The 72089-nt window shown below is 39.1% G+C and overlaps 1 protein-coding gene across 1 annotated transcript; it reads left to right on the plus strand.

The window, feature by feature from the left end:
• Positions 1-19210: 19210 nt before the first annotated feature.
• Positions 19211-53846, plus strand: CPA6 (carboxypeptidase A6). The gene is made up of 10 exons (XM_018074849.2): positions 19211-19254; positions 22884-23027; positions 26494-26608; positions 27542-27643; positions 28484-28588; positions 42043-42153; positions 42403-42493; positions 47028-47230; positions 52301-52385; positions 53643-53846. Exons 1-10 carry the CDS (start codon positions 19211-19213, stop codon positions 53828-53830), a joined length of 1188 nt encoding a protein of 395 aa, XP_017930338.1. The 3' UTR covers positions 53831-53846.
• Positions 53847-72089: the final 18243 nt, after the last annotated feature.

Below are 72089 nucleotides of genomic sequence, written 5' to 3' on the forward strand. Positions count from 1 at the left end.
AAGGTGTACTTTCTGTGAATTTAAATATAAAATCACTGTGTGGAAGCAAACTAGGTAATAAGTCATGATGGAATAGTTTGGGGAAGCTTAACATGCTACAGACATCTTCTGGCAGCAGTATTTCACACCATAACATTTTTTTACTCCATAAATATTTTCATCTTTCTTGCTGTAACTTGCATAAATGAATAAATGCATGGAAAACACTAATGATAAGTCCTAAATTAAATACAAGCTCATCATCTTGACATTTACTACTTAAAATATGTATGAGACAATTCCTCTGATCTCTTTTTTTATACACTTACAGATGCGTGCTTACAAGTTAACTTGTGTTTCAGGGCTAAGTACAATAATGAATACAGGCTTCCTCCTCCTCCTAATGCTTAAAGCCTTTGTACCTTCATGGAGCTTGAGGATCAGGGCCTTAAGTTGAGCTAAAGAGATCACCTGCCAGGAATAACCTAATACTTCCAGACTTGGTCCCATTCAGCAACAGGAATTGCTCCACGCTTTCAACCCTCATTCTCTGTCTTGAATTATCATTACCTAAAAAAAAAAAAAAAAGAGTTTTTATTTCCAGTTATTTTCTGAAGTTATTTATTCAAGAAGGGTTCTAGAAATGTGTTAGAAAAACTTGATGGACTTAATGACTGAATTAAAAGAACCGGGGTGAAATGCAGTTCAAATTTGAGATCATACATTTGAGATCATTCATTCAATATTTTCTCCCTATTACTGCAAATCCTTGGGTTGGATCAAGGAGGAAAAAAAATAGCAATGTACTATTCAGCCACAGGATGACTGTGAGCTCCAATGTGTTAGGACCATAATATTGAGTTTATAGGAGACTTTTCAAATGAGTAACAAAGTTTACATAGTGCTTTTGGTCCATATTTAAAAGTAAAAAAACATGAACAGATGAAGAGAAGAGCTACAAAGACATCTGATGAAGTCATCTCCAGATATCCCATCAAACAAAATTATTCTCTTATTCTATGAAATTATTTCTACAAAGATGGAAATAATTTTGGATTGAATGCATTGCATACAAAGAGAGGAACAGAGTACTATTAGAAAAGACCTGCTGATAATAAGATCTTCCTCTTTGCTGTTAAAGGAAACTATATAATAAATTAGGCAAGTTTTTTTCTGGGCTGCCTATAGAGATTCTCTTTAAATTTTGGGGGTGGGGGGGAGAAAAGAAAAATAAATACAAATTTGAGTGAAGAGCATGTCTTAAGAAAATGAAAGTTAAAATTTCTTCTTTTCTGTTTTTTAAAGATTGAAGGATTTTCTGGTCCTTGAGAAGAAGTCATTAAGGCAGATAAATTGCATATCCTATTCAGTGGTTGTCACAGAGTTGAAAATGTGCAGGTATTTGCCTGCTGTGGCAAGTACAGATTAAGTAAAGGTCATGGTCAAGTAAAACTGTAGCTCATAAAAAGTGAAGTCCACATAGTTTGTGTGTTCTATAATTAAAAGGTTTTCTACAAACTTCAAATATTCTAAAGGAAGGTTTTAGATCTTACACTAGTGTGTGGTAAGCTCTTTATTAGTATCAGAAAATAGTTATTTTATTTACTTCTGGGTTATATGGTAAATCAATTTTAAATATTAAGGTTTAGTATTCAGTGGTGATAATTTAGGCAATTTTATCAGTTTAAAATTGTCATTAAAGATTGTAGAAGGCTACTTTCATTGAAAATATAGTACTTCATATTTCCAGGTTTGTAGCTTGACTGAACAACAGCAAGATGAGGTTTAGTTCCAACCTTTGAGCATATTTTACAATTTCATAGCTGTCTCCAAAGCAAGAGAGCATGGACATCTCTTGTTTGGACTCTTTGCTGTTCATTATTTTACAAATGTGAATTCATTGTGTGTGGAAAAGCATGAAAGGAAAGAAGTACTATACCTACTAATTTTTCAGTGAACCTTGAAAAATAAGGGTTCTCTGCACACCGTCTTTGCATACAGACAAGACTTTGCCAAATTATCCATGTTATCGTGTATAGAAAAATTTGAAGATGTGGAAAATACTAACTTTTTGGGGAAAAAAGCTTTTTTCTTTCAACACTGCTGAAGTCTATGGAGTAAATGCACAATGCTTCAAGACTTTTAAGAGTTGCAGAATTTTGTTCTTCTGTGAAAGCTGTATTTAGTGCTTTTCATCTATGGTCCCTGCCTTGCTCCCATTACCAAAGACATCAGCAAGCTTAAAAGTCATGAGTTTATTTATTCTCTCAATATCCCCACAAGTTTAAAGGATGATGTCATCCCTGGTTATAGGGGCACGGAGCTGAACCATGTGTACACCGTCAGCTAAACATAGCTCTAAGGCCCAGCTGGTCCATCATGCTTTACAGGCAGATGTGCACGCAGTTTCAGAGTCAGGCTGAATGCCAGGCTTTGGCAACTACCCGTGCTTTGAGCACACCTACCAGGACAGAGCCCAGACTCTTTCTCAGGCCATTGAAACAGATGGGGGAAGAGAGGGACCAGACAAACCAATCCACCAGCAAATATCTCTAACCAAATACACAGTGTGTGGTTTTCACACATCAGTGGCAGCCAACAATGTGGATATAAAGCATACGGAGCTCAGTATAGGAAACCTTCTGCCAAGCCTGCTCTTAATCTCATTGGTAGATGGTCTGTGATAGTTTGTTCATGGTCTTAAAGGAAGCTGGAGTACAAGAAGTCTAACGTAGGCCTCTAACACTGAACCATTCCCCCCCTCAGCTTTCTGCTCTTGATATCTAAATTCTGTAACAAACTTCTTTCAAACATTGGATCCCTTTGTTGATTTCACTGAGGTCGAGAACAGATCTGCTGCATGGAGTCCTGAGATACTTAATTTAGAAACAGTTGCTGCAGTTGTCTGAAAACATACATGCAGCTTAGAATGAACTGAAGTAGCTTTGAAGTTCAGAAAGGCGTATGAGATTCTGTATGGACTTTCAGCATGATGGGAGCTGTAAGCACATGCAGCTCGTGGCCTAGACTAGACATGGCCTAGCAGGCATGTAGACTAGACTCTGGCCTGAGGTTAAGATAAGTGATTTGGGCGTGGATAAACTATGGGATATGACATGAGAAATTACTGGATATGACAATGTGAGAAGCTGAAAAAAATTAAGAGAGCACTGTGAAGGACAACTGGGTCTTGCAGGAGGTAAAGGAGAGGGTATTTGAGAAATGGTTGAATTCCACAGGCAGTTGAAAAGGGAATACTGGGGGCATTTTGTGGGCAACAATATCTAGGCAATCCTGTCAGTAATACCATATGAACCTGAGATTACCTAGAAATACCCATTTTGGGTACGGATGTAATAAAGTTGGGACCAACTGATGAAAAGTAATTAAGGCTGAGTTGTTTATTTGAGAGATGGGGAGAGAAAGCAAGGTACAAGTGTGGGGAACAAGAAAAGGAGTGAAATATTTGGAGCAGATGTAATCAGGTCTGTTCAGAGGCACTGGCTGAGAAGTAATTATTTGCTACTGCCTAATCAGGACATTAAACCAAGCTTGTCTGGCCACACCACACAAGTTCAACATGCCTCTGCAGTCGAGATGAAGAGGGAGGATGGAGGGAAGCTTTATTGTTTGGGTGGAGGAGCACCCAGACAGACAGATGAGCATCCTGGTACTGTCAGGCCCATTCCAGGCCTAACAGCATCACTGTCTACTCATTTCTTCCCTACAAAGCACAGACCAACTCACTGGAGAAATATGTGAGCCATGGGAATAAAGAAGTAGATGGGGCTTATGGCAGAAGCTCGTTTAAATAATTTGTTAGCAGAATGATGATGATCCTTTCTGTAAAAGTGGCAGTGCTTCATATAGTATGCCACTGGAAGGATTACGTCCAAGCTAAATGATCATCAGCTGCTTCATGCAAACATGTAATTACAATACATTTCTTAGGAAGGGAATTTGCACAAGTATACATGATGTTTCATTTAGCAGATTACTGCAGCCTCCCCCGGATATTGAGTTACCTCAATATCTCCTTGTTATCCACTTTCTTAATTTGGTCTGTTTGTGTGTCTTAGGTGTGTATTGGTCTTGCTATTTCTTTTCTTTTTTTGCCCTGAATCACTGCCTCCTTACTCTCTTTTATTTGCACACAACTGGATGACACTTGGTGAAGCCATGACAGTATTCATTACTATACGCAGTCGGGATTTTTTTTCTGAGAGAGAGGCATGCACTGAAGCAACTTATTCCCACTTGCAGTGTTTAAGCTAGGTGGCCCTGTATCCAGTGCTTCTGAGACACTGGAGGCCAACTTTGCTTGGAAAAGCATCGTTCCTTAGTTGGAATGAAAACTGGAATATTTGCAGACATTCACCTTTCCATACCATCTGTTTCCGGGATGAAGCTGTTTAAAGGAAGAGTGCTAGTAATACAGCATTGCTTTAGTCCATAAGGTTTCCTGCTTGGGTAAAGAACTCTTTTTGCACCTGAAAAAAATCCATGAAAATCAGATATCCCATGCCTGGGAATTAGCAGGCAACTTGCATAAACGTTCAGATTTCCAAGAAGTCATCTGTGCTATACTGATAAATATAATGCAATAACATATTTTGCCTCCTCAGCGTTTCTGCCTGCAATACCCAAGCATGTCTTTTTCATTAAAAATTATAGATTATCTAGCTCTTCCTTATACTAGGAATGGCATCAGTTTTCCAGCCTTAATAACTAAAAGGCAGAAAATATAAGCATTGCTATCTAGACAATACAAATGGTGTTCTCTTCTGTTTGGATCAGCATCTGCTGTAATACAGAAAACCATAACGAAGGGCTCAGGAAGTTTTGTAAAATTCTCTTTCCAGATGTCCCCATCAGGTCTTGGGAAGAAGCCCAGCCATATTTAAGTAACTTGATTTTGTAACAGGACTGAGTCCCTGCTAAAACTCTTCATCCCAGTAATGAAGAGAGGAAAAAACATTAATATTTTAATATTTTTTAACCTTTTGACTTTCAGAATTTAGTGGAGAAAAAGTAACGAAGCTATTGATCTTTCATCGCGAGTGATATCTTACAGCATATTGGGAGTTGACAAGAGGCTCTCATGTTGTAGCTCTTTTCAGATGTGTTGTTCAGCCTTACTGAACCACTTAAGTGCAACAACTAAGGCATCTTGTTCTCAAGAACTATAGTCCCTCCTCTACCATTAGGAATGAATGCCTATAAGTGGGGATTTATTTTCTTTGCTATTTTTTCTATAGGTATTTGATTTATAGCATATCATTCCTTAAACTGTGTTTAAAATACTTGTAAAGCCTTTGTAAACATACTTTTATTGAATTCCATGGGAGAGCAGAGATCTGATTAAGGTTCACATTAGTCAGGAAAATAAAACAATAAGAAGGATTTTCCTGGAGGAAATGAGGAATTTACATAAATGCAGTTAATGCCATGTGACTTAGCAGGGAAGTTTCATGACAGAGAGCTACTAATTCCATCAGTAAAGAAGTTATAGATGTGCTGCAGAATGATTTCATTGAATCCATCTGGTCTGTTCATAGATGAGTAAAACTATGAAGTAAATGGAAAAGAAGTAAATGAAAAAGCCAAAGATATAAACCAATAGGTTTTAGTCCCCATTGGCGTCAGGGAGTACCACCCTTCCTAAAGCCATGTAGTATATTCTGTGTTTCAAAAGCAGCTGTGTAATTTTTCATGCTGTTCCTGAAAATATAAGAGGGTAATGAAGGAAAAAAAAAAAAAGACATTGCATGTCAGTGCTGGTCAACAGCTGGTCACCCATTTTGCTCAGACATAAGGCTGTCCCCGGGGACATCAGCCGTCTGGCTTCTACTCTTTGCTCACTACTCTCATTCAGTCAGTCCATTTACTAAAGCCTGTGTTTTGCTCTTGGCAAAGGCTTTCAACTGTGTTTACACAAAATTCTAAAGATCTCATTTAATCCTAGATTTAAATTCTATTAGCCTACTTGCTAGGGATAAATTGAAAGTTTGTCATGGTGGACGTAAATTTCTATATTAATTTCTACAAAATATATCCCATCCTGCTGTTTGTTTAGAAATTTTAAAAAATAGCCTTCAAAAAAGAGATTTAGAGACATTATGGTTAGAAAAATAACCTCAGCTGCATAAATCAGCAGATTGCTGACATATGTCTGCAGGCAACACAACTTTCCCTAGATGTATATATGCTCACTTGCTTCTTTTTCTTCAACATCTCAACATGAAGGATGGCAGGGGACCTCACCAAGGGGTAGTCCTTAGTGTTTGGGGTACAGCTGCCATATATCAACCACATTAGTCCATGATCTGGTAGATTTTGTTGTTGGCTTTTAAATAGTGGGTAGGTTCTTGCATTTCTACCCTGAGTTCAATGGGTATTGCACAGAGTTTAAGGTAATCATTTGATTTCTTTAATGTAAAATGTAACTAGGAAAGCTGTAAAACTAAAAAATTAACTTAGGACTGTTCTTTGATTGGTAGATATCAGCAGTAAAGTCAGATTTGGTATCCGCTTTTTTGAAGAATGTATAATGCTTATCCACTGGCTAGCCAGGTTACAGAAGTGGGTGTTAGCAGAGAGTTCTCAGGAATTCAGTTTATTCCTGCAACTTGCATGCACAAAAATTGGAAGTGCCTTGTAATGGCTTAACCATCTTTTAATAAAATACTAACATTAGCAGGTATGCTAAACTGCTTGTTGAGCTCTCTAGCAGCAGACCCAGACACATCTTGAGGCATTTCCCAACAATGTGTCAAGTGATCGGTGTGTCAGAGCACCAGTATTTTCCTCTTTTTTCAGGCAGGTTTTTCATCACATTGGAAATGATAGAGTTACTGAGCTAATGCAAGACAGTTTAGAGTGATGTGTATTAATTCGAGACCATACCTAAGTGACATCCATTCCTTTGAAATTCCATTACAGCTGCGTAACACATGCTTAGCTACTTATTTCATTAAAATCTGGTTTTTATATGTTGATTGTACCAATCCTTCCATAAATGTCCAATGAATCTTTATTAGTTACTTTGACTTCACGTGTCCTGGGCAATCTTTACTTCTTTTTATTCATTTTGTTCTTAACAGCAATTTAATACTCTGAAAGAAGTGAGTAATGGGAAAGAATATTACTATTGTATGTATGATAAATTAAAAGCATCTATTTTCCTTGAAAAGATGTAGCAGTTGTAGTGCTCTAAGAGGCTTATTCCTTTCTGTGTAAGTTCCTATACAGGAGGTTAAACTTGTCTTGGAAGCATAGTAATTTCCCCTAAATTTTTATAGCTGCCAAATTACAACAAGAGTGCTTTCAGAAATCTTAGGCATAAACCATTTGTCAAGTAAGGTCAACAGCAGCCAAGAGGGAGGTCCACATCCCTGGCTACATCCGTGTTGTTGCAACAATAACCTGGAGTCTAACTGGACCAAAAACTTTAGGGCATGAAGGAGTTGGGAGGCTTGGGACCTGACTGCAGGGAAAACTCAGCAGGGGTGAGAACCAAAACTGGAGAGCTGAGACAGAAAGAAGGATCAGAGGCCAACAAAGGGGAGCAGATGCTGACTGTAGAGAAAAGACTAAAGAATAATGGGGGTAAGGGGAAATGATTCCCAGATAGTGCAGAAACTGCAGTACACCAAAGGCAAGACCTGGCACCTGCTTGCTGAGAACAGAAGTAGCTTGGGACCCTCCCTAAAACAGTGAGGCCAGCAGCAGAACACTCACCAGTGGTCTTTCTAGTTAGCCAAATATCTTCTCATCAGACTCAGAAGCTTCAGTGAAATAGGAGAGCTCACAGTATATTTATGGGACCAACATCTCGATGTCAAGGGAAACTCTACAGTGTAAAATTCCCAGATAATGCAGAAACTGTACATAATTTATTTAAAAGGTATTCTGGCTAGTGGATAGAACTGTAGAAATAAAGATATGCATGACCTCCAAGGTCTCTTGAAAGAGGATTATCAAAAGTACAAATTAAAAATCTCAAAATGTAGGAAAGTTCCAGAATCAACGTTGGCCATGTCAGCCTTCTTGTGTATGGCTGACATCTTAGTTACAGGATCAGCTGCTATATTTTCTGTGGTCTCCAGCCTCCCATAGTTCATTACATAGATGGTAGTCATTGAATGGTCATTCAGTTTCCTGTTTCCTCTTTGCCAAAGGTCATAGAATCACAGGATAGTTTGGATGGGAAGGGACCTTAAAGGTCATGTATTTCCAGCCCCCCTGCCATGGGCAGGAACACCTTCCACTCAAACAGGTTGCTCAGAACCTCATCCAACCTGGCCTCAAACACTTCCAGGGTTGGGGCAGCCACAACTTCTTTGGGCAACCAGTTCTAGTGCTCCTCACAGTAAAGAATTTCTTCCTAATATCTTATCTAAAGCTACCTTATTTCAGTTTCTGCTAAAGAAAGTGAACAAAACCAGCTGCTATTACCTAGAATCTTCTGAGCATGTATGAGCAGCTATTTACTTCACGAAATTTGTGCAAGCTTTAATGGATAAACCAAAAGGCATGCCCCAATATGAAGATGACCTCTTTTCTAAAATTGTCCCCTATTTAATGCATGAGAATACTGGACTTTTCGAAGCCCATTAAAGATTTAAACAAGAAAAAGCAATGTATCTTACCTAATCTCTTCCTCAGAAACAGATTAATTGCTTTGAAAAAAAAACAGTAGTTTTGATCTGAGGCAGATACTCAGTATGGAAGATGTCAGCTTGAATGGTTTAACCTAGAAGGAATGAACAAAGCATTTACATGGAAATGGAGGGTCAAGATGACACTGATCTATAAAGAACAAACAATTTCTATGGAAGTGCATAATCCAAGGTGCCAAGTTTAGAAGCAGAGTTCCAGTTCACCTGACATTTTGCAGATGCTGAAAAAGAGCACAATTATTGTAGCTGTCTGAACCTATTTACCGTCACATTGTGCTGCTGCAAAGAGCCTTAAAGTATCAATTTAATGTTCTGTTATTGGCAGTGATAAAGTCATACGAGTTGTTCCTGAGAGCGAGAGGGAAACACAGATCCTGAGGGCTGCATTCAACAGACTTGAGGTGAGTTTGATTATTTTTATCTTCTTTTTCTGATCTTCTTGAAGACTGTAGTCTTCAACTGACTTGCCTTTCACTTGGCACTTCAAGTTATTTTATAATCTCAAAGCAGCCTTTGCCCATTAAATTCCTAATTTCCCAGTAAAATAGCATAAGAATCAGATTCATCATGCCTGACAATTTTAACAAGAAAGACTTATTGGCTTAAAGTAATATAGGAACCACACTCAGAAATTTGCTTTCTTCTCTCTTCCATTTCTTTCTAGCATACATAGTTGCGTGCTTCCTTATCTGACTGATGGTGTTATTTAAAACACTGAGTTAATTCAAGTTGTGAATACACACACAGGAATATGGAAGAGGAAGTGGCTTTAGTTTGGGAATCTCTCTGGCAGAGTAATTTTCTAGAGGCAGTTGAGAGAGTGTCAGCAAACCAAAATCTTTCTTCCCTGGCCTTTTCCTGCAGATATAAATGTAAAGCGATGGTCCCACTGTAGCAGTGCAGCATAGGAGCACTCTGCAGCGTGCTGTTTGCTGGCACAGCTAGCGAAGGCAGAGGCAGTCCACAGCAGCATGGCCCACTGTCTTAGAGAATGGGGGAGTACCTGTAAACCAGGTCTGTGGCCCCTACGGCAATGTGGAAAGGACTGTGCCACGCACATGCGCTCCCCCCAGGCACTGGGGAAAAGGGATGAGCCTTGTTAAGAGTTGCTAAAACACAGCCTAACCAGAGCAGAACAAGGGAAGTAACAACTGGATCACTATGTTGTTTGTTTTGGGATTTGAATGTGTGTCCCAGGCTCTGTCTCTTCCCCTGTGTTAGCTCGTGTTTGCTTGACCCCAGCAGGCAACAGTTGGCTTCTCCTTGTACCTGTGAAGGTAAAGGAGTTTGAAGGGCAACCTTATAGGCACCACAGGCACAAGCTAAAGTCATTTGGCACAGAAACTCAAGCCTTCCTTGTGTCTGGCTGGCATAGACAAAGGAACTTGTTGGTAACTTTATCATTCCTATGACATACAGTTTTGGGTCACAGCAGAACACCAACTGTACCAAAGTGTTTGGAGCACGTATAAAACCTTTGGGCTGCTCACTGCCTTTAATTCACCAAACTGTTAGGCAGTCTGTGGTGTATCTCTGTCTCTGTTGCTGAAATGTCACATAAATGATTGTGTTCTCAATGAGGAAAAAAAGAAGGTGCATATAATTTCCTAGTCCAGTAGTTAACATCTGGGATACACATACATCAAATCTCTGTCCACACACCAAATAAACCAAAATGAAGATGTTATAATAGCTCTTACACCCTTCTGAAAAACATTCCACCTTTCAGTTATGACAAAGCTTTCTTCCTACCATTTTTTTAAGAAAGAGGATAGAGCTACCTTAGGTATCTCAGCTCAGGAGAAAGCTTGCTGCTGTGATTACAGCTGTGTGACTGCAGTCAAGACATTGACACCTTACTAGTTTTAAGTAGAAAAACTGAGGCCGTCTCCCTCACATCTGCATTTCTTAACACTGTGTTCAGTTCGTTCCCCACTCAAGATGCTGTCTTTTGTAAATCCCATTCTCAAGGCCCCCAAACTGTGCACATGTTGCATGAAAACTTTCAATGTTCAGCAGAGGTGGTGTCATGATACCTTGCATTACTGCACTTGGCACTGTAATGTCCAACTCTTCTAAAGAATATTGTCTTATATTTGCTTCTACACTGCTTATTAAGGGCCTGACCCTCACCTGTGAATATTACTGTAACACCCTAAAAAGGATAATTTTTTTACTCCCAATTAGGAAAAAAAATCTAACCATAAACACCAGAAATACATGTGGAAGCTGGATTTTGCTTTAATTTCTTCCCCCTGGATGCTGGAACATAAAGAGGGAGTACATGTGTTTGTTCCTTTCTCCTCATGTTGCAAACCCCGCAAAGCAAAAGGGTTACTCACCTTCCTGCAACTGTTTCTCATTACAGAGCTCCCTTAGGCTCCCAGAAAGAGATTCCTTCACCCAATTCCATCAAAGTGGGAGCAGTAGAAACTTGAATAAATAATTGTATGCTATAACTCTTGGAGCAGGATAATAAAATTTTGGCAAACTGCGTTGGAATCTGACTAGTTAATTAGAAAGTGATTGATTCTGTTGAGGCACTAAGATGAGGAGGTTGAAGGGAAGACTCAATAAAAGAGAGAACACAGTGACACCTGGTTTCATGAACATAGGCTGGGTTTGGCTGCATGTCAGGTCTTAGGGCTCTTCCGTCTGCAGCTGCTTCACTGCCCATCTGCATGCAGTCACACAGAAAGAGACACCTGAGTGGCTAACAAGTAATGGATATGTTTAATATTACTTATCATCTTCTCCCCCTCACAAAATCTCAGGTTATTCCCTCATGAAGAAGTGGATAAACAATGACAATCCTCAGAGGTGCCAAGTCCCTACAATACTGGCAAACGTCAGTAGTGGCTGCAAATCATCAGCTCCTCAGAAGAACCATGTATTTAGAGTTTTGCAATTTTTAAGTCTCCATGTCAAGTCTCCTCTGTCCTTCTCCTGCCCCTAGACTTCCAGAGTTGAAAATTCAAAAGTTGAAAATTCAAAATTCAAAAGACTATGAGTCTTTAAGCACCATGCTGAATATGTGCTCAGGAGAAAATAGAAGACAGTGCACTGCACCAAAAAAAACCCCAATAGTGCAAAATAAGCTACAAACAAAACTCTACAGATAGAGTGCTGATGCTATCTTAGCACTGTATGCCTGACAGACAGTAGAGATATGAACAGAAATGTCAGCAGAGATATACAAATTGGTATAATTACAAGGACTGCACATTGGATTTTTTCATTTTTGAGTCAGAAAATCAGAATTGGTTTAAGGCACATCTCCTCTGAATCTATTCTGGTTTGAGAAGTAAATTAATATCAAACTGTTATATTACTCACATGTTCTGCTCCTCAAGGGAAAAATAAAGATGGAACCAGGATCCTTTCAAGACATGGGATCCTTCTGTTGTGTTACTCAGTGTTGAGCAAAATTCAGTTTTCAACCTGAGTTGTGATATGGCCTGATAGTATTCTCCATTGTCAGTATTATAAGAACAAGAAAAGTCAGTGAAAATAAAAGTTACATCACTTTTGTTCATGAAATGAGAAGGATACCTGCACTTGGGTTTCAATTCAGGCCTGTTTCTCTACTCAGGCAAGTTTATCTATTAGAGATGAGGTGTATTTCAAAGGTACCAAAAGTTACACTCTCTAGTGAAGTCAGGATTAGTCCTCATTAGCCAACTCAAAAACACATAGGAATTACTGTGCAAAATTGGGGAACCCAGTTTACCCCCAGAGTGATCCATGCACAACGTAAATATTTTGAATAAATTCCCAGGATGGTGCAAAAACTGAGTAGATTCTGCACAAATGGATTGTATTCTTGTTGCAGGATTTCCTTGCATACAACAGACCATCTGTTCTGATAAGGGAAAGGGCTTCCCAGGTTTCCTCCTCACTGTGTCTGATGGAGGGAACTTTCCTATAGATTCATGGTGTTCTGTGTTCATTTCAGTCGTTTCCTTCTGCCTTTAAATTTACACTGCAGAGTGACTTAGCCTTTCCCTCTGGCCTACCTTTCATATTTCAAAAAATTAAAAGGAAACCTCCTCTCCCCTCAGTTCAAGTGAGCATATCCTTCTGAAGGGCTTTATCACAAAGAAGTTTGAGAAAATCATCCTGATGATGCTATTACAAAGCAATGAATTCTGATGTCAGGCAGAAAGTAAAGCAAATGCAAAGATACCCTTTCTTATTGCCCACTGATTTGGACAAAGGGAAAACAATCATGAAGACAATAAGCGGGCACTGGGAAGAACAGCATTGTATCTTTTCACTCATTTTATCTGCCGGTTTCTTAATGACTGCTCTTACTGATTTTTCCTGAGTAGATTTTGTCATTTACAGTCTGCTCTAGCTGTTGTCTTTCCGAAAGAAACACCAGGGCAGTGGGGAAAGAAGTGGTGAGAGTTCTGCCTTTTACTATGCTAAAGCCAGTGCTGTAGAGGTCAGCAAGCTGCAAGGTCTGTCCCTTTTGGGAAGAGTATCCCACACAAAGGGAATGCTTTCCTGAATGTGCATTTGCAGAAACCTGCACTGAGACATCCTGAAAGATCACCTTGGCTGTATGTCTTGATGTATTAGAAGTATCTTAGAATATGCCCACAGTGATTAACTTCAGCAGTACTGGCAGTCTAAATACAGCATAAGCAAGAAAATTCATCTAAGAGGTTGAATGGCTACTCAGTGGTTTTATTCCTGAGGAAACCTCTTGATCTCAAACAGGACTGCTCTTCTACCAATATTTAAGCTGCAGAGTTAACTCACACACTTTTACATGAGGCGTAGTCCCTCAGGACTTTTTTAATTTAGCATCTGGAACTCCTTAGGATATTTGCCCCCTTTTTTTTTTAAGAAAAAAAAAGAGTCCATATAATTCCTAGTGTAGTAAACCCCTGAAATCTGCCTGAAGTGTATAGGCTCTGCTACAATATGAATGCCATTGCCTATACTGAGGGAATAATGGATAATGAATGTTTCATTCCACACATTTAACTTTTTTTCATGAATTGCCGAAAGGCAAATCACATTAGTCATAATCACTTGCTGAGTAATTTCCACAAATTAGTTTTAGTCTGTAGCTCCATTGCCCACAGTGCTTTGTTATTAATCATTATTATAAATTGATTCCTTCATTGGCTGGTTCTGTTAACTTTTAGGTGACAGAATATTGCTTTTTTTCCCTGATGGGGTAAACATAGCATGTAGACCTGCACTGCTAGTAAAAATAGCCAGCTCTACAGACTAAAATTTGTCTGCTGTTAGTTCTGTAAAATTGCTTGAACTTGCATGTGTTCAACCAATAAACTCACCCACAGTAAAGAAGCAATAAAGAAGCCTAAATACACGAAGTCCAATCAGCTGTATCCCAGCCTCAAAGCAGCAGGAGGTGCTCTGGCCCTGATTCCTCATGACTCAGCCAGGCAGAGCAGGGTCCCCTGCGCCCCCACCACCGCCCTGCCACTCTAGGGCCACAGTGCCACCATCTCTCCAGAGCAAGTTCTCGGAAAACTCTTGTGCATCATGCACTGCTTGTATGCAACCATTTTTTAGGGCAACATGTCTCTGAGGTTGTAAAAAATGGGGCAAGTGGGGAACTGAGAGTGATGCTCTTTCGAGGCAGGAGATGGCAGTTTCTGGTTTTCACTGACAGAGGTAGTAGCAGCTGGGAGATGCCATCAGTATGTATACATGCATACGTACTCTTGTCTCCAGTGTGTTCCTACATCACTTCTTTCTCTTTCTCTGCGGAAGAAAATAAGACCCTGGTAACTCTGCTTCCCACCAGCAGCACCACCCCACACCCTTGAACACCTTTAGTACAGTCCCTGTGCCAAAGACCACTGAGGTAAACATGATGGTGAGTATGACAGGGATAAATGACTGTGGAGCTCCACTGACATTTATGTAAGAGGACGAGTATATTGCATAGCAGTCTTGAGGAACATTTTCATATGGTTGTGATGAATTAAATGCAGCAAATTCTTTGGCAATTCAAGTGCAAACTCATGGATTTATTTATTTATTTTTCTAGCTGTAGAGCACTGTCCCAATTTTTGGATTGGCTGCTACTGTAATGCCATCACGGGCATCAATCTTAAATTTTAGATTTTCTCTTGCAGTCCTTTGCTCTTATAAATACTTTATTTTTTATAAAGATATGCCACAAATCTTTGATCCCAACTCAGTGTCTAAGACCAGAAATATCTTTTTGCAGGTTCACAGTTCCACACTAGTCATTTGCAAATTATTATAGTAATCAACAAATAAAAGAGGAATATTTGGGATGGTAGTACTACAGTGACCTGAGTATTACTACCTGCTCTCTGTCTCCCAGGACTCCTTTTGTCCATCTGCTGTCATCCTGCCTTGTACACCTGTCCAATGACTGGCTATTTTCCCCTGCTCTTTCTTGTTTAGAAGACAATTTGAGGAGCCTGTTGCTGATTTATGAGCCCTTTCATGGTTTTAATTCTGTTGAACCTGACTGACAGAAACAAATGTCACATTCCCAAGTGCTTTGCAAGAAACTGGAATTTAATTGGGTCCTCAGATCCAACAGATTCTGATTATCTGCTCTGGAATTTTCCTTTGTAAGCATTATTTTTGAAGCAGCACTTCATTTGAGCCTTGACTAATAACTTCTACTCTGCCAGTGATCTACAAACACTTTTTATCACATAACGCCTGACTGGGATCCAGATTGTTTGTATAGGTAGTAAAGAACCTACAGCTCTGTGAACATTCCTGGCATAATAGTGTTAGACCACTCATTCTTCAGTGGTTTTAACAAAAGAAATTCCTGGGCACAGCCAGGCACTTCTCAGCTCTGGGAGCAGCCAGCCTAGCAGGCCTTGAAGCCTTGTTTGTTTTCTAGTCCTTACAGCAGCTACTTATCCATTGTAATCCCTGAATTGATCCTGTCATTGCAGTTCAGGGAATCAGAAAAAATGTCTCATAGGGGAAAAGGATCACTTGGCTATAAATCTGATAGGTTACGCCTCCATAGGAAAATGCTTAAAAAGGCTTCAGAGGACAAAAACCCATCTGAAAATGCAGTAAGAAAGCCTGTCTGCCCAAGTGGAGCTAATCTTACTTTGCAGAAGGAAAAAACTAGCTCAGTGGCCAGGGCTGTGCATTTTATTTTGCACATATACCAAATATATCTATATAGCAAGGTGCTTTAGTTTTCAGTCCAGATTTTACCCTAATTCATAGTTAGGCTTCCAGTCAGATATGGATAGACTATTTCAGATACACAAAGAACATCAGGTGATAACAGAGGCTATTCATCAATATATCAGAATATATGTTTGGAAACCACTTGCGAGGCTCCAAAGAAAAATGTTGTTCCAGAAAAACTTCAGTAGGAATGTGCAAGATAGAACAGGAGAGCCCAGGTTCTGAGTGTATTGTTTTCACAAGCTATAGAAAACATGGACTTTCTGAGATGGGAGGAACCTGCTTCCTCTGAGGAAGCCTGAGCCCAAGCTCAGCAAAGTCATCAGCATAGCCCCGGTGGGAGCAGGATCAAATCCAGGGCTTACTGTTCCACATACTTCTTGAGCTCTGTCAGGCTTGGTGCTGTGACCACTTCTCTGGGGAGCCTGTTCCAGTGCTCAACTACCCTCTGGGTGAGGAAACCTTTTCTAATACCCAACCTAAACCTCCCCTGACACATCTTCAGGGCATTCCCTTGGGTTCTGTCGCTGGTCACCACAGAGAAGAGATCAGTGTCTGCCCCTCTCCTTCCCCTCATGAGAAAGTTGTAGACTGCGATGAGGTCTCCCCTCAGTCTCCTCTTCTTCTCCAGGCTGAACAGCCCAAATGACCTCAACCCCTCCTCATATGGCTTCCCCTGAGAGTCCTTCACCATCTTCATTGCCCTCCTTTGGACGTTCCCTAATAGTTTAATATCTTTCTTATATTGCAGCACCCAAAACTGCACACAATATTCAAGATGAGGCCTCAGCAGTGCAGAGCAGAGCAGGACAATCCCCTCCCTTGACCGGCTGGCGATGCTTTGCCTGATGCCCCCTAGGACTTGGTTGGCCCTCCTGCCAACCAGCTGCCCCCAGTTGCCAGGGCACTGCTGACTCACATTCGACTTGCCCTTGACCAGGACCCCCAGATCCCTTTCCGTGGCACTGCTTTCCAGCATGTATGCTCCCCAGTCTGTATGAGCATCCAGGGTTGCCCCATCCCAGCTGTAGAATCTGGCACTTCCCCTTGTTAAACTTCATATGGTTGGTGATTTCCCAGTCCTCTAATCTGTTGAGGTCTCTCTCCAGGGCCTCCCTGCCTTCAAGGGAGTCAACAGCTCCTCCCAGTTCTGCGTGATCTGCAAACTTGCTGAATATCCCCTCCAGTCCAAGTCATTTATGAAGATGTTGAAGAGCACAGGGCCTAAGATAGAGCCCTGTGGAACCCCACTAGTGACAGGTCACCAGTCTAATGTTACCCCATTCACTATTACCCTTCTGTTTCTCATGCAGTGCAGAAACAACTGCAAAATGAACCAAGCCATAAATAGTTTAATAAGAAACAAGATAGGTGTTTGGCTGTCTGTTTTTTAATAAGTCTGTTAAATACTCTTTTCCATCTTTCAGATATACTTAACCCAGCAGCATCTGTACTTGTAAGAAGGGACATTCAGTTACCTTATAACTGAATATGATTTTTATCTCAGTGACTCTCTTGAAGAATAGTCTACAGGTTCTTTTCAGTGTACAGCCTTGTGTAAAATTATACCAGTGTAAGTAGAGGGCAAGACCATTATTTTGTTATAGTTCCACAAAGATCTCCAAAACTCAAAACTTCAAGCTGTGCATTGTTTGCATTCTGCCAGCGTTATGTTTGCTGCAATCCCACAAATCAATCCTGATTTATTAGCACAATTACTCTTACCAGCCTCACTGAAGAGCAAATAAATACAGAAAAGTTAGAGCCAGTTAAATGTCTACTGTGCTCAGTCAGAAACCTAAATTACTTTGTACTGGGACTACCTTTTAAGTCCTTTTCGAAAGCACAGGGAATCCCATGCTGAATTGCCTCTGGACCACTTTGCATCACATAAAGAGCAGCTGAAGGAGATTTGTGATCAGGACTATCAATTAAGTTCCTTAATTGGCAGGAGCAAGTGAGGATGAAATCAATCCCAATCCTGAAAATATTTGTAAGGGTGAAGGCATTAGAGAGGAGCAGTTCTGCTCTTTCCATGTGGACTACAGCACAGCTGTAATTATCCACCAGTGTCAAAGTGAACAGGAGTCATTCTTCCTTGCTTCTTTCTTTCCAAATGTACCAACAGAAGCCTAAAATTCTGTTGCATACTATGCATGTGCATGTGAGAGGTGTTTATGTACATACACGCATGTGACTGTGCTTCTTGTGTGTTATGTGATGAATACTCAGACAGTCAGACCTCTGATGACATCAGTAAAACCAGAGCAGTTTCTACTTCTTCTACTCTCTACCTTCTACTACGGATTTATAACTGAAAACATATCTAATGAATTTTAGGACTGCTTAGGGTGTTCATGTGTCTATACATGAGCATATGGATGTAAATGGGAAACCCACACTTCCAGAGAGAGTCCATGAGCAAAGACTGTCACTGCTTGCATTACTGACTGCACATTCCCTTTTACAAGAGGCTCAGAAATGCCAAGCCATTTCAGCTGATGGCATCATAACAATAATTATATTCTGAACTTTACAGCTGACAGCATTTCTCAAAGAAATTCATTCATAGTGATGTTAAGGACAAGGCCAGCTTTGGTACATGTATTGCTGTATACAACTCAGTAAAAATAAAAACTGGAATTTCTAGGTAATAAAGCATAACAAAATTACTGTTTTCATGGGGTATAACACAGATAAATCATACAAACAATTTTCTCTAGATACTAAATATAAGTTATGGCAAAGTTATTCTAGTTATTTTCATGACAAGCATCAATCATCTCTTTTGATTGATACACAATTGCAGACCTGATGAGAGCACTAAGCATCTTCCTTTCAGGATAAATGGATGAAGAAATTAAACATCTGCTTTTGAAAGGGTAGTGAGAGACAACTGGAGGCTATTGCCCAAGAAAATGCCTTTAATTACAAAGGCTGGACTAGGCCTGATGGTCTAAAGAAGCTGGGGATTTATTTCAGTGATTTGAGTGAAAAAAAAAGAAAACAAAACTGTGGAATTTATGCAGCCATGAGAGGGTTTATGGGGAAAAGTAGGGAGACTCTTTTCTTCTCAGGCTCTCTTTCCACAGGCATGGAATAAGCAGGAGGAAAACCTGAACTAGTGAAGAAAAAAACTCCCTGTTCTGGTTTCTGTCTTGGCAGGACAACAGCGTTTTCTATACGCCATTTGTAACATGTAGCATTATACCAACGAAGTGCTTGTATTGTTGGAAAATTATTTGTATAATTTTAACCTTTGGAATAAATTCTGAATTCTATTAGTTCAGCACCCAAATCTGTTTAAAATATTTGTCCCTTTGCCTTGTGCTCTCTTTTCGATGCTGTACTGGCCAAAACTTAGAGACATGACTAATGAGTTCAAGGTTGCTGTACCTGGAAAGATGTCCAGGTAAAATGTGATGCATTTATGTTCATGAGCTGTCTTTAACACCTCGGTTTAAAGAGAAACTGCCTAAAGAAACTTGGCTTTCCTAAGCACAAGTTGAACCACAGGCTCTTTTATGGGACGAGTGAGGTTGGAAAAAAGAATGAGAAGATAAACAGCAACACTTACTTATGCAGTCACAATTAATAATCTCTTATACCTTCTTGGTTTAATAAAGCAATAATGTGCTTAAATCCCTTGAGAAAAGAGAGCGAACTGTATGCTTTTACATACCATTTTTTCTCGTGGAAAGCTACTCAGGATGCTCGTGCCTCCAGTGAGATTCCGGGAAAGAGCATTCACCGGGCATCTGTGCACTGCTATTCCTGACAACAGGTACCCATAGTCACACTTGCACTTGTGTGCAGTGGCGGTGCTGAGTAATTGGTCTCCTAGTCCCAACTCTGAACATGCTGAAAAATCTTGAATGTGCTCTGCTTATTATTTAAGGCATAAAAAATCCCAAGACCTTTTAAAGGCAACCTGCTGCCTGAAAGACAGGATAAGATGTGTAAAGGAGATGAGAGTATTTAGGTTTGCAGACATGCTCTTGAGCATATAGCTTTTCCTCTAGCCTCAAGATACTAGATGAATTTTGAGGTTCAGATTTTTGGCTGTATGTTCAGAGAGTTTTGTAGGATTTCTGCATCTCTTTGTTTTGTAGCTGGAGAATCTTCCTCCTACCCAGCAAATCCTACCACCCACACAGCTAATAGATATCTTTTGGCGCTGACTGGTACACCATTCATAATACTGTATAACAACTAATGTATAGTGTGTGGGGATAACAACACCATATCACAGATAGTAAAGAGGATAGGATAGGAATTAGTATCACTGCCACTCACTAACCAGCAGAGCCCAGAGTGGAAATCCAAGGCATACTTGTGAGTAGAATGATGCTGAAAGAAGAGGGATGACTCCGATGAGACCCTCGGTATCCATGGGAGATGCAATGATGAAGTCTCCTGAAGATGACAGTGAATAAAGGATAGAACATGCCTGCTCTGAAATCCATCTTCTGTTTGTTAGTTTTCATGCATTGTCTCTATGTCACACCAAGGACAAGCTGAAGGCTGCAATATAAATAAGATGTCTGTTGGAGAAATATGTTTCTTGTTATATGCTTTATAAGGTAAAATCAAGTTAGCAATTGAAGTACTCTGGACAGGACAGGTAACATCTCCCAGAGGAGCACTGAATGCTTCATTTACATTGCAAAGGGTGAAGAGTGAGAGTCAAATGAAGCCAAATAGGGAACTGAGTTGGAGTGGAATGATTTGTCTTCTAAATATGGGATTTTTTGTCTCACTTCCAGGACAATGCCAGGAGTGAAATACCGGATTTTCACTAAAAGAGAATATTGATGTGCAATATGCCATTGATTTCATGAAGATTACTTCTGCTTCTGATATTCACTTGTAGACAGTAATGTGAGGAACAATTAGAATGCCTCAGAAATTAAAAAGCTTGATGATGTTATAACTAATAGTGTGAATATTGGTTGTTTTATCCCCTCCGTGATGATTGACAATTTCACCAAAATAAATCCTGAGTAACTGTCAAGAACAAAGACAATTTTCAGGTGTATCTCAAGTGTGAATTTTTTTTCATTTTTCTATTCCAATTTTGTGTGCTTGGAAACTCCGTTTTGGTTGCTGTTAGCTTTTGTGTAACACTTTGTTGTTATTTTTATAAACCTGGCTCAAGCTGATTGATACACTGTTGCTCCAAGAGAAACAAATTTACCCTTTCTGATGTGTATTTTTAGGGATAAATCTTAAAAGTCTAATACACATTTCTAATTATTGTGTGGGAAATTAACCATGTTGAATTTCAGTGAGTGTCTCTAATGTATCAAAATATGAAAGACAGATAAACTAACAAACATAAGGTGTTAGCACAGTGAGAAGATATTTATTTATAAGCAGCATTTAACACCATTTAATTCATGATTTTGCTTTCTACTGACCATCTGTCATAGCTGCTCTCAGCCTCACAAACCCCGTGAACTTTGCCAGTGCTGGTGTTAGACTTGAAAAGATGCTGCACCCACCCACCGCTATCACTCAGACCCATAGACCATATTGTGGCAGCATGAAACAAAGAGTGGTTTTGGCAGGAACTAGAAGAGGCTGCTCCTCTCTGGCTGCTTCCAAAGTAGCAGGCATTTAATTGGATTAACTGGACTGAGGTCACTATTGCTGTAAGAGGTAGCATCAGGTTCAGTGTCAGATGACCTCTTGGTAATCAGAATATTCTTAATCAGGGTCATTTGAGAAATGGTGAGAATTAAACCCATGTTTCAAGATTGTACTCCCCTCACAAATGAGGTTATAGCAAGACCAGGTGAAATGCATTTGTTATTTCAAAAATAGCTTGTATGGCATAGAAGTAGTCAGGAGCTTTTAAAATGCAGATTATAAAAACCTTCTTAGAAACCTGAAAAGCAGTGGACACTCACAAGCTGTATTAATGACTTCCATCAGTGCAGCCTGGCACAGCTGATTGCAATAAACTTCAAAAGACTTTTATCAAATATTAATTATTTTTAAATTCTCTTTAAGACATGTGTGGACGTGGTAGTCCATTCCTTGTATTCAGCTCACAAATATATGTTTTTAAAGCCTGTGGATCCTGACATGCATATTTGTCACATTGATACAGAGACAGTTGCTGAAACTCCCATTTATAGTCTCCTTGGACTATCCAACAGCTCTGGGAGGAGTTTGTTAACTTGTGTTCTTGCCACTGTCCTCACACTGGCTGAGGAGGAACTGTTCTCACCTCTGTTGTAGAGTATGTGCATCTACACTATTTTACTACTATTTTACAGAGTGTAGAACACTGATTTTCAAACCCCTGTTTGCAAACTTTCTTGCTTTTTTGAAAATTTGTGCCAGCCTTAGGCTAGAATTTCCAAAAGTATTTCAGATTTGGCAACTAAAGGAAGTAAAAATGGACAAGAACCGTCCCTCAGATATGTGCAGATAGAGGTAGTACAATAATAATAGTGGTATCATTGAGCAGCTATCATTTTTTACAAGATTGTAATGATTTGATTATCTTAATCCTGTTATTTTGACATTTCATATAAAATTTTGGGTATTCATGTTATTGGCACCCTGTTACTGACCTCTGATCTGCTTATTATCAAGAATAAAGCTTGGGTACACTTTGTAAACAACAGTGGTATCTGCTATACCCTCTGTATCTCTTTAGCATTCTTTTATTGCCCTAGTGAACATAGAAAATGCCTTGTGAAATAAAAGAGACTCATGGACTCCATAGGACACAGGGAATGTATAGTAGTCTGAGGAAGTGCATGAAGCTGGAAGTGCCTTTTATTTCAAACTATTTGAGGACGCACATTCTGGAAACTGTTCTCTCTTCCCATTGGCAAATCTCTCATGAGAGTTGTGGTAAATTGGACGCAATCATTCCTCAAAATCTGCTCCATTAGCATAGATGTCAAGCTGGACCAGCCAGTGCAGGTCTATTGTCTGTATCATGCCTAAAATGTTTGCCTGCATACCTTCAAGCGTGCCATCTCCTGGATTTCCCCACCTACACTGAATGCATATGAATTACAGGTTGGTTCCTGCACTACAGGTGGACTTGTGGCAGCCCAGCAGCCCCTTCCACATCGTCGAAGGCACAGTCACTGACGTGCGAGTACCAGAGAACACGACCCGAAGCCTGCTGCCCTACCTCCAGCAAGCAAACATCCAGTACACGTAAGTCCATGCTTCACTTTCCTTGCCTTGCTCCAGAGATCTGGCCTTCCGGGCAGGTCTGCCTCTACCATGCCAAGTGTGCTTGGGAATACGTTCCACATCACAGCAATTAGACTGGCAGACAAATAGGCACTGCCAAGAAAACAACCGTTTTAATGGGAGAACAGAAAATCTCCCACAGGCAGGCAGTTTTAATTAAATGTCCTCCTTTGGAGTCAAGCTGAAGTGTTTTCAATGCATGCAAAATCACATCTATTAAGAGAAAGATGGTAATTACTAATTCTACAGCCTGCTTTGCCTCTCTGTATTTAGCAGGAGCAAGGTTTATTTAAAAGTGTGCTGCAAATGCAGAGGAAAGCCTTCTTCATCAACTATACAGAAACATATTAGTTCTATTATTCTCCAATCCTAGTGATCCAACACAAGTCATACAACATAAATACACACACGCTAAGGATCACGTATCATTTATAGTGTTCCTTAAAAAAATTCAAGACAATTTGAAGTATACTTATCCTTTCGTATTTAGCAGTATGATATACTGGACAAGAGTAATGATCTTGTCATTTAAGCCTTTTCAGTGAGATGCCTAAGCATCTGAATAATCAAGTGATGAGTTATTTGAATTCTCAAATATTTGCTAAGTAAAGACCTACATGAGGGTATTTATGTTTATTTTTCAGTGAGAAAAGGATGGTGCAAATCATACTGTATATGTATGTATGTATGTAGTACTGATCAGAATTCCATTTTTATTATAACAATTGTCTCTTATAAATTTGTTGTTCTAAAAATACAGAAACAAATATAAGGAGATTAATTACACAAGCTCAATGGCTGAAGTTCAGAGTGACTTTCATGTGTCTTCAACACCGCTTCAGTTTTGTTTATGTTTAAAACTGAGATGGGGATTTCTGTAATTGTTTTCCTGTGCTTATAAAAAAAAGTCCCCTAATTACTGTGCCCTAGCAGTTGTATTCACGTCTGTTGCTGTTCCTGCTCACAGTAATCACCTTTAATGAAATGACAGAAGGCTGTTTTATATGTGTTATAAACACTCACTGTACTTGAAGGCCTCTGCTTGGGTTGCAGAGCAGAGTGTGCAAGGGCAAGAACTGAAAGGGCAAAGGGTCTTTGCAGGTTACCTGAAACAACATGGTACAAATACTATGACAACATTGCATTAATCTTCCACAGGGAAAAATCCCCTCTCTGACTTTTGGCACACAAGCTGTGTGCACTTAGAAGGAAGCTGGGCAGCATTTTGTCAGGTCCAGACTTTTCCTTTGCTCTCCCTCTTCCTCCCCCTGCTGCCCATCTCAGATGGTCCAAGCCATCAGAAGCAAAACTCTTCAAAGCCTCTACAAGCAAGCCTCTACATTCCTGACAAGCCTCCTGAGATCTGTAACTCCACAAGAGCCAGGAGGATTTGCCGTGAAAGGAACAGCCACAGTCAGGGAGAGCAGGGTAACCAGGCACAACCACTGAGCTGAAGTGCATCTCCACAAGCAAGATTTTGTACAGCTCCTTTTCACATGGCTGGTTTTCACAATGTTTTTTTTTTTATTATTTAGTTTTTGCACACTCTGCAAAGCAGTTAAAATTGCTACATCCCTTTTGGAACTGGAAAATCTGAGGCAAACGCCAGCTAAAATTTCAGCCTGATGATTCCTTAAATTATGAAAAATTTCTAAACTTAGGAAGCATTAAGCTTAAATAGCTTAAATTATGACAAATTTCTAAAGTTAGGAAGCATTCCTAATAATGAACCATGTGACCAGTACTTGTCTGTAAAACAGGCTTATCTGTCTTTGGGCTTGACTTCATGACAAAATGGTCATGAAGACAAGCCAGGCATCAGATAAACTCTTTCTGCACCAAGTTGCTTCAGTTGTAAGTTTTCTGGTAAAGAAGCCACTTAGGTTGCATTAAAACCTGAGAGACTTAAGAGCCTTTCTGTTATAAACACACAAAGTACACAGTCACTTAAGAGTAAAGAATGATTATCAAATCTCATGCAGAATACAGATGCATAAACAATCAGGAGTTATGAAATGTGTTATTTTAAAAGTGAACAAACAGCGCTTGATTCTGGTAGGTGCTTACACTAATCAGAATTCTGCAAAGAAGTCAAGTATTTTTTTTAAATATTAAATGTCTTAATAACTTGAATAAAACCACTCCTTTAATCTAATTACAGGCATTACAGTACTGGTCTTACAGTATATATAGTACTTTGAAAGTCAAGACTATAATTCTTTAGTTTACTTAATGAATGTTGCTGATGTAGAACAATATAATTCCTAATTATACAACTACTTCACTAATGCATTTGAAGATGGGAATAACCTTTACTTTGATATTACATGTAGGTGGACCTATTACGTTTGAGGTACCTGCTGCACACCTGAGTTAGGAGCACAGTAAATGCCATTTCTTTCTGTCTTTTTCCTGTCACTGCAGCTGATGCCTATGAAAATTTAAAAGGTTGAATGTGACTATCATTTTACAGGAATGATGAATTAGTGGTGTGGTGATTACACATTCCCATGCTTTAGGAGAAGCTGGCATACAAGTATTGACTCAGTTCTACAGTCATGCTGTTACTGATGTCAGTGACAATATTCCCAGATCCTGCTACTACCTTGTGGAATGGATAGATGCTCCAGTTTCTTCTTTATAATTATTTTTAGATGTTTACTATATTATATTTGTATTTGTATCATTATTTATTTTTGCCATAAACCAGGAAAGATTTCCACTTACACAACTCTTTCTGAATTTTACTCATAATACAAGGAACCTTCTGCTTTTTATGCAAGTATATTTCATTTCCATTTGGTATTGTTTCATGGTTTTCCTGAGTTATTTTAATACAACTAGCAAACAACTATTACAGCATAGATAATGTGAACAACAAAGCACACTTGAGATTTTTTCTTTGTTTGCTGTTTAGGTAGAATGACAATGCTGCCAAGTTCTTCTTTTTTTGTTTTGCCTCTACAACCTGTAACTATATGTAATGTTCCGTGCCACAAAAAAAATAGTATGTGCATGTTTCTCTAAGCCTAAAAAGATTTTTAAATGGATTGAAATCGGTTTCTGAAGATCCATGATCACATAATATAACTGGATTACAAAAGAAGACAGCAAATGCTGCTCCATAAACAAATGAAAGTGGTTGCTTCTTCACATTGGCTAGATTATTTACATCAACCTGGTTTAGTCATTTAACAAGCTCATTGTGTTTTTGAAGGCAATGTTACATTTCAGAGCAGCTGGACTATTTATTTGGCAGTTTATATTCAAATGAGCCTGAAGCACTCTTTTGTCAAAATATAACAGATGAAGTAAAGTCAGGATGGTTTAACTCCTGCTATATTTCTTCTAAGTGTGATTGTTGTTCTGACTTAGCTTGTGTGTTCTAGTACATTTTCAGTAATACTGCTATCTTTTTTTTACTTAGGATTCTTATATCAGACCTACAGAAAGCAGTAGAAAACCAAACTGGACTGAGGTCGTATAGGAATCGAAGGTCCCTCTCTGGGTATAACTACGAAGTGTATCACTCCCTAGAAGAAGTACGTGAAAATTCATATTGTTCCTCTTATCTACTACATTCTCTCTACAAGTTCTGGTTACCTGTTCATCTTCAGAAGTGTTCTAAGCATTTCTTCTTCGAAAATAGACACCTTCTTGAAAAATATATGGTTTTTTAGTATTTGTATTCAAGACCTATCTTTATACATCACTATCTTTGACAGCTTAGGACTTTTTCTTTTTTTAAATAGGTCTTTTACTCCAGTGGAATAAGAGATTTCAGTGAGTGATTAGTCACACTGAGTCTTTTAAGCGATGTGACCAAATGCTTAAGTATTTACACAAGAGGCACAAATACTTAAAAATACATAGATGAAAATTCATGTTTAACTATCCCAGATGATGGCTGGGTAAATAATTTCTGTTGATTTCTGTCTGCTCACATACACAGTTTCAGTCTGCACCAAAGCAAAGTCACTAGACCGGGCATGGAGAGTGCTGCATGTCGAGAAGGTCTGGTGCCTGTGAAACAAATATTGCAGGTACCATTGAATCCTGCAAGTCAATCTGTTTGTCATTCTGTGTTCTGGCAGGCAGAATCAGAGACCTTCTTTCTTTGTTCCATTAGTATTTAGTGAGAATGGTGGAATAGCCCCATCCCCAGATTTTCGATGGACAGCTAATGCATTCCAGTAATATCCAACAATGAAATGGGAAAAACATACTATGTAATTGAAGGCAGCATCCAGACTCTGGCAATAGAGCTATGAGAGCCAAATAATAGTTAAAATGTCAAAACAAAAACAAACAAGCAAGGAAGCAAGCAAAGCCAACAAACAAAAAAGACAAAAATAAAAACGATAGGAAAATCCCAAAACATACAGAGGACTGAGAGCTGAGATTAAGAAATGTATTACATTAGCTTCCCATGAAATGCAAAGATTGAAGCAATGATTTAATTTCTGTATTTGCAGATACAGGACTGGATGCATCATCTGAATAGAACTTATTCAGATCTTGTTCACATGTTCTCTGTTGGAAAATCCTATGAAGGGAGACCACTGTATGTACTCAAGGTAAAGATTAAATTGTCATTAATCAGACTAAAGTCTGGAATCAGAGACAGACACTTTGTTACTTATGTTATAGCATGTACACCAGAGATGCAGCTTAACAGCATTTCCCAGGGATAAGTTGCTAAGATCTAAGTATCTCTCTGAATGTCATCTTCAATGAAGAAAGAAAAAAAAAGGTGGAAAACTAAAAGGCAAATCCTATTTACTTCGATTGGATATACATGAAGATAGATTACAGGACAAGTTCAATTAGCAGGGTTTGGATTTAAGGGGATTGGAAAGCTTTGTGTTTATAGACAACTAGGAGAGCAGTTATGCTGGAGAGGGACCCCAGGGGACTCTGGAGCCCTTCTCAGCCTGTGCCACATACACTTCCTTTTTAGCTGCTGACAAAATTCAAGGGCTGTGTGCTTCCAATTCACATGATTAGGACCACAAATTAGAGTGTGTCAGCAAGACACAAAAAAATTTTAGTTTCAATGTATTTTCATCTCCTGTTGAAGAGTTCTGAAAATTTGATTCTTCATCAGGCTATTCCTGTAGTGTCATTCTTCCTCACCCTACTCCATGTGATATTTAAGGATATCATTCCTCATAAAAGAGGAATTGAGAGATCTCAATTCTCCTTTCGGTTTTTTTTTTCCATAGATCAGCCTCATTGTCTTGGCATACCTGCCAAACCTTATCTTGGCCGTACCTTTGAAAAGAATAAATTTATGTTCCTTTATATGAGTAAATTCAAAATGGTTTAGTGTTTCTCATATTCTATTATTTTCTCATTATTGTGTTTCACTAATGTCATGAGATCTATTGATATTTTGTGAATATTCACACTTCAAGTTAGGTAAAAGATCCCGGCCCTACAAGAAAGCTGTCTGGATAGACTGTGGGATTCATGCAAGAGAATGGATTGGCCCTGCCTTTTGCCAGTGGTTCGTGAAAGAAGTAAGTGTTTAAAGATTTGCAGTCATAAAGTTCCTTCAGTTCAATAAACTTTGCACTTTTCCTATGAAAGATCTAACATATTACTAACAAGAAAAAGAACTAGCTCTATTATACTTCTTTTTTTATTATTTGTAGAATACTTAAGTGCTTGATAAACAAAGCCAATAGCGACAGCCAGACACAGCTAGGCACAGGGCAAAAATATGCCAGACACATATTGGCAGAGATATGAAGCAGGATTTCATTCCAAGACCTAAAAATGTAAAGATTGTGATTCTGATTATAGTCCAGGTAAATCAGTGCCCGTGTGCATTGCTTCAGATCAGATCAGCAGTATCTTTGCTTTAAGGACTTAGTTTAAGAAAGACATTTCTCTTTTGTGTAATTCCATAGGAATAGGAAGATAAAATCACAGAATCATTAAATAGAATCACAGAATTGTTTAGGTTTGAAAAGACCTATAAGATCATCAAGTCCAACTCAACCTAACACTGCAGAGTCCACCACTAAACTATCTTCCCAAGTGCCACATCTACACGTCTTTTAAATACCTCCAGAGGTGGCAAATTAACCACTTCCCTGGGCAGCCTGTTCCAATGTTTGACAACCCTTTCAGTGAAGAAACTTTTCCCAGTATCCAATCAAAACCTTCCCTGGCTGAACCTGAGGCCATTTCCTCTTGTCCTATCACTTGTTACTAGGGAGAAGAGGCCAACTCCCACATCCCAACCTCCTTTCAGGTGGTTGTAGAGAGCAATAAGGCCTCCCCAAGCCTTCTTTTCTCCAGACTGAACAACCCCAGCTCACTCAGGCACCAGCTCTGCCACCCTTTTCTGGAGGCGCTCCAGCCTTTCAACGTCCTTCTTGTAGTGAGGGCCCCAGAACTGAACACAGGATTTGAGGTGCAGCCTCGCTAGTGCCGAGTATAGGGGAACAATCACTGCCCTGATCCTGCTGGCTACCCTATTGCTGATACAGGCCAGGATGCCATTGGCCTTCTTGGCCACCTGGGCACACTGCTGGCTCATGTTCAGTTGGGTGTTGACCATCTCCAGGTTCTCTTCTCAGCAGGCATCGTTCCAGCCACTCTTCCCCAAGCCTGCATGGGGTTGTTATGACCCAAGTGCTGGATCTGGCACCTGGTCTTGTTGAACAGCTGGCCTCAACCTATCAAGAATTCATCCACCATGTTTCCATTATGGCAACTATCATAATTTTCCTACTGTGCAATGGCTTCCAGATCATCCTGTTTGTTGCCCATCCTGTGTGCATCATTGGTGTAGATGTACTTCAGCTGGGCTATTGATCCTGCCACTTTTTGCAGGGAAGAGGGAAGAAGCCCTAATTCCTACATAACCATTCTCAGGTACTTCTGTGCTTTTTAAAACATCATTAACTCTTGCATGTTTGCTGCCACATGGATCTCCATCCACTACCACCACTGAGATGGCAGACCAAAGAAACTCGCTAGAACACGGTCCCTCAAACATGGGTGTGGTGCCCCTAGGCTTATCTCTATTGAGCCTGGTTTTATCCCCTCTTCCCTTCAAATCTAGTTTAAACGTCTTTCATAGAGGTCTTTCATGAGACCCGCTAACTTCTGAGCAAAGATCCTTTTCTCCCTTTGATACAGGTGTACCCTGTATCACCAGAAGCCTGCTGTTGTTTAAACCAACACATGATCAAAAACCTCAGAATTCTGCCAGTGACACCAGTCTCAGAACCAGATATTTATCTGCTGGTTCTTCTTCATAGATGGATTTCATCCAAAAATATGGATTTCATATTACCTGAGTATCACACTATTCCAGTGTTTCTTTGATCCTATCCTATTGGACTTATTCCCTTTTACCTTTGATGTCTAGGATTTAGCCTTCATATACATCCATTTGCCATCTTCCAAATGAGTGGTGAAATCAAATGGAATTTGAACTTTGCTTTCCCAATTGTGGGGGGGGTGGGTTGTTGGGGTTTTTGGTTTTTGTTTTTTTTTTTTAATATCAGCACTTAATCTATTCTAATTTGAGATTCATTAGAGATGAATGATATATTTACAGGATTTTGCCTTTTCCCTTTAGCCAACAAACTTTTGTTCAATGTGGGATGTTAGCTGCACAATGGAGACTATCTTGCAATGTAATTCGCAGAACTCAAAGGTAGCTTAATAAAACCCCACAGGTGTGGTTTGAGTATTTTTGCATAGCTTTTTTTTTTTTTTGTGCACAAAATAAGGGATGCAGTTTTTTTTTTACAGGGTTCTTCCTATAAACACAATTTTCTCACTTTTTTTGCCACCCATATCACTGTGGAATTCTGCAACGTATTAATACCTCCTCTGATTTTGTGAGAGTAAACTTGTGCATCATCAACATGCTAATGTGTTAGCTGAGATGATCATTTAACCATATATGGCCTTCCCTCAGAAGTCAGAGCAGCCTACAGAGCAAGCACAGAAATAATGAGGCCACAGCAGTTTGGATGGGCCCATCACCATGGCCGCTGATTCATGGATAGGCTAAACCAGATCCAGGAGCCGATCTCCGTAGTTCGGCATGCAATGATGGTGTGTCTTCTTATTAGGTCTTCTGTCAGTGTAAAGATAAACTAACTTACAACTATTTCTGAGCATCTTTTCTACCCAGGAGAACAGGCTGCAGTAAGTAAGGAAGATATTTGGGACAGACAGGCAATGATGGGAAAGGCTGTTGCCCAAGTACCTCTTCCTTATCAAGGTTTTCCCATAAAGCACTACAATGTTGCAGCAAGGTAAAAGTCACAAGGTTTCTCCGTGGAGATTATGGCAGAATATAGGCTCTGACTGTGTATATAAAAACCTTCTGGTTAGTATCTGAGATCTTCAGAGAGTAGCTTACTAGTAAGGTTGCTTCACTAACTATGTAAAATCACTTTCCTATAAAAAAAAGTCTCTGCACAGTCCCTCAAGACTACAAGAATGTACCACCTTTGTCTCCCCATCCCTTCTTAGAGCAATATTTCATCCAGCATTAAAGCAAAAAGCATCAGGAAAAGAATATATTATGCTCACAGTCTCCATCATTATATTAAAAATTACTGGGAGAGATGTTTAGATCGCTTGGTTTAGGATATTGCTTTTCTCATTATATGAATTAGACATTTTTAATAAGAACTCTGGCAAAACTGAAGGTCTCACTGTACTTCAAACTCTGCAATTCTCTTTTACTGGCAAACTCCTCCCTTAAACACCTCTGCAGCCCAGCAGCTCACTTTTCCATCCTCCCTGGCACTTACGGGCAGTTCTGAGAAAGGGCAGTCAGCTTGGAGACAGATTTTTCCTGGCATGTTTGTTGACTCTAAGGAATAGCACCACAAGCCTCTTGATTTAAGGCAAGGAAAAGGAAATGTTGGATATACATGATGTTGGCTTCTTTTCTAGCAGGAACAGCATATGTGCATTCCTTTGCTACACAGGCAGTCTGAAATGTTTTATTGAGCTTTCACTTCACCCTGTGATCTCTGTCATTTGGTTTTATTGAAATATATCCATGTTCCTGTATACAACTAGGCTTTTCAAGTGATTTAGCTTAGAAAAAAAAAGTCAAACCTATGCATGAATGTCACTTAACATTCAAGCTCAAGACTGGGTGCTACAAACTTGACCAGATACTCCTACTCAGCTTGGGAACCCTCGGTTATCATGCCTACACCTCTGGCAGCTTCTGAGTGTCAGTGGATTTGCTGCAAACAATGGGAGATACCACCTCCATAGGGTGGAAGTGCCATTGAGCAGCTGCTAGTGTGGCTTGCCAGGGTATGGGCAGTGGCTTCCCACTTTCTACAAAGCATCTGGGGTTGTTTAGCTGAGAAGGACCTGGATCCCACCCATTTATAAACGCAAAACAGACTAAAGCAGATCAGATTTGGGAAGTGAGGATGTAAGGCTGGAGCATGGGAAGGCAGGAGGCTGCCTGCCACACAGGCTTGTTCTGTATGTGGGCAAATACAATAGTCAGAGAAAAAGAACAGATGAACTAGAGAGAAGTGGAGAAAGATACAGAAGTTAAAGATTTAAAAGGGAAAGAGAATGCACAGGAAAGAGTTTTGCATTATGTGATAATACAATTCAAAGTAAAAAACCACCTTACTCACATTTTGAAACAAACAAAAAGAAAGCAAAGACCATGGTTTGGGGAGTTGCGGTTTTTTGTTTTCTGTGTGTTGGGTTGGTTTTTTTTCTTATAATCTACCCCAGAATGAGCTTTAGCCTTGACTTTCTGATACATAGATCTGGTGTTAATAACAACATCACTGTTTGTTTCTGTAGAAGGCGCCCCTGAATGTCTGTAGTCTCTCAGCTAAAGATAATCAGATGTCCTATCAGGATTAGCAGTACTAGTGGCCTCTGACAAACCCTACCTCATGGTCATTGAATTTCAAATCAGTAAAGGGGAGAGCCTGCACACACAGGATCAGAGCTTTGGGTACCAGCCAATGAGCCACAGAGAAGTGTCTGCACCTGTATTGTAGTGAAATAGCACTCATGTTACAGTGCAATTCCACCCAATTTCAAGCCTTACCCATCTGGAAAGGGATGGAAAAAGGGCTCTGATAGTGGAAATATTAAGAGACCAGTGGTGGAGTAGGGAAGCATGATGAACTGTAAAAGGAAACAGAACTGATTACATGTGGGCTATTGTGAAGGGAGCCTGAAAAGATAAACGAAGACAGAACTTGTGTCCACAGCAAGATTTACCAAAAAAAAAAAAAAAAAAAAGAAAAAAGGTTTGTTAATCTAGAATTTTAAAAAAGCTAAATGGGATCTAATACATTAAAACACGTTAGTAAATATTACAAAAGATACTCCATTATGTGTAATTACTTTGTAGAAAGCAGTAGACTTTAGAAACAAAATTCAGACATAGCATGTGTCTAAAATAACCCTCATAGAAACAAAGACACAAAACCTACAGTCTTTTTGCAAAAATACAATTATTTGTACATATGCTAAGTAAGAACATTTAACTGCTATTCATTGGGTGTGCACTTAGGAGAGGAGAAGTAGAATCCAGATATCAAATTATCCAGACCTCAAATTTAGAATTTTACCATTTTTTTAAAAAATCTGAAATAAAGTTCACAGACTGCTATTCAAATTAACATCAAAACTAGATTCTGTTTCAGCTTTAGTGAAAGCAGATGAGGATTCCCATTACATCTGGTTTGACTTTCTTCCCTCTAATAAATGCTGCCATTTGATCCATTTCAATGATGTATAACCTTGAAATGTCTGTCATTCATACAACTTTTTCAGAAAATAACATGAAGAGATGGGACTTTGAGTTGCATTATTCTTTGTTTCTGATGCAGGAATTTGTGTTTGTGTTTCAAGATTAGGAAATCCAATAAATGTAATTAAAAACCTTCAAGAAGCAAACACTGCTTGTTCTCCTTGACAAAATATTCTAAGAATCCCATAACAACTGTAAGGGAAATGTCCATTAAGATCAAGTGCATCTCCCTAAGAAGTATCCTCATCAGGGCCTCAAATGAATGTGAAAATAGCCTCACTCTTTGGAAATGCAGTAACCTCCACCATCACCTTCTTTTCCCATCCTCAATAGGCATCCCAATTATTTGAGTTCCCAAATTATTTAAGACAATGTGTTTGGACTTCATCATGCAGCCATGGAGCAAACGTGTAACTGCAGACAAAGTTAAAGGCTGAGGGCAAATCTCAATTTTTAATTTTTTTTTTTTTCATGCTGACGTTGGTATTGGTTTCTTCCAAAACCAGGCCAGAATCCCGTCTTTTCACTCCATAATAATGAGGCAAGAGAGACACACAGTAAATCCAAGAAGCTAAATTGCAACATCTGCTCCCACTATTCTCAGATTGAGACTGATTTATGACTCACCTTGTGGGATGCATACTGCCAATTAACCAGCCTTTAGGCCTGTAGACCAGGCCCCAGAGACCAGTCTTTACCAGGAATTTTGCAGCATTCAAGACCTCAGATTCTTCCTCAAGAATGTTTATGAAGTGCTTGCCTGTAGACAGAATAGCTAAAGTAACAGCACATACACAGAGCCAAAAAAGGACAGCAGTGTGATCAGACACAGGTCCAAGCAGGAGACTCAGACAGTGTTAAAAAGGGTTGGCTCTTTTTCTGCGCTTTGCAGGCCATACGATCAGAAGGCAATAAAGCTATAAGTATTCCTACTTTAAGATCTGCTGAAAGCCCATGTAGCACTTATACTCATTCCACAAAATTCCACAGTCCATATTCTGATGGACAAAACATCTGCCATATGCTGCCTCAACAGTCAAGGCAACACTCGGTCATTCATTCCAGCGCTGAAGTCCAGGCCGTCAGGAAAACAGCTTCACATTCTGGATCATTTCTGGGTCTTGCTGAGCTCCATCAAAACTAGCAGTCCTTTAGGAGTCAGAAAATTTCTTTCCCCTTGCTATCCATAGCTACTAGCTTGAAATACTGGCTAATTATTAAATTCAGATACCAGTTTTTTCACCCACTTACGAAATAGACTGATCTTAGGGGTGTGTAAGATAGTTATGTGAAGCAACACGATGATGTTTGTTAAAGATTATACGCTTGACCTATCATTTGTCAACAGACTTAAGTCTTTTGAACAGGTACAGCCGAATTCTATGTTCCCACAATCCGGGATTTCAGACTAAGATTGGTTCAAAGGATGCACATTACCCCTATATTTAGTTATTCTTTGAGACAATGTATTTCACCCCCTGTGATAGGCTTTCCATCTGTTTTTTGTTTTTTTTGAGTTCGCCAAGCAGACGTTTAGAGGAAGGAAAGCAAGGACCCAACTGCGTCTCCATATAAGCCATATATTTATGCCAGTCCTCTTCCTGGGAACAGGTATGCCACTGTTCCTAACATATCTTTGATTGTTGGCCCTCAGAAATCTGAAGAGTTTTTGAAATAATTTGAAATATTCCAAAGTGAATAAGAGGTGTGCAAGATCAAAACAAAGACTGTACTTGTAGCTTTTTCTTTTCACTCTTTAGCTTGATATGTTCCTTCTTTCCAAGGTCTGTTCCCTTCAGCTAAAGCTCTTCAGATGATGTTGGCTTGACATGAAATTTTTGTTTCTCTTTAAATCTTCTTACTCTATGAAATCTTCCTATATGGGTTTTCCTCCTGATCATCAATTTTTAGTTTACCGTTGGTTTAGGAAGGTCAGAAGCTTCCAAGGGCTGCGTCTTGACCCCCTGCAGCATCCTTCACAGGTGCCAATGCTGATGGCACCACAAAAACTGGGCTTTTTTTCACCTTGAAGGACCAGTCAGCTGGTGACAATCTCTCCACAAATGCTCTGCAGGTCTTTCAGTAAATGCAATACAATCATTGATGCTTAATTTTCATTGTTTGCCAGATTCTAATCTCCCCAGCTGTCTTTTTTGCTGCCTAACCTCAGAAAAAAATTGACTTCTCTGAGTGCTCCCTATATATCCATTATGTGGAGGAAAAATCCATCTGTTTCATTCTGCAGTATCTATATTTGAAACACTCAGCCTTACTTGTCTTTAGCTAACTCATTCTTCTCTGTCAGGAGCTTCTGCCTGAAACACTATTTGTGTTTTCTCCATCAGAGAGATCACCACTTCCAGCCTCTTCAGTCAGCACTTCATTCATCAGCCTTTCAGCAGCAAGAGGCACTGGTACCAATGCAAAATTTGTTTTATCCTCATGATATTTTTTCATCCTCCAAATGCTGTTCCAAACATTTTAAGTTTACGTGCAGTAATCATACCTATGTGTAGTAGTTTCTGCTTCTACTTAACACATCCCCTCCATTCCACAGCTGTTTCAGTTCTGAATGTGTTCAGTTATTTTGGCAGCCATCCTATACACCACTTCACATATCTACAACTCTCTAGCACATCCTTGCTTCTGAAAACAGAGGTTACTAATGTGCACCACTTCTGAGGGGAAGGAAAAAAAAGTAGCAGTGAACATTATCAACAACAGTTTCCCAGACTGGGCCCTCAGTTGTGATGCTTTGGTTTTGAGGTTTTTTTGATGGATAAAATCTAAGCAAATGCCAGAAAGATAGAGTGCAGTACCATGCTATCACCACAACGAGGCATGTGATGCATTGTTTTAAAGGCAGCTGTGGCAAACTGTTTTTATACTGTGCGGGGGTTTTTTCCATGGTGGAACTTCCCAGGTTTTAGTCAACAAGAAGACAGTTTAGGAAAGGTGCTTTCCTTTGCTGTGACATCTTCGCGATGGCAAAAAAAAACAGTTAAAACTGTTTCCAGTTTTCCTTTTCCAGAAGGAAATAAGTACTGCATTATTTTTCTTGTGCACTTCCAACTACTCAGCTGCATCTTCCTGCCTACCCACAGTTTTAAGAAGGTAAAAAGTACATTCATTTTTCTTGCAGCTATTAATTTTTTCACAATGTGAGTACATCTTGATAAAATAAAAGTAACGCTGCAGCTGTGTTGTGCCTGTAGTAAGAATTCTTCAATGACGCTTGCGCAAATTCCTGTGTAAGTATCCATCACTAGGACATTCAGATTCTACCTCATAAAGGCTTTTAAGATGTTGAGTATGTTCTTCTTCAAGTCATGAAAAGAATTTGTGTTGTTGTTCCAACACATTACTTGCCCTAGGGAGGAAATTCTGCTCTATATTTTAGCAGTCCAGTCCTGTATCATGGTGCTGAGTAGGGCCTCAGTAAAACTACTGATATGCAGAAACAATACCGAGCATGAGAAAGGACTGTGAAAGAAAATTCCATGTGTTGGACAATTTGGTGGTTCCAGAAATGGAATTACAAGCAATAATTTGTATCTTAATTATTTGGACAATATTCTCAGGCACATGATGTTAATCCTGGGGACAGTCCTGTGCAGGGCTAAGGGCTGGACTCGATGGTCACTGTGAGTCCTTCCTTCTATTTAGTTGTGTCTCAACAATTTAGTTAAACTTTGTATTCAAGTGAATCCTCTTGGGTTGCCCTCAATATGTACTACCCTGGACCAACATAACTAGGATGTAAAATTTAGTAATTACATTTTTCAGAGGCATATATCTCGGCAGGTCTCCACCAAGTTGGTGGGCATCAGTTTCATACAATTGCTAGTAGATCAGAGCACTCACAGTGCTTCAGAATAACACTGGCCTTTCCTTTCTGTGCTAGGCAGCCCTTGACTTGTTTGGGACCGAAGAGATTTTTTAAGTTCTACTTCACAGAGTGGAACCAAGAAGTTATGTTTCCCATTTCTACTAAGATCTGTGTAGTTACGCAGCTTCTTCACCATAAGATCATGCCTTTGCTTGAGTGGTCCCAGCCTTGTACAAGCTTCCTGGAATGGCTGTTTTCTTCTCTAACATCACATCATAGTCCCTCCGCCTCTTCTCTACTTCAGCATTTTCTCCATTTACATCCATTTATGTTGGGATTATTCAGATCCTTCTTGTCAGACTCTTTTTATGGGCTCTCTCCTGATTATTGAAGAGCAGTTGCAGCACAGTCCTCTCTCACTTTTTTCTTGGTTTCTCCTGCTCCCAAAGAGGAAGGAAGGAAGATGCATCAGACACAGTTCAAGCTTCAGCCTTGAAGATTTGACCCTTTGTTTTAAACCATTTGTTTTCAGATACTCAGTTGTATCTTAGCCCTAATAACAGGCTTACCACTCTGCTTGTGATTTGAATGCTAAAGCAGGATACTAGCAGTAAAAGGGAAAAAGGAGATAAAAAGGTATACTGCTTCCAAGTACAAAGACAGAGCTAATTACTAGCTTGTCAATCTGATAAAGTGTCAATGAAGGTCTGAGTTGCAGATCATAGTGTCACCCTCCTAAAGTGTAAGATGTACAGATAATAGTAAAATATTGTATGTCACTGTCAAAAAGGATGGTTTAAGTAATATCTTAATAATGGCATGAAAGAGTTAATCCTGTTTTTTAAGAAGCAGTTTTATGTGATTTCTGGTACAACAGTAAAGAGAGTCAATTCCATATGCTAAAATAGTAACTGTTTAATTCAATGATTGTTTAATTCAAAACCAGAAACAGCAAGAGCTGATTGCTACCTTAAATTTAATAATAATTAATTTTGGGATAGCAAATTGTTATTAAGCTCAATTGCAATTTTAGAGTTTCTCTCAACCCTGTCTCCTTGCTTTGTCTTTCTCGGTCAATCCTCTTATTTTATAAAAAGCCTAGCTGCATCCTAAATCCATTTTACACCCTTGCCTTTTATTGCCTTGGCAGTTTATAATATAGCTCTTTTGTTTACTTCGTCCCCTAAATTAAATTTCCTATGGACCAGATCCTCAGCCAGCCTAAGCCGGTGTAGCTCTGTCAACAACCACCACTCAGCTGATCCAGATGAACGAGCCCCCTCCTATTAATCACCGGTCCTTTCCCCCATCCCCCAGGCAGATAGCTTGCACGGTATTGGCAGGGTTCCTGTATCATCTGTTCACTCACTAATAACACTATTCAGCATTTATTGGGCTGGTTTGGCTCTCTGCATGTTCAGCAGCAAAGCTGCTATTGATTGCGTGATGGGGAAGCAGTATCAAGCCATATTCTGAGAGCTCTGTGCAAACTACAACGCAGTTAATTCACTAATGGTTTATATTTGCCTCGCTTGTGTCACACATGGAGAAAAGGTTTCAACACCGCCAGAGGGGGGTGGGGGAGGTAGTTCACATGATCGTTGTTGGGAGGATTTGGGAATCGTGCCACAAAAGGCAAGCTGTGGGCTTTGCTCCAGCAAGGATACACCTTGGTAACTCCAAGGCACATTGCCAGAGATTATATAGTCTGCGTTGCCTGATTACATACATAAATAAAATTGCCAGATAAAAGCAGTATGAAAGACAAAATGTTTTCAGCAGAAAGAGTGAATATGATCACATTTTACACCATCTACACTCTTGCTTTCCATGAAGAAGAAAGCTGCACTAGTTCTACTATATTTTTAATAAAATGCTACTCTAAAAGGGTAATCAAGTTATTAAGAAAACCCGTATATGCTTTAAAGAACAGCACTGAGTGATTGACATGTTTGGCTTTAAATCAACTTTAAGGCTTCAAATTTCAGTATTATTAGAGGAGACTATAATGCTTCCTAAAGTCTCTCCTGATATTTTGCCAATGACAGCAGGCATTAAAATAACACAGAGTAACTTTAAAAAAATGAAAGAGTGCTTGGCATTTTGCTGTCTATGTTTTGTTTAGGTTTCCAAATGGTAGTACTTTTATCTAGGAAGAAAAATATATTCTTCGCAGGATTTAAAACCTATATTAAAAAGTCTTAATTCAAGTATTTTCATTATGTCATTTTTTGCAAATTTGGAAGGGTTCTGAAAAACTTACAAAGCTCATCCATGCAATTTTAAGCAGTGTATTACCTTAAATTAATTAATTATCTGTAGTTATTTTAAGGAGATAATTTTAAAGTGTTTTAAAGTGTTTGGTCTTACACCACTGCAGTTTTAAACACAGTATATAACACTACAGCGTAGCAAAATGCATAATTACAGATGCAGCTGACAGTGAAAGAATGGCATACATAAGTACAGATACAAGCACATATGCCAATCTCATTATCAGGTAAATATCCAACAGGGGGACAAAACCTGAGCCTAATTTGCTAATACTGTCTAAAAAGAGAAAAGCATAAAAAAGTCAAGGAAATGGTATATGTAGACTCATTTTCTCCCCAGCTAAATTACTTCTTCCTGAAATAAGCACAATAAAAATGTTCATTTTCCTTGACTTATATTCTGGAGCATGGCTTGGTTCTGTCTCCACTCTAAGAACAGTTTTAGTGATTTCACATACATACTCACCTTACAGGCTTTTAATCCCATGTAGATTTACATGCAGGGCTAGACTATTTACCTAGTTAGATGTGTTCTCTGCCTGTGGTAACCCCTCTTTTGTCATCTCATGCCACCCTGCAATGCTCTACACCATGATGTTCTGCTAGCTGCTGCCTAAATCTCATTTCATTCTGTGCTGTGCCCCTTTGCCTGCTATTGCTCACCTTCCCCTCCTCTTGCCTGTCTGAAACAGTGTGGAGTAGCACTGAGTGACTTGGCTTTGCACAGGGATGACGCACTGCTTTGGATCTGCAAGTGAGGCTGAAGGACTTGCATGTGCAGAGCACTGCTGGGAGGGCAGAATGAGGCTAGGTGAGGAGAAAGCATCACACAACAGAGAGGTAGTTAATGAATCCCTTAGAAAAAGTATTTAGAAGTCTCACTAATCCCTTCAGTAAAGAAAAAAAATGTCAGACCTCTCCATGAGTAAATTCCAGACCCAGACACATCCAGTTGTATGGCTATTTCTTAACAGTGTTCCACTAAAAGCATCCCTCAGCTCCCATGGCAGCTTCAGTAATTCAAACAGCTGCATGGTTGGGAGCCCAAAAGTATTGAATTCCTGTACTTCACACTGTTCCCTGGCAGTTGTCAATTGAAAAGCATTTAGCTTAGTTTATTTCAGAGCAAAAATTTCCCTTTGCCCCCCAAACACATGCTACTCTTCGGATCCGAAGGGCCAGAAATACTGCAGAGCAGAAGGCTGTCATCACAGCACCAGGAGGAGAGGAGCCAGGCTCAGGCATCCCTCTGAACCCAGCATCAGTGTGAAACGCTTTCTGCCTGACACATGAAGCACTCGATTCCTCACCTTACAGAGTCAACACTTAAACTTTGAAGGATGCAAATTTGGTGCCCAGCTATGACAAGATACAGTATTTACTACAGCATGTGGAGTCCAAGCTTCCTGGAACTGGTAAAGGAGCATCTCTGGCACTAGCAAACAGAACTGCTGAGGAGCCTCTGATTTTTGATGTGTTTTTCTAAGATGCAGAGTGGAAAATAAAAATACCTTCCCTCCCTAGCCTTCCTCTACCAACCTTTATACTTAAGATTCTTCAAAATAGAGGGGTTTCTAAGTTAGAAAGGAGTAAGCTCCCTGTATTAATAATTGTGCATGTGTTATGAATACAACAAAAGCTTGTGTAATGGGAGCCTTAAATGCTTTAAGACCTTATCAAATTGTCACCTGGTGGAAACAACAAGACTCCATTGTCTTATGGGAGCTAAACTCATTTCCTCGAGTAAAAATCTATTCCACTGGCTTTCAGCTCCTATATCAAGAAATAGTTTGTATGCATTTGCTTCTCTGTAATATGAGTTGTATCTTCTTGACTACTGAAAGTAGCTGAGAAGCGGAGAGAATAGGGTCTTTTAAACACGTTTTTCATGTGTTCACATGCTGTCTGAATCACATTTGCAGGAAGACATCAGCCTTTCAAGCAGAGCTCAAAGGATGTCTGTGGTGCCATGAGATCAGATATCTGTACTGCTGAAGGCCTCATGACTGTCTTAGCCTGTCACAATACTTAATTGGAAAATTATTTTTATTATGGAAACTGTTTTCTTTGGCTTTTCTGCTTTAGGCTCTTCAGACATACCAGACTGATCCTGCTATGAGAAAGATGCTAACTCAGCTGTATTTCTATATCATGCCTGTATTTAATGTGGATGGATATCATTTTAGCTGGACAAATGTAAGTAATTTCAGTATTATTACTCAAAAAATTATTCAGACGGGAAAGATCGAATGGTTGTACGTCATTCAAAGGTGACTTTCTGTATAATCTGGTCCATCACTTTTTGCCTTGCAAAATGGAAGTAAATTACTTCAGTTAAAGTAGAATACTGTATGTGTTTACTAGGGTTGATTTGTTATGTGTACAAATAGATATTTGCCAAAATATAGTACTATTGCTATTTAAATACTTTGTAACTCCTGTCAGGATCGATTTTGGAGAAAAACAAGATCAAAGAACACAAGGTTTCACTGTCATGGTGTTGATGCTAATCGCAACTGGAAAGTGAAATGGTGTGGTAAGTACAGAGGTGCTTTGGTCCCCCAGTTCAGATTACTCCGTATTTAATTATCCAACAGAGGCAATCATCCAAGTAGGTTAGATCACATCTGTTATGAAGTGTTCTCTTTTCCACAGTTAAAGATGAAGGTACTTTCTCATAAAGCCACAAGCCAAGGCTCAAATATTCCTTTTATGTTCTAAAAAAATAAAAGTCCTGAACTTTGGAGAAACAGACCTTACAATAAGTAAAAAGTTTTCATGGAAATTGTTGCAAAAGTAAAAAAATCACACATACAGCTATTCTGTATTTTGGCAATCATATAAATAATTTGAAGCCCAGTATTGAGACTGGTCCATCACTTTTCAGGATTCACCTGACTACAGCTTTAGGAAACATTTCAAACTTCATTTTATTCAATTCTTCATTTCTCTGAAATTATTTTAGCTTTGGAAATGTCGAACTTGCTTTGTCAGCCTCAGTGTTAAGGACTTCATTATTAGTGATTTAATACAGAAAGAAGGTGTTTCTAAATGCATGGAGATACAATTTAAATCTCCCAGCACTTTTGTAAATACTTACATAAAAATTGGCCTCAATTTTGCATAGAGAATGCAGCAGTAATGAAATAACTAGCAAAAGAGCTGAAATGGGTCCATCGAAGAAATAGTATTTGATTAAATCTTACAGAAGACAGTGCAACTCACACAGGTGTAAGCAGCCCTACAAGTTCTGGTGTAAGAAAGTAGGAACACTTTGTTATGAAATATGGCAATTTATACCTGCTGACCTACTCTCCCATCTTGAGCAACTTCCTTCACTTCTCTGTGCAGCTCTTTTCTCCTCCAGCATTAATCCACCTTCCTTATTTATACTGCAAGCTTGTAAAGGCAAGAAATTGTGTTTGCATAATGCTAGTGCAAGGGCCCTCCCTTCAGCCCATCCCTCTTCCTCTGGAAGTCTCTAGATGTTTCCACAATACTCTGATTACTTGCAGTAGGAGTGAGCACCGTGCAGTCTGGCTTGCAATGACTGGATTCTTCAAGTAGAGCTTTGAGAATTGTAAGGATAAAAGTGAGTGTGAATAATCTGCCTGGGAACTTTACAAATGCAGTGAGTGTGAACAGAAGCATACTTTCAGTATGGCCCAGTGAAATATGCTTCCGAATTTTTTCAATTCTACTTGCTGTAAGGAGAGGACTGACACAGAAGTAGTTACAGAAAGCCTATGTTAGCTGAGTCCCAGGGCCTCTAACACAATCTTTAATGCAATTTTATGCTGCAAAAATAATGTAAAAATGAACCAATCCTGCATCACTGCTACCATCACTTATTCAAGTGCATAAGTCACAACTGCAGGTATTTTGGGAACATACATTTACTGTTCAGAAGATAGCCACTGGCGTAGTTGGAATGATCAGTTCTTTTATGAAGTCTTTGGACACATATTTTAGGTACCTATCAGTGCAACATTAATACTCAGTGCATTTTCTTTCTAGTCCTAATTAATCTTTCTTGGGTTCACATCTCTCTGCTCCTCCCTTTTCCTGCTCCCTAGCCACTGTATTAGAGCACATTTTTACTCAGTCCTAAAAATAATTGCTTAGTTTTCATTTAAAAAAACTATTTTTTCTAGCCTGAGTGAAACTGTCATAATACCCACATGCCTTGTGTGTTGTAATCCCCTACTTGTTGCATTTCTCCCCTGCACTGAACATGAAAGACAGGTCCTCGCCCGAGTTTAAAAAATAAAAATTCTTTCAAGGTTGCTCATCATGCACATGCTCTGCTTCCCTCTCTGGAACCCAAACTCTGTCTGATTCTCTGTTTTGATGGAGAATAAAGAGCTCTTTCATGAACTGGGCTGACTGGTGCTCAGAAGGTCCTGGACACTAAATGAGTCAGAGAAGAATCTGGATCATATCACACTTTGAGGCTTGCATAATCATGGTGTGTTTAACATTTAAAACTGCATGTGCTTGTAAAACCTTTTCATTCAGTTCAGTCGCACTGACAGGCTTGAACTTCACTGTGGGGCTTCCAGGCAGGTATGTTGTGGCAGAATCCAGCCCCAGCAAAGCCGCTGCAAGCTAGCAGCAGGGAGCTAGTCAGTACAGATATCACAGCATCCTCTCTGCTTTCCTCTTCCCTGCTAGTGTAGGACTTTGACGTAAACTTTGTGATATCACTTCTGTATTCTCTAGGGACCAAGAAAAAAGTCATATCACTGATTGTGCTAGATTTCACATTGCAGCACCCTTGTACCCAAAATAGCGCACAGAAATTGCGCACAGATCCATGTGAATACTGACAGCAAAAACCCTGGGAATGCTCCTTGCAATACGTACATATGTGCAACAACCAGCACAATGGTTTAATGATAATGAAATAAATATCAACTTTAAAACAAATAATGAGGTACTTAGAACTAAATTGTGTCATAGGGCAAATCCAGTTAAAGGGGTTGCATCCAAATCCCTGTGGGAGCAGCAATGGGAGTTAAAATTTCCAGAGCATCCCAATTTCCCGTGCACCACAGTGCTCACTGAAAACAGTACCCCATACTGGCAGAAGTGGCTGCAAGGAAGTTTGAGAATCATGCTCCAGCTCATCCATCCTCTCAGTCTTCTTTCTGTATCAAAGCATTGGTTTTATCAGTCTCAGCACACATTTCCTTTGTTCGCTTGATCTCATGATGGATGTTGAAGGATACCTACTCCCCTGGTATGCTATCAGGTACAAAAATAAGGCAGCACGGTAACATTTTACACAATTCCATTTGCTTCTCATGATTGTAACTCAGAAATTTCACAGGATTTGCTACATACTGTATCAATTTTTTTCCTTCTTGAGTTACTTTGAAAGAACTTTCAGTATGAAAACTGAGTATATCCTTACATTATCCAAGGCCACCATTGAAACCCTCTTTCTTTACTACAGCCAGCTTCTCTTAAGGTAAAGCATTAACTACAGCTGGGATTTCAAATAGCTTACAGTAATGGGCTGGAAAGTTTAGAAAGTTTTTTTCTTCACTGAAAGTCACTAAACTGAGTCATATTTTTCCATTGGGTCATTTTACCCTTAGCTTGTAGGATTCCACTGTTTATTAACAGTGATATTCATTTCCATGATTTGGTATACACTGTTACAGGAGATGAAGTATCCATAAAAAAAAGCAAAGGCTCTGGAGGGTCTGTTAAATAGCTCTCCTTTAGCTATATTATCTGACAAGACATTGAGGCAGAGTGCTCTTGAGATTTGGATGACTTGGTGGCCATCTGTTCTACATGGAAGATACCATCTGCCCTCTATATAACCCTTCCATATCCACTGCAATCCAAGCACTAATACCTTTTGAAATCCCCACCTGTGGCCACTGAATGGTAGCCTCAATTTTCATCTTAAAATGAAACTGCAGCAGGAAATTCTTCCACTTTTTAATTTTGGCATTATGTTGATTGCATAACCCTGGTTTAGTTGATATCTTTATGTCTTCTCACACACTGCTCTTTTCTTATTAATTGAAGATGGCAGTACTTACTGTACAAATAAAACATTGCTTTTGTAAGTCTCTAATGGCATCAGGAAGTTCTCAAACAAATTATTATTATTCTGCAGGTCAGTGTAAAACATGGTATTTTGAAATCACAGCAGACAGGAGAGGAGTGGATTTGCATAAATATTGTTCTTTCAGGCCCAAGCCCTAAGCTGTAAATGAGATGATGGCTTAGATACAGAATTGCTAAATGATAAAGGAGCCACCACCACATCCCCTTTTCTAAGTTTCATCTTTCAGTACCTCACAGGATATTAGAAGTAGGCTACTCTTGTGCAGCTTGCTGCCACCTGAGCAGGCTGATGTAGTGAAAGATATCCTCAAAACTGAACTCCTGCCCCAGACTTGAAGGAAATTCAGGCCCTGTACAAACTGAGATGATTTCTATTTTAACTAACTGAGTGATCATCTCATGTGGCTTGTCATTTTTTTCCCCACAAGGTTTGCAAGGGTGAAAATAGTCTAGTCAGGAACTATTCTCATGTTTTAAACCAGTCTCTAAGGTAACGCCTGTTGAGGTTATGTACCTACGATTGTAACCACCGCTGTAGTAACCAGTACATTAAAATGCTCTTAAAGGCTAGATTTGTCTTGGTAGTGATTAATAAAGAGGTATAGCTCTCTGATTTCAAACAGACCAACTGAGACCTATCAATAGTTTTAATAAGGGAATGCTGTCTAAAAAGTGCTACTGATACAGAAAGCCAGGGAAGAAAGGACAATGAAGTCAGGCTCTCCTTTTTCTGTTGGGTTTGAAATATATCCTCTTGGGAGAACTGCCCGTAGTTGGCCAATTGGAAACTCGTTGTGTCTACTAGATGAACAAGCAGATTGCTGTACTGAGGTCCCACTGACTCAAGCTCATCAGTCACAAGAAAGCAATGTGTTTATTGCTTTTCATGCTTTTTGATGGGGGCCAAAAAAGGTTGAGCCAGAAGCTGACCCTTGGAAATTCTCTGTGATCGTTCACCATCAACTTTCTCTTTCAATCTCCAGATGAAGGTGCTTCATTTCACCCATGTGATGACACGTACTGTGGTCCCTTTCCTGAGTCTGAGCCTGAAGTAAAGGCTGTTGCTCATTTCCTTCGCAGACATCGGAAACAAATAAAAGCCTACTTGTCCTTCCATGCATATGCACAGATGCTGCTGTACCCTTACTCTTACAAGTATGAAACTATTCCAAACTTCAGCTGTGTGGTAAGTACATTAAAACTTGGGAGAATATGCTCCCTTATATAATATTTGTTGTATGTTTTGTTTTGAGAGGAGACTTGTTTCTTCAATACTTTGCATATATTTAACATTGAGAAGTATTTATTCTGGATTTGCCTGCAATCGCATTTCTGGTTATATAACCTTCACTCACCATGAGTCCGTAGTAATTTGATTAAAATGGTATAGTGCTTTCCATCCATCAGTCCCTTTAAATTACTTTATAGGATAAATCCCTAGGTTTTAATTATAATTATTATCATTTTATTTAATTAACTGTAATGGGAATTATGTAGTCAAGTCCTTGGGCATGTAGCTAAAATTCTGTCTCTTCATGCTCAGAACTTAAACACTAGGATCATACAGTAGATCATCTTCAATGTTATGAACAAAAAAAAAATTGAAATTGTTTACATTTATCAGTTCAAGGAGAAATCTTTTGATTTCACCAAAAGTAAAGCTTCAATTGCATTATGTATCATTCTGCTTAGACACAGTGCTTTTAACTGTTTAAGACAAGCAGTTAATTAACATCAGAGGCTTCTGTATATTAGAAGAATAAAGTGATAAGAATACGTTTTCTGATGGAAGCGTATTGATTTAGATACATACATTTCATTTATTTCATGCTCATCCAAATGCAGAACTGTTCCCTCTGCTTGCAGTCTGAGGTCTGTTTTAGCCATCCTCCTGTTCATAAAACCCTCCTTATGGCTTATTCTCTTAGGGAAATCTGGCTAAGCTTTGCTTTCTGTTTGCTCCTGCTCACAGACCCACACTGCATCAACCAGTTGCAATCCTCTTTCTGTCACACTCAGTCCCCAGTAAAATTACATTTTCCATGTATCTTCCATTTTTACCTTGAAAGCTGCAAGTTGCAGTGACTTTTAACTTGCTAGTTTCAGCTAGTTTTCTCCAAAGGAGCTTAACTGCACCTTAGATTTATCCTATGCAGAATAAATGATGCTGTCAGTCCCTGGAGCTTCACTGAAGTTTCAGTTGGCTGCTCTCTCAGGAGGCTGAGCAGCCAGCACTCCACAAGCTAAACTCTCCTTGTAGGTTTATTTCTGTCGAGACACTTAATTTCAGCAGCTACTAAACATTCTTCTGTCTGACATCATTCCTGTGGAACAGAGCAAGTTAGAAGTTAACTAAGCAGCCAAAGGAGCTAAAAATATGAGACTTGTGGGGACTGACCACCCAGCCCTGTATCGACTGTGAATAAAGTCATGAATCTTCTTTTTATTCTACCTTCTCCACCCTCTTTTGGGGAGTAACACTGAGAAAGGAGTTCCCCAAGTGAATTGATGACTATTACTTACCAAAAAGACATAGACTGACAATTTAAAACAACAGAATCTAATTCCTTTGAAGACAGCAGATGCAAGAATATTTTTTTCGGAGCAGACAAGAGAGAAGGTAGTAAAGACATGGTGTTAGGAAGAACCAGCATCTCCTCTGCAAGTATATAATTATTGGGTATCTTATGAAGATACCCAGAGCAATGTAAGGCAATAGCAGACACTATAGACAGGAAATTCATTGTAAGGAGAAGGAATGTCTAAAAGAGAACACACGCCAGTGTATCTGCAGTACAGTTTTTGTTGCTCAAGGGATGTTTCCATTCTGAGACAGGAAGTAACTGCCCTGTAGCACACACACACTCTATCTTTCCATCCGTAGCTTTTAGACTAAAGGATCCCAGGTTTTGATGTTTAATAGGTGTTCCTAAGGTTTGTGAGGCCTTGGATCAAGCTCCTCACTGGAGGGTGTGAAGCACAGACCTAAAGGAACGAAGAGAGACACTTGTTTTAAACAACAGCCCTGGACAAATGGAAGCCAAATCCCAATTCTAAATATTTTGCTAGTATTTGGACCTTGTACTTCTTTTTATTGAGGTGGGTCAAAAAGAACAAGGAGGTTGGAAAAAGAAACTGAAGTAATTTCCTGTAATTTATAAAGCTCGTTATGGGGATCACAGTGAAAATTAATGGAATATAGTTGCTTATTTATTTGTGTGTTTTAATATTTGCCTACAACCAAACTCTCCATCACCTGGTAGCTCCTAAATGAATAGTTTTTAATACTTGAAGTCTCTAAAACGGTGACTTAGGGTGAGGTTTCAAATTCTCCATTTCTCTTGGAAATTACACTGAGTTAGAAAGCAATGGATCTCTGTTTCCTGACGCTGATAGAACAAAGGTTGTTTGCCTACATGGACTGTGTACAGTGGAGAACTGTAGGACCCCACATGCATAGCAGATAAATAACATTTGGTGCTAGCAAGGGGACACAATTAATTCTGAGCAGTAGAAAGGATGTTTCTGCCTGGGCCGGATCATTTTAGTGAGCTGTCAGTTACCGTTTCGATTAAAGTGCTCAATTATTCAGAGCTGCTTTGAAACTGGAGAGCTGTGTACTGATCACAACATGCATATTCTGCTCTAATTTAGGCACAACTCTCTTATTAACATTCCCCTGAAATCTGTTCTTTTAAAATACTTAAAATAAAAGTAATCTTTCAGATTGAAAAAAAACAGCAGAAACATATATCTATCTCAAGACTTTTAAATTTCACCTGCTTTTCATCCCTTTTCTTCCTGTGTAGTCGTTTGCCTTAGTGTTTGCAGTGAACTTACATGGCATGACTGAGTTTGCATATGTCTTTGTAAAAATCTGGTAATTTTATGTGGCATTTTCTCCTTGAGAGTGTTCAAATACTGGTTGCCTGGATTTATTCAGGATCCAACCTGCACAGTATGATGTGGTAGAGAATTGTCCCTTTGGGCCCATAGCTCCAACAGTGGAAGCAAGCTGCACCCCTCAAGGCTAAGAGCTTCAAGTCGACAGTGCCCAGGGACACCTGCCTAAGTGGTGGACTTGGACTTGGACTTGGACTTGGGATGCTCCCGGCCTGACCTCCAGACAGTTGCTGCCTCTGCACAGAACCCAGTACCATTGTGATGATTTTAAACAGGCGTTGCCAAACTATTTCTTTGAAAGATTTCAACAGGACTTGCTTCTGTTATCTCATTGCTGTACAGTGTGTAAATTATGCCCAGGGTGCCTTCTTGTCTGTGGCTATGTTCTCCTTGCCACAGCATATTTACCGGGGCTTTGCTCTCCACCCCTCTCAGCTGTCTCAGCTGAGCCCTGCCTCCTGCTTCCTTGGCATCAGGCCTATTTTCAGGCCTATGTCAGCCTGACCACACCACAACCCTGGCATGGTTAAGCAGAGCTGCTTGCAAATTTTGGTTGAGCAACTGAGCCTGGTACTTGGGACTTCAGTGCAGGTATGAGACAACAGCCCCAGGCTGCATCTGGAGCTCCCCACTCCCTGGGGCCCTGCGCAGCCCCACGGCCACTGCCCCAACAGGTCCCAAACAGGTCCCAACAGGTCCCAACACCTCCAACCCCATCATGGGTCTTGCATATCACAACTCAGAAGTCAAGGCATCTGGAGGAAGAGTGCCAAGTGATAGCACTTACCCCTTCCACCACAGGACAGAGCCCCTTCCCACCTCCTCATCTTTGGTGTTACGGTGAGTCAGAGGTTACCCCTCACACCAGCTGGTGGCCACATCCCAGTCCAGCTGAGTTCCCAGAAGCATTGAGTTCAATGGTCCTTACCTCCATATACTGTCTCGTGGAGGTGGCAAGAGGCCAAGCTGAAAATGTCAGTCTCCAGCACCATCATCCCTCTGCTGAGAAACAAACAAACAAAAAATCTGGTTGTGCTTAACAAATTTTTATAATGGAGTAAAAAAGTGCTCTTCCATTTGCTAAGAGTGTAAAATAAACTCTCCAAAGCCCCATCTGCAGATCAGTAAGTGATTTATTTTTGTTTCTGGAATGACATTTTTAAAGCAGTTTTTCCTGGCTTCTCTACTCAGACAAAGACCCACAGCAGGAATACCTGCATGGGTCAGACCAAGGATTAAGTCAGAATCCCAACTCCTGAGAAAGGCAAACAAGTGGAAGGTTAAGGAAAACATAAACAGAAAGGCAAGTTTAGAGTAACATTTTCCCAGTGCATTCATCTAGAGCCTGATGAATAACAAGGTAAGGACTGAGTTCCTGAAGATTTGCATAAACACAGACTTGCAGCTCTTTAGTTCATGGAAGTAAAACAACTAAAATAACCATTATAGCTTTACCCAGTGATTCAAAGTCCAGCTGTTTCCAGCTCCTAAGATGATAATTTCCTGTTCTCTATAGGGAGATGGTTCTGTGTTTGCCCAGCCTTCACTGTACATTCTCCAGCATCCTTTTCTTTGGGATGATAATATTCATTTTTCTGTTGTGCATCCCTTCTCTATGTTTGGGTGCACTATCCTTGTGTGACCCTTAGAATTTGCTATAGGCCAGGCCGCCTGCACCCAGTTGCACAGGATGCTGTGAACCTCCTAAACAAACTGCATCCACACAGCTGTTGAAATGCAGGTGCTGATTTTCCCCATACAGTACTGAAATCACATTTGTGCATTAGTGCACAAATGCAAGACTGCATCATGCAGCCCAGCATGAGAAAGTTAGACCAGCAGTGAACATTCACCTGGAATTTGCCTCTTTCCTTCTTCCCACTCTGCTCACTGAACCACTGTGGAATGCCAACAAGACATCATTTCGCCTTCACAAGCCCAACAGTGACAAGGTTTAGTGGACTGGGAAGTGCAGCCACAGAAGACGCATGCATGGCTTTTAAACTGTATAAAAAAGAGATTATTTCATCTCATGGTTTCACATGTTGCCTAAATTCATCGTATCACTAAATCGATATATACAACTTAAATTTACAAGTATTTAATGTCTGGTCATTCACAGTGCAGTGAGCTTCTTTATGCCATGAAGATATCAAAACAGGATTCTCAGGGAACTGCTGTCAGTAAAAAAAAAAAAAAATTATCCTTTATAGTAATTTTAAGTTAGCTGCCACAGTCTTATTTAACACAGCATTGCACCAGAAGACAGTGATCCATTGACTCAGATTCCAATCCCATTACGCTATTTAATTTAAAGTCTAATTTATGTATTTGTTTTTCTCCTCCTTCCCAGGAATCAGCAGCCTATAATGCTGTTAACGCTCTTCAGTCAGCCTATGGTATAAGATACAGATACGGTCCTGCTTCTAGCACTTTGTGTAAGTTTTCCTCTGGCAGATTTTGTGACTTTGACCTTCCTATGGTAAGAAGGAGAATACCCTTATTATAACAAATAAAGCAAACACTGTTTAAAGTGAACTTTGACCCAGTTTTGGGTTGTGAGGAAGGCGGAAGACAAACTTTTGCAGCTGATTCAGTCAGTTGATTGCAGTAAGATTAACTCAACTGATGCAATAAAAGAGATTAAACTGCAATGCATATGAGAGGCAAAAGCCAGTAAATATTCATAACATATAAAACCATATTTTTGAAAAAAGAAAGATAAATTAAGGTCTTAGAAAGCATATCATTATCTGCAAATGCGCTACTAAATTGTAACAGCATTTGTCAGTCAAGCTCTCTGTTGACAGGTAAGAGAAAAAGAAGTTCAACAGGTTTCAACAAGACACTTTTTTTTTCTTTACTGAAACTATGAGGCCTGCATGCTGTGGATAATGATAACAGATACTGAAAAAGTGAAAAGCTTAAGATTTTTCACAAGCAACTTCCTGCATCTCCTCTGCTGTTGCTGTGTTTTGGCTACAGTTCCACTTATTGTGGGCCTCCATCTCACAGCATGATCATCTTGTTGTGCTCATTACAGTGCAGTCAGTCCTATGTTAAAGGAAAAGCAGTGTGAATTAATGCCAGAATTGCAGAGACTACAGCAGGCCACGTGAGAGATGGATCTTTATATAAATACGTGTCTTGGGTAATCAACTTAGGGAGACAATGAAAGCATAAGCAGCACACTTCCTCAGGAAGGTTTGTTAATATTAGACACCACCTATGCAAATGCTCTCATGCTGTGAGGAAATGGTGACAATATAAGACAAATGAAAATAATTTTAAAAGCACTTTAAAAAGGAGAAGTTAGATTACTTTATCAACTGTTCCTCTTCTCCCTGAAAAGGAATTGCACACAGAACTCCAGTTCAGCTGGGAGATCATTGTGGAAGGAAAGCTTTAGACTGCACTCAGATGAGGACGGGAACAGTCTTACACAAAACAGTCAGTTATAATATTTTTCTTATGAAAATCAAGGGTCTAATCCATATCATGCTGAGCACCTTTCACCAGGTGCTGGGTGCCCATGCCCTTCTCGAAAGGGTGTTCAGGATCAGAGCAAGCAACAGTTTGAGTTGCAAGTATATTCACTGAGTCCCGGAGACAAAATGCCACATGAACCTTCTGGTGCTTTCAACATGACCTGAATTTAACATTTTTTAAAATTTTCTCTGAATTTCCTCTTTCAGATGTGAGTTCTGGCAGCTCTATGGACTGGGCCTACAAAAATGGCATCCCCTACGCATTTGCATTTGAGCTGCGTGACACTGGCCATTTTGGATTTTTACTTCCTGAGACGTTGATCAAACCAACCTGCACAGAGACCATGCTTGCAGTTAAAAATATAACTCTTCACTTGCTGAAGAAATGTCATTGAGAGGGAGCTTGAAGTGAACATTTTATTCGCAGTGCTGATGCCTTTCAGTGCATTCAGTTGCCATTCTAAGCTTGGCCACTTCAAAATTCATGAAGCTAGTGGGAAACATGCTATTGTTTCTACCAGATTTACTTGGTGGGAAATGGAAAAAAATCATTTAATATCTGCTCTACAGAAGTCCATAAAGTTGACATACTAACTTAGCTACCAGCATGGTGTAAATAGTTTCTTCTTTTTGCAATAAAGCTTTAATTTTGCAATTTCAGTGGGGCAAGTCCTGGTCCACATAGAGATGCCTGAAATAAAGTTCCACTTCCAGGCAGGCCCTAGCCTTACTCCTTTCCCTAATAGGAAGACATCTCATAGTGGAATCTCTCGAATCAAGGGGTAAAGTTTACATTTATGTGAATGTACTCTGTGACCCAACACAGGCCTGTGTCCACAGCAGTAAATGCCATATAGTGGTAGCTGCAAGTGGCAATATGGCTCTCTTCTGCATGTATACATACATACATACATGTATGCACTTTTGTGATTTTTTTCATATTATGCAATAATTTGTCCCAGGGTTTCCTTTAACTGTTCAGAGAAACCTATTTTCAAATGTATATATTGGGACTCAAAATCAATATATCGTCTTTGAAAATGTAACTTTCCTAGCAATGTGTAAGAATTATAATGGAATATTATTGAGATATACAATACTCTGCTTTATGGAGAGACAAAGCAACTTGCCATGACTTGGAACTTGGAAGCTGGCAGTCAGCTGGTGCATACAGGCTCTACTGTAGTCAATGATTGCAGCAATTTCCACCAGCCAAGGATTTAGCCTTAAACTGTAATTAACTGATGATAACTGATGTTTTATTTATCAGTGTTCTTGCAGTAAGTTCTGCAGCTCCATGGCTATGTGGCTTTTCCTCTTGGAAGTTTTATATTTTTTTTTGCATGTTTTAAAGGAATTAATAAATTCTTAATAGATTTTTAAGTAAGCCAGAGATGAAGGCAGAAGCCTTACAGCTCAAATACAGTGAATAAGCACCATGTTTGAAAAAACAATAATGAAAACACAGAGAAAATAACAACATGTTGAGGGGGTTTTGGTACTTTTAAAATACTATTTTTTAATCTTATTATATCTGGAAAAGCATATATTTTACTTTATTAATTTTGAGTTTAATCTTATAACATTACATGTTAAATAAAACATGTTTGTTAACAAAATCATCAAAGACTTTTGAAGTATTCTTCATATTTCATTTAAGTGTTAAAGTTATAGTTCAAGAATGTAACAATTTTACCTATCTGTGAAACATTCCTGACACTAAAGATATGGTATTTTAAAAAACCTACATCCTCTCTAAATAAATACTTGAACTTAGCAAATGGGCAATCTTTATAAGTCTAGGGGGCACTGTATTTAATTAAGCACACCATTGGTTTTGCGTACTCTTTTGCATATTGCAAAAGGCAATCAGTCAGAAACAATGACAGAATTTCATTCTATTTGTCTAACACTTTGTTAATAAATGTATTTATTTTAAACAGGATTTCTGAAAGCTCGTTCAGGTTTTTTTAGTTCTTTCTGGTTTGAGTAATTCAAGTTTCTATTCTGGTTTATTAAAAACCTAGGGGACAGTAGCTCTCAAAATATCTATACATTAGTAATTTCCAATTCCTTATGACCATAATCATTTAATATTTTGAAGACAGCAATAACTGTCTTTTGCTATGTACAGATTCTTGACCAATGGCCTTGATAGGGGTGTAAATTAATTATTAGCACCAATTGTTATGAGTTATTCTGGATTTAGGTGACAAGACTGAACTGCTACAACGACATAAGAGACTGAAATGAAGGACAGAATGCATGATGAATGTCTAATCAGCATGAGGAAAATTTACCTTTGAATTGCTACAGTACAATCATGGAGAAACCAGATTCTGATGTGGTGGTTTGGTTCCTGCTTGTAGTTCAATAGTTCATCATATGAAACATTTCAGTTTCATCTTTATACCATTACAACTCCAGTGGTAATGAAAAGTAATTGAAATCTTGGAGCAAGAAGGGGAAACAAAAAACCAACCAAACAAACACATCTTTTAGTTACCAAAAGAACCAAACACTGTAGATCTACTTTACCTTCTTGGAGAGGAACTTGGAGAGAACTGTAAGTATTCTTAGATTTATGTATAAAGCTTTGACATTTAGAAGTACTTAATATCAAAATCAGTCCATGAACAAAGCTACATGCTAGTATCTGGATGGACTCCACCTGAATACTATGTATGATGTGCAACTGAAAAATCTGACCTGATTTTTGAAAACCTGTGCAGGGTTATTTAATGCCCCACAGCTGAATACATGTGTAAAGTCTCTTAGCCCTTTAATTTCAGGGTCATTAAAGCTGATGGAAAGGCAGTCACTAAGAAAGAAAAAACCCTATTTCCTGAATTAAAAATCTGTAAGACAATTTATCAGCAAGAGTGATTCTAAATGGAGTAGTTTACCCTAAGGAAAAAACTAATGGAAATCAGCTATTTGGATATGAAATCGCAGCCTTTGTGACTTCTCTGAACAGCTCTTTTTTATGTCTATAATTGCTTAGTTCTCTTCCCTTTGTACTTCTCTTCAGCAGTCTTTATTGGCTATAGGACAACAGAACTGATAGCTGGTTTTGAGAAAAGTGATTTTATGATCATGCATACAATTTATCATTCAACACAGGCAAAAGTACATGAATAGCGAAAAGCTGTTTATTAACCCAGCAGTCAAAATCACATATATAGTGATTATGTGAAATCCAGAACTTACACTTCCATTGATTATTGATAAAATAGTTACAACTGCTTCTGTAAGTTGGAAAAAGTGCTCAGACAAGCTTTTGTGAAGATCCGTTCTTTTTTTTTTTTTGGGGTAGCTTTTATTTTTTATAAACAAACTTCTGAGATTAATTAATGGGAAGGAAACAGGTCCATGCCTCTTTGAGTCACTCTTCCCAAAACTAATTATCACAAATTACATTAAATCATCATTCATAAATTAAAAAAAAAAAATTGGCCTTTATAGGTCAAAAAAGGTATTGAGTTTTGTTGCAAACTTTGAAGAAAGAGCACAGCTGATGGCTGAAGCTTCCTTGGGTATTTTTCAGAAGTTGCTTCAAAAAGGTCAACGTATTTGGTCACTCATAATATATGAAGCGTATGGGAAATGACAATTCCTTTTTGAATTTTCTGAAATTTGAATTGAAAGAGTCTAAATGACCTTGAATGCCAACATCCATTTACATCCAGAGTCAGTCCACTAGTTTATAACAAACAGCAGTGTGCAGACTGCACTGCCTACTCCAGGACTGCACAAAATAACCCTTGACTGACAAGACTGCATCTAATTCTTAAGGCTGGGAAGAAAGCATTGTATTTCCTACCAAAAATAAGTTACTATTCAACTGTTCCAGTTTATTCATGTTAAACAATCCTTTCCCTTTTTATGTTTACATTCAATTTAATGGTACCACTCAAACAATATGATACTTGTAGCACAAGTAGGGTAATAAGTACTTTGTAAGCACTTCGACCTTTCCTTTGGTTGTGCAAAACTACTATATAATTTCCACAGTTCAGTGTAGCTGTCACATTCAGTCTCTCACATAATGAGTTCATATTTTTGACCTCTGTGTCTAAAAGCCAGATATTACCATTTTGATGCAGTTCTTAAATGATGGTAAAACACCTGAACAATATCTCAGATGCACAGAGATACAACTACCTCTCTGCTGTAGAAAACAGGACAAGAGAACAGAAATTTAAATAAACTACAGAAAGACTTTTTAAATATTAAACCCTGTGACATTAGGTATACTTCTTAAAAAAATTTGTAAATGCTTACCACACGAGATACCTTTTCTGTCTTTTTAAGTCTTCTGTTCATGGAAAATGTAGATCATTTGGAATATGCCTGACTCTCAAAATCATTCAGAATAAAAAATTTAGGTCCAAACAGCTGTGATTGCTTCCTCCTTCACTGTGTAGGAGGGAAGCTGGGTGCGGAGAGAGCTGCCTTCTGGCTGACTGCAACGATAGACTTTCCAGCCCAATCAGCAGCACCAAGTCAGGAGTACTGATGCTGTTGGTGGGTCTGACTTGGAGGAAGGGGAACGATTCCAGAACAGTTTTCACAGTTTTCAGCTGAACGTGCCTGTCACCCCAAGCATGATTTGCTGGTTGAGCAGCTTGTCAGAAATTCACAGTCTTAGGCTGCATGTGGTGTCAAAAGGGCCTGCCTTAACAACAAGGTCTTCTGTTAACATTTGCAAATTTGGGAACTAGCACAGAGCTAACATATGTGTGTCCTTAGCAAATGATGTTTGGGTCAAGGACATTGAGAATTGGGAAATCTTTATCCCCTGTATGTTTGTCCTTGCCTGACAAGCTGGAGCAGTCAAGTAGAAAGTCTCAGCTCTCTCCAGTTGCAGGTCCTTTTGAGCCCTCTCGCAAGAAACCAAGTCAAGCACAGCAGGGCTTGCCCTTGGATTCAGACATCAGGGAATCCACTCATAAATAATTGATTAAAATTTTAATTAAAAAATCTGCCTCTGTCCCTGGCCATGCAGAAAGCACACTTTGTCTGTGACAAGGAAAATCCATCCATTGCCATAAGATGTGGGGTAACCTATTCCATCTGTCCTGCCTGCTCTGGGAGTCCAGCTACCTTAGCACTGCCTGGTCTTATTGAAAAAGACAAGAGGCAGAATAGCCATAAAAATGAAATATTTTAAAATACCTCCAGGTCTGTAGGACCATATGCTTTATATCAAATAATAGATAACAGCTTCTGAAATAAATATTGTGGTATGACTGTGAGCAAGTGTTGTAGTCTTTTGTGCTAACTACAACGTGCCAGGCTATTCCTCTGCATACCAGGATGGATCAATGCTAGGAGGACTGTCTCTTTTTTTAACCAAATAATGAAACGTTTTTCCAAATTGGAGTAGAATATCAAGTTAGGTCTGAAGATATATACTCACAAAAAAAGTCTGAGAAAGTTTGATTTTACAATAAATTTTCAATTTTCTTAAAAATAATGTATCTTTTAAAATCACAGCCATGGTTTTCAGTTGGCTTATTGTTTTTAGCATGTCATAACTGAAAAAAAAACAGTTATAGCAGCCTGAAAAGCTGAGCAGAGATGACTGATCTACTCACTGTTTAACTTCCCTTGTTTCATTTTCCTTTGTTTCTAGATTGAGAAAATCTGTGCTGATTGGGCTGAATCGATGGAGTGCAGTCAAAAAGCTGAGTGTAAAGGGGTTTACTGTGCTTAATGAGCTAGAAATAGCTACTAAAAAAAAAGAAACAGAAAAGGAACTTGGTCTATTATAAGTTCTTTATGCAGACTAATTGCTTTACGCTGTTTGAATTAAATTATCACATTTGTAGAGATGGCTTGGAAAGATGTATTTTTATTTTGCTGTGAACCAGTCAGTTTTCTAAGGGTTAAATGCATGAAATGCCTACTACTGTTGTAGGAGAATCAGAGCTGCTCTTTGGCCTTGATAACACAGAATCTGTCAAAAAGACAAGATGTACTTGAGCCTTCTCTGACAGGATAAATTTCCTCTGTCATGCTGCATGCACCTCCATTTCTCTTCCTCCATTTCAAAAAAGAAGGGAATACTGTCTCTTGGTACTAAATTTAAATCATGAACCTTAACAGGTTGAACTTCCCCACATACCTACGCAGAGCCATTCACACACAAACAAGACGTCTGGCTGCACAATGTGTACTGTGTGATGGTTTATGTAATGGTGTAGTTTCACTTCTTGGCAACCACAGGGCTGCTGATAGCAGGCAGCATGTGTTCAGCATCTCTCCTCTGCCTGCTGTAAGCACACACAAGTTCAGCTTGCTTGGCCAGTTCCCTAAAAGCCTAAAAGACGCTATTTCACTGGTGCAACACAACAAGTTCTCCTCCTGGGGTTGCTGCAGTGTACTTCTGTGGGTTATGTGCCACTACCATTGACACACCACCTATGAGCTCCTCTCGTGGGACAAGCTCTTTGTGTGCTGCACCCTTCAGAGCTCAGAGGTTGGGTTTTGCTGTTATGAACACTTAGGGTAGAGGCTCTGAGGGGGTGTTAAATCCCCAACTCGCCATGTCGATTGCATCACAGAAAGCCTTCATTACCTCACTGGTTGTGAAGAAGGTCCTACACCATTGCATAGAGTGACCAAAGGGATATCTGCAACTGTGCCTGGAAAGTCTGGTAGCATTAAGCAGAGCATTGGAGAGCCTACACATCCATACCAGCTGCCACTATGATTTTTAAAACCACTTCAGCCCATAAACAATTCTTCTATATATTAACCATTTGCACAAATACATTTTTAAAACAGTAATTTTAGACCAAAAAAACCCCATTCTCTTACACATGTTAAAGATTTTCTGTTGAAGCTGTTGTGTTTATTTTAATGAGGTTTCTTTTCTGAGAAATGACATCTCTTTTCCAAGAAGCTGAGAAATAACCTGAAGTTGCTATCATGCTGAAGGTTGTTTAGTGAGCCAGCGGATGCAGTTCACTACATGTCAAACACAGACCTACCAACACTGCAGATAATAAGCACAACCTTCAGGAGATGTCTCAGCAGAGACCTTGCTGCAAACATGTGTGAAGCCTGGGATACTCCTCAGAGAGCAGTTTTGATGACGATTGGCTAATGAATGTTGGGAACTCTTCTACAACTCTCATTTCTTCAGCTGAGAGTAGGAACATCACATTTCCATAGCTGTCAGGACTGCACTTTTCAAAAAAACATTAGTCTGTGTCAGATTTTTAACAGAGAAGGGAAGGTCCCCGTTCATTTCACGCTCTTCTGCACGACACCAGGGAAGGGCTCCTCTGCTGATGTGCCTGGCTGCAGATCTGCTGCCACACAGCCCTTTAGAAACAGCATTGTTTAAAATTGATGGAATCACTATCTTGGGGGGGTTTGCCTCTACTGGAATTGTAAACAATCCACCACTGCTGAAGCCTGAATATGCACAAGAGTAACGCTCTGCTGAAGAGAACTGTCTGTTGAAGGTCATACCAAAAGCCAATTTCTTAAAAATTCCTTTTTGGATTCAGTGATTTCCATTCTGTTGAAAAGTAACCGTTTGTATGTACATGGGGAAAAAAATAATCCCACAAGACAAATTATTAATGGAAGGTTTTGTCCAAAACCATACCAAGTACAGTATGTATCATCTTCATACACTAATTCTGAATGCACAGACCAAAGGTGGAACATTTGGAGCATGTTTTCCATTTTCATTTGGTACAAGGACTTAAAAATAAAGGCAAAGACAGAAGTCTATAAGATGGAGTAGAGGAAAAGTCCAAATTAAATAGCAAGACTCTATGTCCCAAGAGAAACAGAGATTACTTTAACTAGTATAAAAAGGCATTTTTATTTTTAACCAGGAGTAAAATCACTGAAGCACCAATACTTAAGAAAGATGAAAGAAAATAATGTTGAATAAGGTTAATGTTTGAAAAACTCAGAGGTGATGGGTCAGATGGCATACTGGGAGAGTGAACTGCTATTGATGACTAAACAAACAGGTGGAGGAACATAGAAAAAAAATTGGCAAACAAGCAGAGACTAATAATTTTAGATTGATTGACACTCTGTTAGGAGTATAAAAATAACTCCATCCCGAGTAAGTAAAATAAACAGATACTGCTGAGATTATTTCTAAAAGTAACCAGCAGAGGAGACTAGATGGACATTAAAATGAAGATAATCACTTCTCTGTTTATCTGATGGTGTCAGAGCACATAATCACGCTTCTCTTACCGTAAATAAAATTACCTGCCTTTGGAGTACATGGGGACAATGTTAATTTTAATTATTATTCAGGAACCCTGTGGCATAATTAATTTTTGGTGGATGTGGATATTAGAAAGAGGTAAAAGGTATCTATCTAGTAATGCTTACTAACTTACCTGGTAATACCAGTGTTTCCCACTCCATGCAGTTTGGCACTTTATCTCCACCTCTCCAGCTGTATATGTGGACAAAGTCTAACACAGCAAAAACAGATTGGTAGCTGTTATGTGAAAAAGCAGAGCAGTGGATTCTATACAGAACTAGCAGAAGTTGTCTGCATTATATATGGGGGGCATTTCCACAAGGGAGCATGCATAAGTGTAAAAAGAACCATGTATCTCCTATAAGATACAAAAAGGTGAAGAGGTTAAGATTAGCTTCCTTTATGGAAAGTCTTGCTTGCCATAAAATTTATCAAAATATTGATCCCTCTGCATGGTAGAAGTGCAATTCTTCTTCCACTTTTCATTAGACACCCATAATGCCACACAAAGATGATTTTTCTCAATTCTTCAGTTCAATGCAGTTCAATGCACTTCCATAAGTACACAGCTTCTCAAGAACAGATTGACACCATAGCTGAAAAGGATAAAGTTGCAGCATAACCAATATGCGGTATGAAATTAAAGACCTGTAATAAATTCCAAGCAAAAAGCAGCATTGGAACCCAGGAGATGAGATTTATACAAGAATGTTTCCAAGGAAGCCTTTCTTAGGCTTCCCTAAATCTTGACAATGTGTATCTATTTAAATCATGCTTCATGCTCAGATTCACTGGAGTCAAGGCTGCAAGGAAAGCAAGAACTCTTGGATATGTGTCATTTTACTTCCCATTCAGTGTGGGAAATTATTTTAACACTGCCAAGTCAGTCTATTTGCCTAGTATATACCTGTTTTAAAAGGAATAATAAATAAATAATATTTATTTTAACTTTAAACTCTGCAAATTTGTTATATTAAGAGTATCACTTACCGAGGCTCACATACCTCAGTTATGATTCTCTCTGTACTTCACTTTAGGTGTTCCCTGACAATCATATACACCACTATGAAAAAGATCCAAACCTCTAACTGTCATATCACTGTATTTCAGCATATTGACAACAACTGGCAATAATTCTACAGCCGAAAGCTTTACTTGAGATTTCTGAGATATTGCAGTAAATCCTCCTGGTAAAAAATCAGGCACCCTTGTACCTCCTGCTGGGGTACAGTAATGGAAGATACTAAGGAACAAGGTGTTATAGGCTAACCAATGCCACCATTCATCTTCTATTTTTCTGTATTCATCCCATGGGGTGGCAGGCCTCAATTCTCACTGGTCTGGAAGAAAAATTTCATGGTCTTTCTGTGGATTTTACCCCAGCAGCTGCCTGATTGTCAGCTGCCTGCTGAATCCATAGGAGACACCCCTCTAAACAGTCACCCTCCTCTGTTAATTATCCCTTTTTGTAGTTTCTAGCAGGCATTACATGACATTTAAAGGCTACTGAGTTTAAAGCACTCCCTGAGTTTAAAATGAAAATGTTATCTTATTTTTATAAGAAAGTGTAACAGCTCAATGTTTAATGCAAATGATCATTAAAACTAGTAGACAAATATTCAAATTAAGATTTAGCCTCTTCACCTTCCCCCTGTAGAAACCAATCTTTTTCTTATAGAATTCAATATCTTCACTAGAAAGAAAACACATTTTGAGCTTTTTATTAGCAAGAAAAATAAAATGTAGTCATAGCTTCATGGTAAAACATTTATTAGAATTGTATGAGTGAACTAAATACTTTCTAGTAAATGACAGAGTAAAAACAACCTCAGAATTTATGCACAGAATTAGTGACTACAGATTTCTGTGTTCTGTGATTTTTTTTTAATTAATGGATGGTTTTGCAATTATTGCAACAACATTTAGGTTTGCAAATACACAAGAATGTTTTAATATTATATTTCACACAGTGACCACGTTTACCAAATGTGCACAAATACTCAAAGCCTGCTTATAAGACATTGCTGTTATCTCTCAGACTTTTAAACCAGAGCACAGTCAGCTTCCATAGAGGGCTCACACGTATTTCAAAGGACACAACCACATTCCTATACACCATTGTGAATTTAAAGCCAGTTTGCATTTTAATCTTCTACCTTTGATCCAGCACTACAGTAAAAAGAAGTGAAAACATGCACTGTAAGCCTCCGCAAACTTGGGGAAAATTCTGGTGGAGTCTCGTATTTTGTGACATGAATGCCTCAAACTGCTATTATAAAATGATGCAGAATTGTGTACCCTCCTTTATATATTTCTCCATGAACTATTACGCCTTAGGATTAAAGAAGCTACCTTGCAGGTGCCACACATACTGCTGCACCAAAAAAAGCAGAAATTCCAGGTGCCCATGCTAGGTATCCATACTTGGGATGACCTCATGCATATGAGAGCTTACTGCCAGCATGCTTCCTTTTGAAACACTGTACTATATTTTATCCTTCTTAGATCTGTGTTCATGCCATCTGCATGCATTAATATCCCACATATTATTTCTGTTCTAAAATGGTGAGCCAAGGAGAAGCAATGTGCTGGCATGAGTTTAAACCAGGAAAAGTGAAGGAAGAAGGCACTAACGAACAGAAGGGGTTTTTCAGGTGAACATTTTAAGGATGACACCCGCAGCCATCTAGAGGCATGACCCTTATCCCACACAGAACAACTAGACCAGTTCAGGCTCCACTGCTATAACCTGCTATTAAATTCATGTAACTACGCTTTTATTGCAAAATGAATCTAGTCCCAGTGCTAGCTTCCCAAGGAAGCAAGTTTGGTCCAGGTACATATAAAACACCATAAAGATTATCATTACTGTTCATTTGTATGTTAGGTATCTATCATAAAGGCCCTGCATAAGCCTCTCCTTCACGGACTCTTGTTTAAGCAAGAGTTGCAATACTGGTAACCACAACTTACCTCAAATCACGTTTGTCAGGAACTGAGAAGGGAAGCAGTCAAAAAAATCAGCAATGGCTCTATGGATTCAGAGGAACTTGGCCCTGTAGAATTATCTGATGCATGTCTCATAAACTATAATAAATGAGATTTGTATGAGCCCAGTAGCCCAACAACGTTTGTTTGATTTTCTCAGCTACAAACAATTATAAATTGCACCTCAACAGTCCCACCAACAGTGGCACAGCAACATTTTCAGATAGCCACTGTCCCTAATCCTGTATGAGGGAATTTAAAATCATAAAACTTTTAGCAAGAAACAGCACATAATACAAACTTCCAGATAACAAAACTAAACACTCCAGGTCTACCTGGATCAGAACTCAGACAGCAGCAGCTTTCAATGTCATGAAAAACCATCCATCGTACTTGCTGTGAGCCAGTCCAGTTTTTCATGATCCAGATCGCACATCAGCTGTGACACTTGACTTGAAACTAGAAACACCCTGGAAGTCTAGTCAAAACTGTTGCAGGTATTTCAAAATGTCTTGTAAAAATATTTGAGTGAATACATATCTAGCAAATACTTAGCTAACCAGCATACCAGAAAGAATCACTACAGTGCTTCTTTAATGTCTCTCTTCAAGTCAGGAGTACCTATAACACCCATTCAATTTTATCTTCAATTATTCATACTAAAAGTCTTTCATTCCTGCCACAAAGCCCACAGTTTATAATGTATATGCTGAAATATCAGTTATTGCATTTTTGACAGAAAATAACCCACTACAGTTGCTAGAGGAAACAATCAGGCAGATTCAAAGATCATTTCATGCCAGTCAAAGTGGTTATTGCTTCAATCTCATTGCTTCGCACCTTAATTCACATGACTTTTATGACCTCTCTCTCTAAGCATTTCAACACGGATATTAAAGTATTTGGAAACCATCCTTATTATTCATTTGACTTACCCTACACAGAGATTAAAGGGATATTTTTCTCCAGCTGAATCCCATTTAACTTTTCTCAGTTGCTTTTCATTTTCAACTGTTCTTTTGTTATTAGAAGCTTATTGAAAGAGATCTGCACAAACATTTAAAAATGCACAAGTTCTAAAGTGCTATGCTGAATTTCCCTCAGATCAAGGGGAAAAGAGTCATTCCACATATAAAAATTAGGTTCAAACTAATGCTTCATGCACCCAGTATCTAGGGTATTTAATTACTAATGTGTAGGACAACTCAGCATGCATTACACTGGTCATGTCACATCACTTACAAAGACCTGCAGGAGTCTGAAGTTAGGATATTAAGGTAGGACAGTCATCATTTTCAGTAAATTTGTTACTTTTCTTATTTGTCACAAGTCAGAATATTCCCATTTTTTAAACTGAAACTGAAGATTAAGAATGCAGGATAAGCATACGCTATGGTAGTTCTTCCTATTACAGATGTTTGGTGAGATAACTAATTAACCAGGCTCACATCCACAGAGAAAACTAGGAAAGCCATAATGGTAGTGATGGCACCTCCCAGGAAAAAGGGCAATCATGTTGTGGCTTCCCCCCCTTCAATAGTTTCTCCTTAAAATCCAATTATAGTTTCTTAGCAATTTTATCTGCTGGAATTGGCTGGGAGAAGCAATAAATCAGTGGATCTTATTGCTAGCTTTGCCATACATTCTCCAAATGTCTTCTTTTGCAGTGTAAAGGCTCCCAGGAAATTGCCAGAGCTTTATGTTCTTGGCATTTAGAGACAGAAATATTTGCCATTATGAAGGAGTACTAGCTTGGATTTACCTTTGCATTTGCATAGCCTCACATACAACAACGGTATAGCAGGTTCCTGGTTCAGGCTGAAGAAGCACTATTCATTTCTGCGTTCCCCAAAAGAAACACTCTTCTCCAACAGAGGACCTCAGAAAATCACATTTTTAGACAGTTATGGCTGATACACCCATAATCAGGTCCCTAAGTTTGTAAAACTACTTAAGAAGCTTTTTTAAAAACCCTACATGACAAATTTTTAAAAACGTATTTCATTCTGTCTTAAAGATGGATACTCATATTCCCTCTTCATTCACGGTATGAGGGAACAGTACGCTGAGGTGCCATGGAAGCTGGAAACTGAATTATTTATCTATTAGCAGGAGCAAGATGCTGAAGAAAGAAGTTGAAAACTCCTGTAGGTAGGCTAGAAGAAAATGTATTCCCACAGAAAAAAGACCTAGCAAAGAGGAATCACATTTCAGAAAATGCAGCAGTATAACTTCCACTACCTACATGCAAGCTACAGTCATGAGCCTTTGATATCCTCCACAGTTCCCAGACACAATTCAAAGCTTTATTCCATCAACCACAAGAGGTGGGATTTTTATCTTCACTGCTCTCTGACATTTCTCCTATATGTCATAGCCTGACAAAAAGCATGCTTTGCTAGGATTATGTATCCTCACTTAACTGTAGTATTGGAAATGTATTTCAATACAGCAAGACTCTGTACTTTTTAGCTTCAAGGAATAAATCTGTCATATTGAAAGAGCCCCCTCACAATGATGGATGTTTATTTCATTACCGGTCACTCCAGAGTGTCATATGCTTTCATACAAATGTTTGGTGGAACCAACCTAGGAATTACTTACTGATGAATATTCCCTCTGCTAATAGAAATTTGCTTTTTCGTTCTTTCAGTGCAGTAGTGGATATACTGCAACCTGTTAGAATATTCACTCTATGAACAAACAGACTTCTTGTATTCTGCTCCTGAATTTATGTAAAAAAAAAACACCAAAAAAAACAATAACAAAGAACCCCACTAAAAATATTAAAGTACACTTATGGTGAGTGTATCTCTTGCAGTTTGGTTGACAGACTATGCTCCTTTGCATAACGGATACAGTGAATATTCTGAATTATGGTTCACTTATTTTTACTAGGGTGACATATCTAGAAGTCCACAAAGGGACAGAGAGAAATGCCTCTTTTGTACCTCAGTATTACATGACCAAGCATCACCAGCAGACCTGTTAAATCTTATGCTTTCAGTAAGAGACTTAGAACCTTCTCCACCAAGGTGCCTGCAGTTGCAGACTATAATCACAGCTTCTCTCCTGTTCCAGGTTCCCATCTGTCAAATCCATCTGGACTCTGATCCATCACGCACTGATTATCTGCATCTGGTGCACGAAAACAGAACAGGAACAGATGCAAAGCATTATTCTGCAACTAAAGAAGGTGACAGCTGAGCCACCATAACTAGAGGTTCACATACACTGGCATGAATACACTGGTCCTTTTGACCCATCCCACCTATATATGGGGTTACACACAGAGACAGGGCTGAGTGGTCTCTTGCACAATGGAAATACTCAAGAAAAGTTATATTAAAAGTAGTAGTTTAAACAATGCTTAAAGTTGACATAAACCGATACTGTTGCAAAAAAGAAAAGCTAACCCGCCCTCCTGTTACCCAATTTCTTGTTCCTGTTCTTGTGCTATCCTCACTCTTGAGCTAACACAAACATCTGTGGGGTTGCCTGATGAATCAGGGTATGGAATATATCTGGATTAAAAAATAGTCTGTTTCTTGTCAGGTTAATTTCAATCTAATTACATTCTGAATATAATTCATCACATATTTCACAACATGCAATGCAAATGCTGACACTGACCAAGGAAGCAAGAAACATACAGGTAGGAGTAGGAAGGATTGCATCCTTTAGTGGTAGTTCTGTCTTATTCTAGCTTAAAGTGATCACAGTCTAACACTACTGTGCTGTTTCAAAGCTCATCAAGATGATTTAAGAAGACAGTACCACCATGAGCAGCAGACCAGTCCTCCTCATCACCTACATTCCCTGCTCCCTTTCTTTTGTAAGATTTACTGAATATGCAGGTAAGTCTGATCAATTCCCTGATCGCACTGAAAACTAACTTTCTTATAAGGCTGATTTTTGGCTGGACCACAGATTGCACAGTTGCACAACTGGACCAACACAATAAAGGGGGTGAGAGCTCATATAGGTGAAAGAGTTCCCTTTGGGAGGCTGAACAGCTGAAAATCATCAGATTGTTCCAAGCATGAGATTGCACTTTTACTATACCCTTTTACTGCCCATGTGACTTTTAAGCAAAGGCTTAAAAGTCCTAGTTTTTCAGCATTTTCAAACAAGCACTACATACAATTGTGGTACATAAACCCATCAGAAGCAGGTGCTAATTGTTCCCTATCACAGGGAAAGTTCTCTACAGTTTTTTACTAAACAAGTATCTAACACCCACGGTTTAAATATATGAAACAATATAAATGGCTTTTGCAATATTCCAATTAACTTATAAATAAAAACGTACTAGACGATAATTTTTGCAGTGTTTCTCAAATACAATTTTTCTCTCATGCTGCTCTATGTTTACATGTAAAGGCTCCAAAAATCAGTAATACTTTTGTGCTTTAGCACATGTATACCAACATGTTTCTTTTTTGTTGGCCACAAAACATTTCTCAGGTTTGACTGGACAACTATAATATTTCATATGTACTCCCAGCACACTTAGTGGTTTGAGCAGAAAAAACAATTACCAGTCCTTTTCCACGCCTTCAGAATTTCACCAGCAACTGAATAGGGATCTCTGCAGCTGTGAGGATTACAGTCCTTGGGTCAGACATTTACTGATGCCAATTACTAGTAAAGCAAAGATCTGTATTTATTTAAAATGTGGCACCTAGGGACAGTTTAGTAATGGACTCGGCAGTGCTGGGTTTACAGTTGGACTCAATGATCTTAAAGGTCATTTCTATAGAATCGAATGATTCTATAATTCTATCTTTAGTTAGGAATCCATGTAAGATAAATATTCTAAATCTTCACCTTTTCTTTCTTGTAAGTTTTCTTATTCTCCTTTCACTAAACATAAACCACTAGCTTTTAAAGTAATCAGCAAAGAGTTAAACATGTTCCTTGTGGCCTATAAGTCTCTGTAACAAAATCTGCCCTCAAAATGCTTCCTTAAAGACCCATGATTTTTCTTATAATTGACCAAACATTATTTTAATACCTGACTCACCTAGTACATCGAGCTGTCATAACAACTGACTATTCAAAGCATTGGGACCCAGCAGTCAAGCTGATCACCATTCATATCTTTGCTCTAAATGAGAACATGGGACTGTCTTTTTATCTCCAATGCTTATATCATAGTTGCCCTGTGATTTCCATCCTTATTGACTCAACTCTTGGAAGGAAATTGGATGCTGACCTATTGGACAGGGGATTTATAAGATCTTCCTGTGTAATTTCAGACGCAGTCCTTCAGTACGGGCTCCACACTGCTGTGAGGTTTGGATAGTGATTACCTTGTGATTAGCATGTAGATACCCAGTTGTGCCAAGCTATAAACTGAGTCAAGAGAGCAGCAGTTGTTTGAACCTGAGAACAGAAACTGAAGATTCAAACCACATTAAAAAATACCCAAACCAAAACTAGCGGTTTAATCTATTCATATTAGAGCAGGATTAATAGACATGAAACTGAGTCTCTATTTGACAGGTCTTTTTCTCCAGTAGTTTGATGCTTCAGCAGCAATTTTGTACGCTCAACTAAAACATATTTTACATGTAAAACTACCTTATGTACAGAACATGAAAACGACATTAATATGAACAAAACTGATAACTGCAGTGCTCAGTGCTCTTTATGTACAGATACCCATTGTCTTCATGATATTGCAAGTCTATTTCTGCTAAATAGACTGTGAAAATCAATAGCAAACTCCATTTACTAAATAACACTTGCAAGCTCAGACTTGGCTAAGGAAATTTGGACTCAAGTGGTTTGTGCAAAACCACCAGCAATAATTCCAAGGAAATTCTTACTCCTGCCACGTAGTCACTAGTGCACAGCTTTGAAAGACCAGTTATTTTGACATCTGCATTTCTGAACTTGCATATATACTCAAAAAAAATTTGATATTTAACCAACAAGCAAAATGTTTTCACTAAATAAATTAGTAGAAATAATTCCATTATGCTTAGCAATTGTGCTGCTGAAGACACAGTATTTTGAATAAACCAACGCAATCTGAATATGGTAATTTTAAAAACTTGTGTATTTTTTTTCAGGAATCAATGTGCTTGGTGATGTGACTTATAACTCTCTCACAAAGCTGTTACAATGCTAAATTCACATATTTTCCTCTTAATATTTTCCGTATTGTTTATCATTTGGCTAGTAAAATAGCCTGAGGGTTCTGACAGTGACCAGAAAAAGCCACTGGTACAAATCAAGTAATTTCAGCAGAACAAGCATTTTGCTCTAACATTTGGGCCTACCATTCAGCTATAGCTTTAGCAGAATTCCCTGTGCCAGGGTATTCCTTAAAAAGTCCAAATATAGGTACCTATGAGGCAGCAAGTCATTTTGACACAAGTAATTTTTCGTTTGGGAAACTGGTTAAAGCCACACTGAGCAACATTAGCTGCCTCTTCATTAGGAGGCTGGGATTACTGTACCTTTACTAATGCAGCTACAACTGCTCCACTGTAGACCAAGAAACAGGTGCTCAAATGAACTGGCTGATTTGCTTGCAAGGCCTTAGCATGGAGGCATGACAGCCTGGACAGACTATCTCAAATTCTTGATAAGGAAGGGATTGGGACTAATGCAGGAAGACTGATGCAGCAGGACCACAGGAATAGAGAACAGACTGGGAAAGTTAGTTGGGGATAACCTTTTTCCTGTGTGCTGGCTCTCTGTTCTCCAAGGTCAGAGATGGCCTCCGGTTTCCACAACCATCTCTGCTTTCTGCACACTGATGCTATTAGCTGTGTCCCACTCTGACTAAAAGTTATATGTAGAAATTCTGTCCTTCCATTTCCAATTATTTTTTTTTAATCAGGTAAAAATTTTCCAAACCAGAGCTGGCTTCAGTTAGTGCCAAATTCTGCTTTTAAATACTGGTGTACCACCTCTGAGTGCAAAAGCTGGCCCTTACGATGTTTTTGCAGCTAGTCAGCTTCAATCTGAGCTTTTCTTGGCTCCAAACCAAGCATGAAGAGATTACCCTTTCACTCTCGGGGAGGGAAAAGGGCCAAAGAACGTAAGCAAAAAAAACACCCAAACCAAAATAACAACATCCCCCCCTCCATAATTTTACAAAAATTTCCGACGATTTATTAAAGTAACAAATCACAAAAGGCACTGTTTACTTGTAAGTGAAGGGTGTGTTGTTGTTTTGGCTTTTTGATTTTTTTTTGTTTGTTTTTTTTTCTTTGTATTCCTAGTGCACGTGCAATGGGAAAAAAAGCCGGATGACAGCATTTTAAAGGCAGAGGATGCAGGCGATAAGAAAAGGGCACCATGCGAACCCGCAGGTGCAGCGCTCATCCCCGGCCGAGGACGGGGGCGGGCAGGCGGCCACAGGACGAGGCGGAGGCGAAGCCCAAACCCTGCGAGTT

The sequence above is a fragment of the Manacus vitellinus genome, unplaced genomic scaffold, assembly GCF_001715985.3.
Source record: "Manacus vitellinus isolate BGI_N305 unplaced genomic scaffold, ASM171598v3 scaffold_1_pilon, whole genome shotgun sequence".
In the NCBI taxonomy this organism is placed as follows: Eukaryota; Metazoa; Chordata; class Aves; order Passeriformes; family Pipridae; genus Manacus; species Manacus vitellinus.

What these genes read in the sequence shown, in the direction of transcription:
- CPA6 (XM_018074849.2), top strand. Translation starts at nt 19,211, where the DNA reads ATGACTAATGAGTTCAAGGTTGCTGTACCTGGAAAGATGTCCAG. An exon ending in GTACCTGGAAAGATGTCCAG is followed by an intron (nt 19,255 to 22,883) that starts GTAAAATGTGAT and finishes TATGAATTACAG; the next exon opens with GTTGGTTCCTGCACTACAGG. An exon ending in CTGGAAAGTGAAATGGTGTG is followed by an intron (nt 42,494 to 47,027) that starts GTAAGTACAGAG and finishes TTCAATCTCCAG; the next exon opens with ATGAAGGTGCTTCATTTCAC.